This window comes from Engystomops pustulosus, chromosome 5, assembly GCF_040894005.1.
Source record: "Engystomops pustulosus chromosome 5, aEngPut4.maternal, whole genome shotgun sequence".
NCBI lineage: Eukaryota > Metazoa > Chordata > Amphibia > Anura > Leptodactylidae > Engystomops > Engystomops pustulosus.
In genome coordinates, this window is record NC_092415.1 from 76,266,367 (window position 1) to 76,338,455 (window position 72,089).

The 72,089-nt window shown below is 41.1% G+C and overlaps 1 protein-coding gene across 1 annotated transcript; it reads right to left on the bottom strand.

Annotated features, from left to right (window-relative positions):
- Positions 1-16,329: 16,329 nt before the first annotated feature.
- On the bottom strand, positions 16,330-53,378 carry SCGN (secretagogin, EF-hand calcium binding protein). The gene is made up of 11 exons (XM_072152415.1): positions 53,143-53,378; positions 52,459-52,526; positions 34,577-34,669; positions 31,164-31,253; positions 30,004-30,060; positions 25,002-25,079; positions 22,986-23,041; positions 22,137-22,182; positions 20,612-20,671; positions 17,867-17,935; positions 16,330-17,063 (listed from the first exon to the last, which is right to left on the bottom strand). Exons 1-11 carry the CDS (start codon positions 53,210-53,212, stop codon positions 16,935-16,937), a joined length of 816 nt encoding a protein of 271 aa, XP_072008516.1. The 5' UTR covers positions 53,213-53,378; the 3' UTR covers positions 16,330-16,934.
- Between the last annotated feature and the right edge of the window lie 18,711 nt (positions 53,379-72,089).

Below are 72,089 nucleotides of genomic sequence, written 5' to 3' on the forward strand. Positions count from 1 at the left end.
TTAGCTTGAACAAGTGATCTTCTGATCACTTGTTCAAGCTTTTTTACAGGTTACACAGTGCAATACAGATGTATTGCACTGTGTAATGTAAGACACTGAGCATGCTGCGCATGCCCAGTGTCTTACAGCCGGGTCCTGCCAGAGGGCAGGGACCCGGCACCGGGATGAAGATCTCGCAGCCCCGGGCACCGGCAGTCCCGGGGCTGCGATCGGAGCAGCGGACCCCCCCGGTAAGCGCCGCGGGGGGGTCCGATTCCCTCTTTATAAACTTTAAATGCCTCTAACACGCCGCGGTCAGCGCGACCGCGGCGTGTTAGGGGTTAACACCCGCGATCGGAGAAATCTCCGATCGCGGGTGTTAGGGGCAGGTGTCGGCTATGATATATAGCTGACACCCGCAGCTTCTGGCCCCGGCTCCGTTTAGGAGCCGGGGCCAGAAGCTTGACGTAATAATACTGCATTTTGCGGGAACGCACCTCCCGCCATGCAGTACTATTACGTCAAATGTCGGGAAGGGGTTAAGCCTCTCGAAGATCTATGCGTTTGAAGATCTATGCCTAGCTTCCACCCCCGTACCACATGCAATCTCTAAAATATATAACCTTATCCTTGACAAAAGGGCAGAAACACCCCCACAATTTATAAAAGCGTGGGAGGAAGAACTGAATCAAAACTTCACACCTGAAGAATGGGACAAAGCTTTTAACCAGACACACAAAACTTCTATTTCTACCAAAGCACAAGAAACAAACTATAAGATAATGTCAAGATGGTACTGGCTCCCAACAAAACTGTGCAAAATCTATCCCACATCCACAAACAAATGCTGGAGATGTAGAGGAGCCCCAGGCACAATGCTACATATTTGGTGGGAATGCCTCATAATCCAGCCTTTCTGGGAATCAGTTTGCAAAATAACATCTGACATGACTGGACACAACATAACTAATGACCCACCCAGACTACTACTCTCTATAACCAACTCCTCAAGAAAAGATAACACATTAATTTTAACAAACTTCCTTTTAACAGCCGCACGCATGCTGATCCCCAGGCTGTGGAAAACAAATAAAATCCTGACTATCACTGATTGGTTCAAGGAGATACTGTTCCTACAAAAAATGGAAGAACTCAGAATAGAAAACAAAGAAACTCAAGATAAATACTCAAATATCTGGTCCCCATGGATCATATTCAAGGGAACCTCGAGATTCCTTAACATATCTGACTAAGCACTTAAAAAATTTCACATAAAAGCGAAACAATAGGTTGACTTATTAAATCAGACCTTCTAATCCCTTCCCTACTCCCCTTCCTGTACCTTCTCTCCCCAACCCCCACTTTGTTGTTAGTCATGACAAAATATCGCTTTCTGTAAAACTTATCATATGAGATGTTAACAGAAGTTGTCTATTGACTCTCTTTTGCTGTTATAATTACTTTAATAAAGCAAGATTGATGAACAAAAAAGGATCAAATAGCGATCCTGGAAACTACAGACCCGTGAGTCTAACTGCTGTGGTGGGGAAAATATTTGAGGGGTTTGTTAGAGATGCTATCCTGGAGTATCTCACTGTGCACAACCTTATAACCCAGCGTCAGCATGGGTTTATGAGAGATCGGTCCTGTCAGGCTAATCTGATTGGTTTCTACGAGGAGGTAAGTTCAAGACTGGATCTGGGGGACGCTGTGGACGTTGTATATCTGGCCCTATCAAAGGCATTTGACACCGTGCCACATAAAAGGTTGGTATATAAAATGAGACTGCTGGGAATAGGAGAAAATCTTTGTATTTGGGTACGTAATTGGCTTAGTGATAGAAAACAGAGGGTGGTCATTAATGCCACATTCTCAGATTGGGTTGACGTTACCAGTGGAGTGCCACAGGGGTCAGTATTGGGGCCACTTCTTTTTAATATTTTTATTAATGACCTTGTAGTGGGTTTACACAGTCAAGTTTAAATATTTGCAGATGATACTAAGCTGTGTAAAGTAATAAATATTGATGTCGATAGTTTAGCATTACAGAGGGATTTGTGGAAGCTTGAGGAGTGGGCAGAGAAATGGTTGATGAGGTTTAATGTAGATAAATGCAAAGTTATGCACTTGGGCCATGGAAACAAAAAGTATAATTATGTTCTAAACGGTCAATTACTTAATAAAACTAGAGCTGAAAAGGACTTGGGGGTATTGGTGGATGGTAAACTTAATTTTAGTGACCAGAGCCAGGCGGCTGCTGCTAAAGCAAATAAAATTATGGGATGTATCAAGAGAGGAATAGATTCTCATGATAAAGACATAGTTTTGCCCTTATACAAATCCCTGGTCAGACCACACATGGAATATTCTGTACAGTTTTGGGCACCAGTGTATAAAAAGGACATAGTAGAGCTGGAACGGGTGCAGAGGAGAGCAGCCAGGATTATTAGGGGAATGGGGGGATTAGAATACACTGACAGATTACAAAATTTGGGATTATTCAGTTTAGAAAAAAGACGACTGAGGGGAGACCTCATTACAATGTACAAATACCTGAACAGACAGTACAAGGATCTCTCCAAAGATCTTTTTATACCTAGGCCTGTGACCAGGACAAGGGGGCATCCTCTACGCCTAGAGGAGAGGCGATTCTACCATCAAAGGTAAAGGTTCTTTACTGTAAGAGCAGTGAGACTATGGAACTCTCTGCCGCAGGAGGTTGTTATGGGGGACTCTATGTACATGTTCAAGAGAGGCCTGGATACCTTTCTGGAGAGAAAAAATATCACGGGTTATGGGGATAAAACATTTATTTAATTCTTAAAGGTTGGACTTGATGGACTTGCGTCTTTTTCCAGCCTTATAAACTATGATACTATGAATAGAATAGTGTAAATGACTAGTGGAAGAATATTTTAGAATAATGGTAGAATAATTATAAGATTGAATAGTAAGTAAAGTAGTAGTGTATGTATTGAAATACTATGGTGGTATAGCTGGTAAGTAGAAAGTATGTATCAGAGTAATAGTAGTAGATTAAATAGTAAGGTATCTAAATCATTGGTGGCTACACTAGTAGAGGTTCCTTCTTTTGGCATAACATTCCCATGACTAGGGGTGAGTGTAGGGGGTGGTTAGTTCCCTCCTATGTACTACATTCGGCTGTGATCCTAGCATTTATAGATGCCAACATCTACATCTGCTGAAACCCTTAACACGGCGCATTCGCCACTTACATGGTACGTGCACCAATATACTGGATCACCTAACACGGCGCTTGCACCACAATCCCCGCTTCAGATGCCCAGCACGGTAACGCACCTTTTTTCTGCATTTAACTTCCTTCCCCTACCACAACCAGAACATACCATTGATCCTGATGTACACGATACCGATCAATGTAAGTATCCCCCGATTTCCCTCATATACCGTAATTGTCCACTTTTTTCACCAATCATATGCTCACTAGCTACCTAGAAGTATTTATACATATATTAAATTGCTGCCTACTATTTAATCTACTACTATTACCATGATACATACTTTCTACTTACCAGCTATACCAGCATAGTATTTCAATACATATAACTGAACCACAAATTCATTACCCCTTAACACTGCTACTTAATGTATAATTATTCTACCATTATTCTAAAATATTCTACCACTATTCATTTACACTATTCTATTATCTGATATTCAATATTTTAGTTAATAACTAATAGAGATGAGCGAACATACTCGTCCGAGCTTGATGCTCGTTCGAGCATTAGCGTACTCGAAACTGCTCGTTGCTCGGACGAATACTTCGCCCGCTCGAGAAAATGGCAGCTCCCGCCGTTTTGCTTTTTGGCGGCCAGAAACAGAGCCAATCACAAGCCAGGAGACTCTGCACTCCACCCAGCATGACGTGGTACCCTTACACGTCGATAGCAGTGGTTGGCTGGCCAGATCAGGTGACCCTGGGATAGACTAGCCGCTGCCCACGCTGCTCGGATCATTCTGTGTCTGGATGCCGCTAGGGAGAGAGCTGCTGCTGGTCAGGGAAAGCGTTAGGGTGTTCTATTAGAATAGTGTTAGGCAGGAGTGATTCAACAAGAACCCAACAGCCCTTCTTAGGGCTACAATAATGTTATACTTTTTTTTTTTTGTTTGCTTGTGGCTGGGCTTGCTGGCACTAGTAGTGCAGCTAGTACCATATTGTGAGGAATTTGCAGGGGGACTTGCTACCGTTGTGTTTAGCTCTTAGTGACACACATATCCACCTCAAACACCAAAGTGGGAAAATTTATTAGGGGTTTGATTTCAATTAGGCACAGTCTGCCATTTACTTTTTATTTTACGTTTATTTTTTCATAACTCAGCGTCATCTCATCTGGCATAGCAGTGTGCTTTCATACTTGGCTAGAAAATAGCCAAAGGAGAATCCAAACGGCTTACTTACGCCTACAATAGCGTTATATATATTTTATTTCTGGTTGATCTGCTGGTGGCTGTCCTTGCTGCAGTGCATCTACTAGCAAATTGTGAGGAATTTGGAGTGAGACTTGCGACCACTGTGTTTAGCGCTTAGTGACGCACATATCCATCGCAAAGACCGAAGTGGGAAAATTTATTAGGGGTTGGATTTCAATTAGGCACAGTCTGCCATTTCCTTTTTATTTTACGTTTATTTTTTCATAACTCAGCGTCATCTCATCTGGCATAGCAGTGTGCTTTCATACTTGGCTAGAAAATAGCCATAGCAATAGGATAGAATTGTTTGGTTTTAAAAACTAAAAAACACAAAAAAAACCTAAAAAACACAAAAAAACACAAAAAAAAGTTAAAAAAAAATTAAAGTTATAACTTTCATTTTCAAAATGTTTAACCCGAGGGCTAGGGGTAGAGGACGAGGACGAGGGCGGGGACGTGGGCGTCCAACTACTGCAGGGGTCAGAGGCCGTGGTCCTGGGTGGGGTGAGACACCACCTGCTGATGAGGGAGCAGGGGAACGCCGCAGAGCTACACTCCCTAGGTTCATGTCTGAAGTTACTGGGACTCGTGGTAGAGCACTGTTGAGGCCAGAACAGTGCGAACAGGTGATGTCGTGGATTGCCGACAATGCTTCGAGCAATTTGTCCACCAGTCAGTCTTCCACGCAGTCCACCCATGTCACCGAAATCGGCACTCCTCCAGCTCCTGCACCTCAGCCTCCTCCCCCCAGTCTGCCCCCTCCCATGAAAATTTGGCATTTGAACCGGCATACTCTGAGGAACTTTTTTCTGGACCCTTCCCAAAGTCACAAACCACTTGTCCGGTTGCTGCTGAGCAATTTTCCGATGCCCAGGTTTTCCACCAGTCGCAGTCTGTGGGTGATGATGACCTTCTTGACGTAGTGGAAGAAGTGTGTAAAGAGGTGTCCGACGATGAGGAGACACGGTTGTCAGACAGTGGTGAAGTTGTTGTCAGGGCAGGAAGTCCGAGGGGGGAGCAGACTGAGGGATCGGAGGATGATGAGGTGACAGACCCAAGCTGGGTTGAGAGGCCGGGTGAACACAGTGCTTCTGAGACGGAGGAGAGTCCTCGACCAGAACAGGTTGGAAGAGGCAGTGGTGGGGCCAGACGGAGAGGCAGGGCCAGAGCAGGTGCATCAGCGCCAAATGTGTCACGTAGTGAAGCTCCCGTGGCGAGGGCTCCTGCGGCGAGGGCTAGATTTTCAGAAGTCTGGAGGTTCTTTAAGGAAACACCGGATGACCGACGGACTGTGGTGTGCAACCTTTGCCAAACCAGGATCAGCAGGGGTTCCACCACTATTAGCTTAACTACCACCAGTATGCGCAGGCATATGAATGCTAAACACCCCACTCAGTGGCACCAAGCCCGTTCACCTCCGGCCGTGCACACCACTGCTCCTTCCCCTGTGTCAGCTGATAGTCAGCCCCCTGCCCAGGACCCTGGCACAAAAACCCCATCGTCGCCTCCACGATCCTCCACAGCATCCACCAGCGTTCAGCTCTCCATACCCCAGACGCTGGAGCGGAAACGCAAATATAGTGCAACCCACCCGCACGCCCAAGCCCTTAATGTCCACATCTCCAGATTGCTTAGTCTGGAGATGCTGCCCTATAGGCTAGTAGAGACTGAGGCCTTTCGCAACCTCATGGCAGCGGCCGCCCCTCGGTATTCGGTCCCCAGCCGCCACTACTTTTCCCGATGTGCCGTCCAAGCCATGCACCAGCACGTGTCAGACAACATCATCGGTGCCCTGACCAACGCCGTTTCTGACAAGGTCCACCTGACCACGGACACGTGGACGAGTGCTGCCGGGCAGGGCCACTATATATCGCTGACGGCACATTGGGTTAACTTGGTGGAGGCTGGGACCGAGTCTGACCCTGCGGCTGGTCATATACTGCCGACGCCGAGGATTGCGGGGCCTACCTCGGTCCAGGTCTTTCAGGCCTACTATGCCTCCTCCACCTCCTCCTCCGAACTACCATCCGTGGGCATGGCGCCATCAGTCGGTAGCTCTAGGCACAGCAGCAGTGCCGTCGCTAAGCGACAGCAGGCGGTGCTCAAACTGCTGAGCCTAGGCGATAAAAGGCACACAGCCCAAGAGCTATTACAGGGCATGACGGCGCAGACTGATCTGTGGCTGGCACCGCTGAACCTGAAGCCAGGCATGGTTGTGTGTGACAACGGCCGTAACCTGGTGGCGGCTCTGCAACTCGGCAGACTGACACATGTGCCATGCCTGGCCCATGTGTTAAATCTGATAGTTCAGCGTTTCCTCAAGACATACCCCAATCTGTCTGATTTGCTCACGAAGGTGCGCCGCATCTGTGCGCATTTCAGGAAGTCCAGCACAGATGCTGCCACTCTCAGGGCAGCGCAGCGCCGCCTCCAACTGCCCGCTCACCGACTGTTGTGCGACGTGCCCACGAGGTGGAATTCAACATTAACCATGTTATCCAGAGTTTACCAGCAGCGCAGAGCGATTGTAGACTGCCAGATGTCAACTTCCACCAGAACTGGTAGTCAGGTCAGTCAGCTTCCTCAAGTCTACAATGAGGAGTGGACGTGGATGTCTGATATCTGTCAGGTGCTGAGTAACTTTGAGGAGTCAACACAGATGGTCAGTGGCGATGCCGCCATCATCAGCCTCACCATCCCGCTGCTTGGCCTGTTGAAAAACTCTCTGATCAGCATGAAGTCGGAAGCTTTGCGCTCGTCACAAGAGACGGGGGAAGAAGATTCCCTTGTTGATAGCCAAAGCACCCTTAGGTCTGTTTCTCAGCGCATATCGGAGGAGGTGGAGGTGGAGGAGGATGAGGAGGAAGAGGAGGAGAATGTTGGCGAGACACAAGAGGGGACCATTGTTGAGTCCTTCACTGTTCAGCGTGTATGGGCAGAAGAAGAGGAGTTGGAGGAGTTGGAGGAGGAGGAAATGGACAGTCAGGCCAGTGAGGGGAGTGAATTCTTACGCGTTGGTACTCTGGCGCATATGGCAGATTTCATGCTAGGCTGCCTATCCCTGGCCTTGCACTGGCAAGGGTACGCTTTACAAGGCTTTTGCCAGCTTTATGTCACCCCAGCAAGACACTGTCACCTGTCCCCAGTCTCGGCAGAGTAGGGCTGATCTTTACAGAAAGATGGTGAGGGAGTACTTAGCTGACCATACCATCGTCCTAAATGATCACACAGCTCCCTACAACTACTGGGTTTCAAAGCTGGACATGTGGCACGAACTGGCGCTGTACGCCTTGGAGGTTCTTGCCTGCCCTGCCGCTAGCGTGTTGTCCAAGCGGGTTTTCAGTGCAGCTGGTGGCATCATCACGATAAGCGTACACGCCTGTCGACTGACAGCGCTGACAGGCTGACGCTTATTAAGATGAATAAAGCCTGGATTTCTCATAATTTCCAATCTCCACCAGGTGAAGGAAGCTCAACCTGAATAATTTATCCACTCCTCCTCCTCCTCATTTTCCTCCTTCTCCTCCTCTTTGTACACTAAAGCAGAGGAAACTGGCTATTTTTTGACAGGGCCCACTGGCTCTAGCTATAGTACTTTATGCATTTAATTTTTCTGGAGGGCCACCTACCCGGTCCTCTGTTTTAAACAATTTTTGGGAGTGCCACATACAGGCACTCAATCTATTCAATTTTTCTGGAGGGCCACCTACCTGCTCCTCTGGTTTGAAAACTTTTTTGGACTGCCACATACAGGCACTCAATCTATTTCATTTTTCTGGAGGGCCACCTATCTGCTCCTCTGGTTTGAAAACTTTTTTGGACTGCCACATACAGGCACTCAATCTATTTCATTTTTCTGGAGGGCCACCTACCTGCTCCTCTGGTTTGAAAACTTTTTTGGACTGCCACATACAGGCACTATCCAAATTAAATTGTCTCCATAGCAGCCTCCACACGTTGTCTCCATTGCTACCTCCAAAAGTCGTCCATATAGCTGCCTCCATACATCGTCCCCTTATCAAACGAGGTGTGTCAGGCAGAAATTTGGGTTGTTTTCATGGATTCCACATCAAAGTTGTTAACTTTGTCGCCACCCTGCTATGTTATCCACAAAATATACTGGCAAACTTTTACCATTTACGGATATTATTTCAGCGCTTCTTGCGCATCTGTTTACATTCCCCTCACCCGCCATATCCCAAACTTATAAGAACGCTACTACACTTAACTTGGTGCAGGCTGGGACCGAGTCTGACCCTGGGGCTGGTCATATACTGCCGACGCAGAGGATTGCGGGGCCTACCTCGGTCCAGCGGAGCGCCAGCTCCATGCCAAGATCCAACTAACATAGTTTTAACTGCAGCACCTTTAATCTACTACTAGTTCACTGCCTCCATACATGGTCCCCTTATCAAACGAGCTGTGTCAGGCAGAATTTTGGGTTGTTTTCATGGCTTCCATGTTAACTTTGTCGCCACCCTGCTGTGTAATCCACAAAATATACTGGCAAACTTTTATCATGTACCGATATTATTTGAGCGCTTCTTGCTCACCTCCTTTGGTTTGAAGCCTGAGTCCATTTAGGGTATGTCGCCATGCCACTCTCTAGCCTGCCGCTGCTGCCGCTGCCTCTGCATGCCGTCCCCTATAGTGTCAGGGTCAATTATTGGATGTTTTAGATGCTATCTAGCTTCATTCTGTCACTCTGTCATGGCCATGCTGTTGCCCATAATTTTGGCATAATGGTGCGATTAAGCAGCCTCAGAGGCATCCATGCATGCTGCCCCTGCTGTTTCCTGTCCATTTCCGTGGTGTTTCCATCCTTTTCTGAGGTTCCCAGGTGTTTGGCCAACCTTCCCTGTGCAGAGCCTTGGTCCCCTTGAAAAATGCTCGAGTCTCCCATTGACTTCAATGGGGCTCGTTATTCGAGACGAGCACTCGAGCATCGGGAAAAGTTCGTCTCAAATAACGAGTACCCGAGCATTTTAGTGCTCGCTCATCTCTAATAACTAAGTATTTACCATATACACTCGAGTATAAGCCTAGTTTTTCAGCACAAAAAAATGTGCTGAAACCCCAAACTCGGCTTATACTCGAGTCAAAAAATATATCAAACCTCACCTTTCTGGCTTCCCCCGCTGCTGGCTATATTCTGGGGCAGGGGGCTGGCTATATACTGGGGCAGTGGACTGGCTATATACTGGGGAATATGGGCTGGCAGGCTATATACTGGGGGCAGCTGCTGGCTATACACTATGGGGCAGGGTCCGGCAGGCTATATAATGGGGAGGCTGTGACCAATTCATTTCCCACCCCCGGCTTATACTCGAGTCAATCGGTTTTCCCAGGTTTTTGTGGTAAAATAAGGGGCCTCGGCTTATACTTGGGTTGGCTTATACTCAAGTATATACAGTACTAATTAAATAAATATATATATTATCTACTACATTGCATTATATTGCACCTCATTACTCCCTTATATTTTATATTTATATATTTTACCATTTCCTGATAACTATTCACCATCCCTACTAATTTATCTATATTTAATTCCTCTGAAATTTCTATACACATATGAATTATATCACCAAAGTTTCTTGAATTAATTGTCTATTTATGTACTTGTCTATTTATTTATTTATTTGTTTATTTATTGTACATTTCCCTCCTATTTTTTCTTTTAGGGTATTTCTGTTTTTTTAATACGTACATTATTGGAAAAAGGGTCCTGTGTGACCCAAAATGCGTTATAGGACATTCTTATTTTATTCATTTATTAAAACTTTTCTCAAATTTTAATTTATTATGGCGCATTATTTCATACTCCATCCTACAGATTCGGGATAGAGCCCAAATTTTTTCTTCCTCCATTTTAAAAAAACAAAGCAGGCAAACTGTTTGCAGATAGAGTGAAGTGCGTATCTGCCAAATCTAGGATGTCATACCTGATCAATACAGCAAACAACTCTTCAAAAATCCTTGATTCTTAAGGCATAGCTAACCAGTTTAAAGAATACTATAGCTCCTTATATAACTTTAATTCCAACCTCAAGCTCCCCAACCCTCACCAGAAGAGACAACTTCTTAGCCTTCATCAATCTTCCTACCCTAACAGATGCCCAACTGACCCACTTGAACTCCCCTCCCACAAAGGAAGAAATTAAGAAAATAGCTTCATTATCAGCCAGAAAATCACCAGGCCCAGATGACTTTGCTAACTGCTATTATAAGACCTTCCAATCTGCCATGCTTCTTTATATGTTAGTGGTTTCTCAGAAAGCTGCTTTTAACCCCTTAACGACTTGGCCTTTTTTAGTTTTTTCACTTCCATTTTTCACTCCCCACCTTCAAAAATCTATAACTTTTTTATTTTTCCACATAAAGAGCTCTGTTATTGCTTATTTTCTGCGTAACAAATTGCACTTCGTAGTGACGGTATTTAATATTCCATGGTGCGTACTGGGAAGCGGGAAAAAAATTCCAAATGCAGTGAAAATGGTGAAAAAACACATTTGCGACGTTTTCTTGTGGGCTTGGATTTTACAGCTTTCACTGTGTGCCCCAAATGACATGTCTACTTTATTATTTGGGTTGCTACGATTATGTGTATAACAAATTTGTATAGGTTTTATAATGTTTTCATACATTAAAAAAATTAAAACCTCCTGTACAAATTTTTTTTTCTTTGTCATCTTCTGGCGGCAATAACTTTTTCATACTTTGGTGTACGGAGCTGTGGGTGCAGGGGCGCACCTGCCATGAGGCGAGTTGAGAATCTCGCCTCAGGCGGCGCGCCACCTGCTGGACGACGGGGCGGCATGGTGCACCCGCCCGTCCATGCTGCCACCCGCCAGTCTGCCTATGCTGCCTCTGGACCCCCCACCTGTGCTGCCATGCTGCCGCCCACCGGACTGTCCTGCCGCCGGCCCGTCCTGCCGTCCGCCTGACCGCCCGCCCAGGCTGACACACCCCCCTGCATGCCGGCTGGCACATCCTCTTTCCCGCCAGCCGGCACATCCTTTTACCCGTTGGCCGCCACATCTTCCTGAGCACCTGTCTGCTCCGCTCCCTCTGTCCCATTCATCTCCGCTCAGCTCCCTTTGTCCCGTTCATCTCCGCTCCGCTCCCTCTGTCCCGTTCATCTCCGCTCCTCCGCTCCCCCCCTCTCCTCTCCTCCACTCCGTTCCGCTCTCCTCCGCTCCACTCCCTCTGTTCCGTTCATCTCCGCTCCGCTCCCCCCCTCCTCCGCTCCCTCTGTTCCGTTCATCTCCGCTCAGTTCCCCCCTCCTCCGCTCCCTCTGTTCAGTTCATCTCCGCTCAGCTCCCCCCTCCTCCGCTCCGCTCCCTTTGTCCCGTTCATCTCCTCTCTGCTCCCCACTTCCTCCGCTATGCTCCGCTCCCTCCTCCGCTCCACCCCCCCTCTCCTCCCCCTCCGCTCCTGGAGAACCTTTCTGGAGAATAAAAGAAAAAAAGTAAGTTTATCTGTGTATATGTGTGTGATGTGTGTATGTAATGTATGTGTATGTGTACATGTATGTGATGTGTGTACATGTATGTGATGTGTGTACATGTATGTGATGTGTGTATGTAATGTATGTGTACATGTATGTGATGTGTGTACATGTATGTGATGTGCGTATGTGTATATGTATGTGTATATATGTATTCCGTATGCATTTTAAACTACATGGTAGCACGCTGTATGCGTTTTATTCTACATAGCAGTACCCTACATGCATTTTATACTACATGGCATTATGCTGTACGTATTTTCTACTACATGGCGATATGCTGTACGTATTTTCTACTACATGGCGATATGCTGTATGCATTTTATACTACATGGCCATATTCTGTATGTTTTTTATACTACATGGCCATATTCTGTATGCAATTTATATTACATGGGGGACGCTGTATGCATTTTATACTACATGGCGATACGCTGTATGCATTTTATACTACATGGCGATACGCTGTATACATTTTATACCACATGGCGATACGCTGTATGCATTTTATACTACATGGCAATATTCTGTATGCAGTTTATACCACATGGCGATACACTGTATACATTTTATACTACATGGTGGTACGCTGTATGCATTTTATACTACATGGTGGGACGCTGTATGCTTTTTATACTGCATGGGGGGACGCTGTATGCATTTAATACTACATGGCGGTATACTGTATACATTTTATACTACATAGCGGCATGCTATATGCATTTTGCATTGCTTTATTTTCACACCAAACCAATATGGTGGATTTGGTCCTGACACTACCTGGAAATATTACATATATGTGCGGGGGGGTGGGGGGGGGCGTCTCTCTATGGCTCGCCTCAGGCAGCAGACAGGCTTGGTACACCCCTGTGTGGGTGGTGTCATTTTTTGCAACTTTTGATGGCGTTTTGATTGCTATAATTTTTAGGACTGTTCGACCTTTTGATCACTTTTTATTAATTTTTTTATATTTTCCAAAATGGCAAAAAAATTTCATTTCTGACTTTGGACGCTATTTTCCGTTACGGGGTTAAACGCAGCGAAAAACCGTTATTATATTTTGATAGATCGGACATTTTCGGACGCGTCGATACCTAATGTGTTTATGATTTTTACTGTTTATTAATATTAATATCAGTTCTAGGGAAAGGGGGGTGATTTGAATTTTTAGGTTTTTTTATTATAATTTTTTGTAACTTTTTTTTACTTTTACTTTTACTATTCCGTGAGACCTGAAGCTGTCATGGCAACGGATCACCGCTCCCCGTGACGTCATCGGGGAGCGATGATCCGCGGCAAGATGGCGGCGACATCTTTCTGAAGCCTCCGGCAGCATTGCCGGCGGCAATCGCAGTGAAATATGCAGCAAAAACTTACCGGCTATGGAGAGGGCTCGGCCCGCGAGCCCTCTCCATGCACCTGGACCCGGCGCTCGCCGTACTAGTAGGGAAGGGGTTAAAGGATCTTTTGCCAAAGATACGCTACCTGCTACTATCGTTACCATTCCAAAACCATAGAAGTCCGTACCATAAGCCAATATTGTAGGCACATATCCCTTCTCAACACTGACCTAAAGACATATGCCAAGTTATTTGCCATATGACTAGCCTCAGTAATACCTACATTACTATCCGCAGATCAGTCAGTATTTTCTCAATCCAGACAAATATCTGACAATATCCGGAGACTGATAAACATCATAGACCACTTGAACTGATCAGGTGAGGAGGCGGTGGTAGTGACACTGGACACCGAGAAGGTGTGCGACTGCATTAACTGGTAGTCGCCTTGTCAGTATTGGAGAAAATGGGTTTCTCTGGAATGATTTTGCAGGCTATTAGAGCCTTATACTCATCCCTCTCCACAAAAGTGTTAGCAAATAAGACCCTGTCTGATAAATTCACCCTTTCTAACGGCACAAGGCAAGGTTGTCCCCTCTCCCCATTTGTTTTTATTCTGTCCACCAAGCCCTTAGCCCAACTCCTCCAAAGTGAGGACCAGATATCTGGTACAAACATAGGAAGCAGGAAACACCTAATTTCTCTATATGCAGAAGACATATTCCTAACCCTGCGGTGTCCCTAAACTCCATGCTGCCAGCAATTTCCCATTTTGGTCCTTCCCATCAACTTCCCTTCCTCCTCCCTCCCAGCTCTTAAAGCTAAGTTTCCTTTAGATGGGAGAACCAACAATGTTAAATACGTAGATGTTAATATAACCCCACACGTTTCCCAAGTATTTAAAGCATATTTCTCAGACTTTTTTAAAAAGATAGAGATGGAACTGCAAGCTTACACTAAGACTGAAATTTCCTGGGTGGGCCAGGTAGCTACTTCCCAAATGATAACTCTTCCAAAATTCCTCTTTTTATTTCATTCCTTACCACTCAACATACCTCTCTCCTTTTTCCAGGCGGCCTAATCAATGCATATGAAGTTTATTTGGGGAAAGCAAAAGCTCATAATCGCTCTCGTAGAGTGGTCAGTACTTCCTGGGTAATCACATCTTTGCTGGAGACGATGTGGCGGTAGGGGCACATTAGCCCATATCCTATGGTCATGTCCCAAAATAACACACATTTTAAAGCAAGCCTTCAATCTTTAGGTACCTTTGCGGGCATTACACACTGGCCCCTCCCTCTCCCAGGCCTTTCTGTTTTTCGATATGGAGGAAATACCTTCTAAAGTCAGCCTACTTCGTTTTTATATCCACTTAACTTATTGTGACCAGATACTGGAATTCAATAGATGTCCCCAAGTTTGATGAGGTAATGACTTCTCTTCATCAAATATGTCAATTTGAACAAATGTGGGCCTTCAAGAACCACAGGTATCCTACATATAAGAAAACCTGAGAGAGGTGGTTGGAAATGCACCCCATTAGATATCGTCCCCCATGATCAACACCTTGAAGCTTAGAAGAGCTTCTGGGTCACTAGAAATGTACAATGTGGTAACTTTGCGCAGAAATGTGGTAACTTTTGAAAACTCCCCTTTGGGTTATTGTACTAATTATTACTTAGAAGTACATAATAGCAGCTAGGTCACCGGGTTGTATGCCATTATTCCCCTACCCCTTCCCCACCCCAAAATAAAGATGTATTGTATATTATGCTGAGAGGCAGTGTCGAGAGATAACTTGTACTGTTGGTAGCTCATATATCTGTCTGACAATGCTCTATTTTGGAACGAGAACCCCTCATTCTCGCAATCTGCGGAGGTCTCAGCACTCCCGTGGATAGGGCCTAACTTGCCTTTGTGGGAAAACCCCTTTAAAGTGCCTGCGTCTTATAGACTGAGGTCAGGAGGTTCCAGCACTGCTGGACCCTCCTGACCACTGTAAGGGAGATCAGGTGATGCCCTGATATAGAGCTGCACCCGATCTCCCAGAGAGGACAGGCTGCATACAGCTTTCTCCTCTCCCGCAGGTCCTGTAATGTCAGTATCATGTGACTGATCACATGCTTCTTACATCACCACAAGAATGGGGACATGCTGCGCTGGGACAGGGTAAGAAGAAGGCGGAAGGGGGAAATGTGTGTCTGTGTGCATCTGTATGGATGATGCAGAGCTGTGTGTGCTTCTGTATGGATGAAGCACAGCTGAGTGTGCATCTGTATGGATGATGCAGAGCTGTGTGTGCATCGCTTTAGTGCGACCAACAGGGATATTTTAATTGGTGTAAAATATATTTTTCCTTTTTTTGGAAGCCTAAATCTGGGGTGCGTCCTATAGTACGAGGAGTCTTATAGTCTGTAAAATACGGTGTGTATATATATATATATATATATATATATATATATATATATATTTTTTTTTTTTTTTCTGTACTGCTATGTTTTACTTGTTGTTTTATATATCTGTATTGCTATGTTTTTACTTGTTGTTAAAAATGGAAACCATTCAATAGAAATCCAATCAGTGAATAAAAAGAAGTCTTCTCCCTCAATAAATCATATTGCAAAGTTTACTGTTGTAACTTGCACAGTTAGTTTCTGAAGTAGAACTGCTTTTTACTGATTGTTGGTCACCTTCAGAAATTTTTTAGATGTTCTGCTCTAACTGGAAATATTAGGAAGGTGGTGTGCACAAAAATGTGAGAGTGGAGAGTGTCGGAACATTGTAAGTTTGTTGCCTCCTTTGTAAAAGAATAATATATAATTTGGAAATTCTTGGTGAATCTTATTATAAACATTTTGCTTAAACAATTTTATATCATATAATAATATTTACTTATATAATAATATAATATCATGTACTGTATAACTATGACAAAATAGAAACATTTTTAATAAAAGTAAAACCAAAGTAATTGTTGTAGACTAACATTTCTAGAAAATGCGGATCATGAAAAGAAACATGTGAAACAGATTGTTGTGTTTTGAAAAAACATACAACTTTATTACTTAATACAGCACTAAATGACAACAAATACATGCATTTTCCAAATTGTAATCCAAATATCATACGTTCCACAAATGTTATGAAATTTCATCGACGTGACTAAATTACATATTGTATTCCATCAGATTGGTATTAGGCTGAGGCTACACTGCAACATTACACACTGAATTAAGCGATCCTTCCAACAGTGAAATGTGACGTCCAAAGAAATACCACATGCAACCATAAATCCAAGCTGTACAAAGGGTGTTTTTTTTACTTTTGCAACATGTTGTTGTTTCTTTAAATCTGACTTAAAAGTTTCTCAACTGTCCAGTGCCAGTATTTTTATGTCAGAAATGTATGTGCAACCTGAGCCTGAAAAACAAATTTCAGTGTATAATAAAAGTAAAAGAATTTCAGTGGAAACATACTTGTATTCATAAAAAGCCTTATGCTCTCATTTGTGTCTGCACTGCCCATGCATTTTAATTGCAGATACTCTGAAATTCCACAATGATCAGTATGACAAAGTTCTTAAGCAGAACATGTTAGAACCTGCATGTTCTGGAAAAAAAGAGGCACAAAGAGGCAGATTCGGTAAGATTCATGGGCATACTTTCAGACCAAGACATAGAGCCAGTTCAGACTTCTGGATTTTGCCATCCCTGTTGACATCACAATGGTTTAGTAGAATTTTGCGGAACTTATCCAGATCCACACCGCTGATACTTGGCTGTTAGTAAAAAAGATACAGTATGTTCATTAAATTCATGTAATACTGTTAAAATTGGAATGTTTCTTTACTTCTATTCATGTAAATAAATTCAAAGTTCCTAGGCTGCATTTAGATGAAAATATGCCCGCATGGCTACGTTAATAATCCCAGAACCTTACCCAACTTGTTATAAACATTATTTTAGCGATATGAAAATAATCTGCAGAAACTACTGGGGCAGTGAGTAGCTTGGCTGTCGTCAGGGGATAAGACTTGTCCATGTCTCACTAGCCTTAGCAATGCCGCCTCCTTAGCACGCTCCTCTACATCCTTCAGTCAGATGAGTGGCTGGCTTCTATGGAGTTACTGCGCATGTGCAGTAGCTCTAACTCCTCTGCTGGCATGCACATATAGATGTGGAGCAGGCACAAGGATAGAAGGTACTGGGGTGGAGTAGCCTTAGCGCCCGGTGCCCAGCAGGATTACTGTATGACCATGTAGTCTTGTCCGGTAATTTACATATCACTAAGGTAAAGTTTTTAACAAGTTAGGATAGGTTCCAGAATTATTTAATGGCAGACTAGGGCAGAAGCAGGCTGAAGGACTCTACCATCAGATGTACTACTAATGGTAGATTCCTCAAGGTAGATTTACTTTAACTTGACAAGAGATTTTGTTGTATTGCATGTTCTTATCCCCACTGCCCTAGCAGAATATGTCGTCAAAGTCTATACTGAGAGAAACCTAATTTGTCCTAACATAACCTATATTATTTAAATGTGGCATGCAACCTAAATTTACTTTTTTCTGATAACAAATACCTTTACTAATTCCATCATGTCTTTTACAAATCCATCTACTTCAGGACCTTCCAGGGCTCCTGTTTTGCTCTAAAGGAAAAACAACACAAATATGAATTTCAGATCATTTTAACTTGAGCATGTGGCTGATTTTTATGACTTTAGAGTTTATCAATGAAGTCAATCTCCCCCATGTAAGGCTCGTCACATGAACTTATGCTCACCCGGTGAAGGCGGGTGCAGGAGAGAGGAGGGGTGAGCACTTTTCACCCCTCCCATCTCCATCAAAAGTCAAGCGACCAGCAGCTTAATACAGCAAAATAGTACTGTACTAAAATGTGTCCTATATTTTTCAGTGCAGCTGCCTCGGTCATGGTGTGGTGAGGCAGTGTGTTTGCTTACTGCACTATGCCGGGTGTCATAGACACAGAGCAATGGCCCCCGTAGCAGTGAAATCATTCACCAGACTTCTGGGGAGACCTTTAGTTATGCAGGATCATCAATTACAGAGGGTGTATTAAATATTCAGACCCCTTTAAATATTTAATTCTTTGTTTTAATGTAGCCAATTGGTAAAAGTTGTAGTAATTGGTAAAGGTTTTATTTTTTTGCTCACTGTGCACCCCATTTTGACAGAAAAGAAAACAGAAGTGTAGATATTTTTGCTAATTTATTAAACAAGAAAAACTGAAATATCACATGCTTATAGTTATTCACACCTTTTGCTAAGTATTGAGTAGAAGCCACTTTTAAGCTAGTACACTCATGGGTCTTCTTGGGAATGATGTAACAAGTTTTTCACAAAGTTGTTCTGAAACCACTGCATTATTTTAGCTGTGTACTTAGGACCATTGTCTTGTTGTAAGGGGAACCTTCAGCCCAGTCTGAGGTGCAGAGCATCGAAGAGGTTTTCATCCCAGATATCTTTGTACTTGGCCGCATTCATCTTTCCTTCAATTGCAACCAGTCGCCTGTCCCTGCAGCTGAATAACACCCCCATAGCATGCTGCTGTCACATCAATGTGATGAGCAGTTCCTGGTTTTTTCCACACATACATCTTGGAATTAATACCAAAAAGTTCAATCTTCATCTCATTAGACCAGAGTATCTTATTTCTCATACTCTGGGAGTCCTTCATGTGGTTTATTGCAAACTATTTGCAGGCTTTCATATGTTTTGCACTAGGATAAGGCTTCCATCAGGACACTCTGCCATAAAGCCCCGACTGGTGGGGGGCTGCAGTGATAGTTGACTTTGTGGAACTTTCTCAAATCTTCCTACTGCTTCTCTGGAGCTCAGTCAAAGTGATCTTGTGGTTCTTCTTTACCTCTCTTGCCAGGGCTCTTCTCCCATGATTGCTTAGTTTTGCTGTGCGACCATGTCAAGGAAGAGTTCTTCCATTTAAGGATTATGAAGCCACTGTGCCCTTAGAAACAATGAGTGCTGCAGAAATATATTTTTTGTAATCTTGGCCAGATTTGTACCTTGCAACAATTTTGTCTCTGAGCTCCTTGGGCAGTTCCTTAGAGCTCATTGTTCTCATATGCTCTGACATGAACTGTGAGCTGTGAAGTCTTATATAGACAGGTGTGTGCCTTTCCTAGTCACAGAGGGACTCCAATGAAGGAGTAGAAGCTTTTCAAGGAGGATCAGAAGGAAATGGATAGCATGTGTGTTAAACATGATTGTCACAGCAAAGGGTCTGAATACTTACGACTATGTGATATTTCAGTTTTTTAATAAATTAACAAAAATATGTACACATGTGTTTTTTTCTGTCATGATGGGGTGCCGAGTGTATATTAGTGAGCAAAAAAAAAACTTTTTATGTCTTGCCAATTAGCTATATTGAAGCAAAGAGTGAAAAATGTAAAGGGGTCTGAATACTTTCTGTACCCGCTGTACATTGAAGGTGGGGTATTTTCCACTTTTGTGACTTCATACAACCAGTTTACATCATCAGTTGATTTTCTGAATGGCCACCAAACTGGGCCATAAAGAAACATGATCTCGACTTGTCAACCAACTGCTAGTGGTGTATTATACAAGTATAAGCCAAAGCAATTATAAGCCGAGGCTCCTACTTTTATCACAAAAAAATGGGAAAACCTATTGATTCAAGTATAAACCTAGGATGGGAAATGCATTGGTCACAGCCTACACCCAATATATAGCTATTCAGCCCCTTGCCCCCAGTACATAGTCAGCCAGCATTTTCCCAGTATATAGCCAGCCCCTTTATATAGCCAGCCCTCTGCCGCAGTATATAGCCAGCCCTCTCCCCCTGTATATAGTAAGCCCCCTTCCCAAGTATATAGCCAGTCTCCTGCCCCATTATATAGCCATCTCCCTGCCCCATTATATAACCAGACAGTCTTTCACCAGCCCCAATTTGCCCAGTTCATAAAAAAAGAAAGTTTTTAATATTCTTTTTTTGACGCCCCCTGGCAGCCTGCACACAAAATATTATGGCATCACGGGCTCTGATGCTGGCAGCTGATGCCGTAATATTTTGTGTGCCAGCTGCCGGCACACACTGTGATATTAGCGGTGGCTGGAGTCAGAGCTTGTGCGCTGGAGTGTCACAAGAATCTGTCGCTGCCGGATGGATCGCGGAGACCTACAGAGGGCATCGGAAAGGTGAGTATTGACTTTCTTTTTTTTTTAATCCAGTATAAGGCGAGTTTGGGTTTTTCAGCACATTAAGTTATTACTATGCAGTCCATTTTAAATGGGGAGATAAAAAAATTAAAAAACATACTTACTACATCATAATGGGCAAATATTGTTTCAAAGTCTCTTTTCCTTTCATCTTGACTACTAGCCTAAGAATAAATATAGTTATTAAAGAGAATATTTAATAAGTTAATGACTTATTGGGGGGAATTTATTACTGCATTTGCCCGAATTCTGGCAGACTAGCACCAAAAAACTATCTAAAATGCCTTGCAGCACATTAATGAAGGCTTTCAGACCATTTTTTTGGCACTTACAGGCTAAGGGCGCATGGCCTTTGGGAAATTGGTGTGGCTAACGAAAAATAATCTGTGCGCCAGTTTAGACTAACTAAAACTAAGCCTAAATTAGGAAAAAACAGTCTTATGCTGCACCAGAATTTATCATCACAGTGATAAAGGTACTGCAGCAAAAGACTAGTGGTTTCCCTCCTGAGCTACAATGGGCCAGATTTATCAAACATTGTGCAAATTGCACTATGGGTAGTTTGCCTCACTAATGTGCAGAGTCCGCCAGATTATTGACATGTATTGCAGTGTACAATGTATGTAACTGAGCATGCTGTGAAATCTCAGTTGCTTACAGCCGGGTCCTGTCTGGAGGCGGGACCTGGCGTGAAGAGGAGCCGGCAGCCTCTGGGCACTCACCGGACCCTTGGGCTGCCACAGGATGGATCAGATCCCCCGGTAAGCACACTGGGGGGGTCCAATCCACAGGGGACACGCTTACACGCCATGGTCATGCTTGACAGCGGTGTGTAAGGGGTTGAACAACTGGGATTGGAGTTTTTACGAATCCAGTAGCTTTTATTTCTTCATTTCTTCATGAAGAAATAAAAGCTACTGGATTTTAATGCATTTTCCGTGACTGTGCTGGATTTCCTTTGGATGTTTGATGTCAATGATCGCCTTAAAAAGCCGATAAGGCAGTCATTAAAGGGTTAAAATGAACAGTGGAGTAGTTTTGAAAATGGTGCAAAAGAGTCCCAAATTTATGCACAAAGTGGCAGTTGGGACAATTGTGAACTACTAAAGTAGTAAAATCTAAAATTTATAAACTATATAAATTTGGTATTTCTGTAACCAAAATTACCTATTCCCTTACAATATATATTCATATAGTGTTATGATTTCTGAAATTGCTGTTTCTATGAAACACACTTGTTATGTATTGAAAAATGATTACAGATAACATATTGGCAATTTTTTAAAGCAAACAACATTTCCATTTAGTGTAAACTTGATGAAGGGTGTTGGATGGTAAAAGGTTTTAATACTTGCTTTACAACTACAATGATCAGCTCATTTAACACTCTAAGTAAACAATGACTACGACATTGAGCTTTTATGCGTGCAAGTCAACCTAAAAATCTCTGCAATAAAAGACAGAAACCTTTATTGTAATGCACTACAGCAGTCAGGTGATAAATCTGTCTGGTAAACACTGGACAGATTTATCAGGAGGCTCTGGTTTGACCTGGTGTAGAGTTGCTATGGACAGTGTGTAACAGACAGTTACCACCATTGAGTTGTTTTTAACTTTAATGATACTTACATCCATTTTAAACTGAAGGAGAAAATTTTCTTGTAGTGCCAGTATCCTAGAAATAAAAATATAATTATTGCAAATAAATTTTTCACCATTGCAGAAATTGATCATGTATATTTGTGTAGTACATAATACAAAGCTAGAAAATAATAAAAACCACTATAACATGGTACATTGGTTTCATAATCTGTATGAAGCACAGTGAGTATTCTCTGCCATGTACCAGGCAGGATACATCATGCAGGGGCAGGGGGCCACTAGGGTATTCACTTTTTTAGGTATGGTGACTGAGCCTAAACAGATAGAATGATTAACCAAATACATAATTATGTAAAAGTGAAGAAAGGAAACATGTGTCAGTAGAGGAAAAATGTGTCAGGTTTTTAGTACATGGGGCACATGTAACATAAGTCTGGCTTTGTCCGTCTGTTTTTCAGGACTTTTCTGCTGGTCAGGTGTATCTTAACGTTTTTTCCTTTTGATACATGTGGTGTTTGATCTTTAGTGAATTTGCAACTTTTTAAATCAAAAGTCGCAAATAGTCTCCAAAAATCACAATCAGTTCCAAGGCCATTTCTGCGTCTGGTCAGTGTCAGCGTTAGATTTGTTAAAAATATGGGACTTTTTTGCAACTATTTAAAAAATTTGCTATATGCATTTGTTACTATGTAAACACAGTACTGGATACATCTCCATTTTTTCCCTTTTTCTGGATGGGGTTTTGGTTTATGCTAAGATTTGTTATATAAATATTTATATATATGTACAATAGATTTTTATTTATTAAATATGTATATTTTGTTTCTAGTGCAGTATACTCCAGACACATTCAGAACGTAAGTATAAGACACTTACTTTGCCAAGTCATTGAGGTCAAGACGGCCATCTTTATTTTTGTCAAAAAGTTTCATCTAAAACCAGGTAAACATGGTTAGTCATTGCAACTTGAGTTAATAAGAACAGTTAAAACATAATGTACAATATCTATTTATGAAGAAAGTGAAATATTTCAAGGTAATTCAATATTGGCTTTTTCGTACCAATATCTATAAAATATATATCTCTACAAATGAGTGTGGAGGTGGATGACCTGCAGAAAAGAAATAGCTATTATGAGATGCTTTTAGCAGATGGTCTTGCATATTAGATTGTAATAAATATGAAAGGAATCAAAATGGGCTTAACACACTGCTATTTATTTAAAAAAAAGGAAAGCAATCTCTGTGCAATGTTGAGAGGATATTAGTTCACCTTATCTCCAAAGTACAAATTCATCTTCTTGCTAAGATGGAAGGCTACAAAAATAGCATTTGTCTGCAGTCCAGTATTTAGGGGACATCCTATGTTAGAAACCCCTTTTTGGTGAACAGCTGGAGCGAACCTTAAACGGCCCTGATTGAGGTCTATTGTGCAAAGTCATGGTGCCCGTATTCATGTTCCCATTGAGGTCTATTGTGCATGGCCAGACAGTGCGGTGGATCACGGTGTAAACACTGTGGCCATGCCGAGCAGCTGTGTCACAAATTCCACTCTATTACAGCAACCATCTTTGTAACAGATTCTCTTTTTGACATGGACGTTGTCTCTCACTGCCTCCTTATTTCTCACAGACCACGTAGAAACATCATTTCATGTCTTCGCTAACCCTTCCCATAGATAATAATAATTATTCTTTATTTATATAGCGCCTACAGATTACGCAGTGCTGCACAAAACTTGCCAAATTGGTCCTTGTCCCCATGGGGCTCACAATCTAAACCTACCAGTATTGCCCCAATGCCTCCCATTTGCATCACATTGTCATCTCTTTTACCAAATTATTATTTTACAAATAACTCTAATGCCCCCTTCTCTTACAGACATCTTTCGTTGGCCTCCTCAATTCCTATGTTCCTCTTTCGTTCAGACTTCTCACCATATCCCCCATCTTTTACAGACCATTTCCACAGTCACTTGTCTTTCACAGATTTTCCCCCATTCGCACAATTTTCCTATACTGTCATCTCTCACTGACTCTTTCTCAATGGCACAACCTTGCTCCACATAGTTTGCTCACCAATTATGTTGCCTCTCATTTTCTATACAGACTGCTTTACAATCCTTCCACATAGGGTGCTTCTTGGTACTTTGTCCATTTATAAAGGTAGATATTGAGCATGCATGAGTAGTTTTTCAATAGTGAGAATAGATTCTATGCTTTCTTTTTCCTTGGCAATGTATAGTACATGACATCCTTCTTTTAGCTATTTTTTTCCCCTTACATACCCATAAATCGACTTTATCATGTATTACCTGGCATTAGAAAGGGCTTGTCCTGCTTGCCCGTCCACTCCCATCAACTCCTCCCTATGTCCCATGTCTCTCTTCGAAATGTAGTGTGACCAGGGTAATGTCATCTATGGTCTTTTACTGAGTTACATTTGAAATGTCTACTATGTATGTATATGATCACACGAAACATGCATGCCTTCATGGACTTCTACTGCTCCTTATGCCTTCTTGCTGTGATTTCATGTGATCAGATACATACATGGGGTAGATGTTTGAAATGTAACAGGACCATAGGATATGAAGTGGCCAATGTTGTAACAGAACCTTCTCTTAATGTTCCACAAGCAGAATGTCCAAGCAGTGAGACCTTTTCAATCAGGACTAGGGAGGCAGGGCAGTGCAGTGATCACTTCATATATCAACCCCCTTAACTGTCATTTGACTCACATCAGGTGAGTTTCATATAAATATACACATTGATTTATTTTTAACATTGCAGCCATGGAAAGGAAATATTTAGGGATTCGGGCAATACTTTTTGGCATTAGCAACAATACATTTAAAGCAAAGTATATTGTCAGTCCTTGGAGCACCACTTACCATTGTATCAGTGTATTCATCCAGTTTATCACCAGTCATATGTTTTTTATGTTGAGAGAAGAGATCTTGCAGGAAATTCTGTTTTAACAAACATGAAAACAGGATTTAATTTTTATATCACCAGCGAAAACAAACTGTAAAAAAAGCAAGGAAAGGTTTGTGATCTTCAGGACATTTATCATCCTCAACAGAATTATAATGATACCAGCAAAATCAATTAATGAAGTGGAATGAAGCAATTGAAAAAAGGATTGATTAGGCTAGTAGATATGAAATATTCATGTACAGAATTTTTTACTTCAATGTTCAGTGGCTAGGTTCAGATTAACTCGTTCTTGTCATTGCATTATGAATTCTGGTCCCTCTATAGAATTAGAATGAGATAACACAACTGATATTATTATACATCCACAGGCTTTCATTCACTACACTAACTATCTGCCATAAGAAAAGATACAGCAGCTGGTAAAAGCAGGTCTGTATGCACGCTGGCCTTCTGCCTTGGGATTCTGTAATGCGTTTGCCCTATTTGTTGTGACGTGAGTCTAGTCACTATTCTTTTGTGCTATTTTTTCTTGTCTTTGGTTTCCGTGTTTTGCACTTTGGCACAGGAAGGAAATGTTGACCAGCTGCCCCTTATGGCCAGGGTTTATAAAGCTAGTGATACAGAAAAGTTGTCAAATAACAGATTCAGCACTGGTTAACATCATTAAGCAGAGTAAGAGAGAGTAGTAGAGTGACTGGCACCACCTGAACACAGGCACAAAACAAGAGTCCACGTCCGACAGTCACAGCCACACGTTGGGACCGGCAATTAAAGAGCTACTGCTCCAGGGTGCTCATCCAAGCTTCTCAGAAGACACTATTCCAACATTTGTAGAGCAAAGAAAAGGCGGCACTCACCGGTCACAAGCAGGAAAACTTTATTCAGGAAGGAATCAGGGCAGGGGTGATGCATCACCCCTGCCCTGATTCCTTGACCGGTGAGTGCCGCCTTTTCTTTGCTCTACGAATGTTGGATTAAGCAGAGTAACTTATTTACTGTATATACTCAAGTATAAGCCGGGGCACCTAATTTTACCACGAAAAACTGGGAAAACGTATTGGCTCGAGTATAAGTCTAGGGTGGGAAATGCAGTAGTCTCCCCTCATCAATAAAATGTCCAGTAGTCTTCCCTCATAAATGAAATGTCCACAACAGCCCCTCCAAATAATGTAAGCAGAGAGCCCGCATTAATGTAATTTCCAGCAGAGTGCCCCCATTAATAAAATGTCCAGCAGAGTGCCCCAGTTACCGAAACATCCAGCAAACATCCAGTAACATCCAGCAAACAGTAACATCCAGCAAACAGTAACATCCTCTTCTCCCCGCAGCAAGTCTTCAAGGGTTCCTGACCGGGACTGCAGATGCACGTCTTTGCGATCTGCTGTCACACAAACTATGACATCAGCAGGCGGTGACACTGTCACGTCTTAGTCTCTGTTGGAAGATCGCATAGACGTGCAGCAGCACCAGGAACCTGAAGAGGACAACTGGTTCAGCGCCAAAAAGTGAGTACTAACTTAATTTTTTTTATATACCTGATTGTAAGCCGAGTGATGCTTTTTTAAAAAAAATTGTGCTTAAACTCTTGGCTTATACTCCCATGCTGCCCGCCCTGACCTCCTGCCTTGGCTGCCACCCCGGACAAAGTTGCACCTGTGGAACGACCTGGTGGTACCACGCCGCATCAAGTGCAAATCGCTTTGCGGTGGGCTCTGGTGAAAACCGGGTGCCACTTACATTCTGGTCCCAGGTGTCAGCTTATGTCATCGTCCGCAGTGGTCCAGTGGGTCCATTACCCCTGATCCTGACTTAACAAAGAAAATGGGCAGTTCCCTCTATTCACTTACACTACAAATTGAGTTATCATGTTCAGTTAATGGGTTAAGTCATGCTATTCAGTGCTACATTTATATATATTTTATTAATATAATATATGTGCTGAAAATAATCTGCATTTCATTCTTGACATTGCTATTGTTGATAAACGATAATAGGTATTGGATTCAGAGAGTAATTCACTTGGTGTCAGGGTTGTATCATGATGCTGTATACTCTCTGGCAGTAAGATCATTTAATTTTAAGCATCTGACAATAAAAAATACATGTCAGGACCAAGCGGATATAGTTTAATGTATTATTCACAGTTTGGCAAATGTACTCACTAACTGAAATGATGTATGATAAGAGAGAAGGCTGAACAAATGGATACCAGTCACAGCTGGCATTATTCTAAAGCTTGTGTGTGGCACTGTAAAATATCATTTATTCTCATTTACTAATGGCTTTGTGCAAAACATACACTAAGTGGACGGTAATGTTTCCTCTGGGCAATGTGTTTACTGTCCAAACAGATGCGACTTTTTCCGTTGTAATCATTAAACACTCAATACACAACTAATCATTTATATGACCAACATTACAGCAAAAAAAATTTATGAATAAGATATTTATCTTGCTGGAATTATCAAGAGGATTGAGTTGTAGAGACCAAATATTGTTGTCTAGACTGAAGACACTCATTTATTTTATTGTATTGTATGATTTGTACTAAGCAGATGTTATTCCCTTGAGCTTCAATAAAATGAAAAAATAAAAAATGTAGGTCTGGTAAGTGACGGGAATTAAGGTATTCTTTAAGAAATAATAGCTGTATTTTTATTAATGTAATTGTGAGGTGTGGCTGTCACATTGAAGATGGCTATGTTCAATCCTGACAGCCTTTATTCTCAGGATCACGATAGCGGCAGTTGTCCCCTACTGCATGCACAGTCATGACAACCTGTCACTGTGATTTTACGACCTTTGCTCTTTACTAGTGTTATGGATGTTTCCATGGTCTTAATGTACAAAGCAAATGGGCACAGCCACCAATGTCTACTCATCAGCCCCATATATGTACCCATAACTATTCACTCAAGAGAGATTTCCTTTTCACTTGGCTTATGCATCTGAAAGGGGGCCGTCCTCCACACTTTTTGACTCCCTTGGTCCATGTCACTTGTTAAAGGGAGCTTGTCAGGGTAGTTCTATTGCTCAAACCCCAGGTATACCTTAGGAAAATACCTTTCAATGATGCTTTATCAGGTGTATAGAAGCAAGTTCAATCTGACCAGATAACGTGTTCCTTGAAGACGTTTCAAACCATGATTTTTGAGAAATGGACCTTTTAGCATACCGGTAGCTTTTAGGTGACCATTGTTTAGGCTGCATGCATCTTCTGACTACTTCACTTTAAGTAGAAATACATTTTAGAGGTGTTATGTAGAAACATCCTACCTAAAAATGGAATGGGTTCCACTTTCTAATTAAATTCAACAATGGGCACCCCAAAGCCTGCAAGCTGAATCTAACATTACATAAGATTCAATGCAGTTGAGTTACAAATATGTTAAATTGCTGAACTGCAGAATCCATTATAGTTCCACCAGACCTCACCTCTACCGTATATGTAAAACATCACCATCAAATCTGTTGGTTTGAACAATATAGTGGAACCCATGAAGATGTTGTGTGGCAGGCTGTAAATAGTGCTACAAGGTAGAGCCAGAATAGGTGGCTGCCTAGGGCACCATAAAGAGATGAGGAATAGAAATAAATGGTAGAGATATTTGATGGGTTACATCATCCACAAGTGTATTTTAAGTAAGAACTCTAGGAACCAGAGGAGAAAAGAGATAAAATTGATTGTCTAATTTGGCTGTTGAAAAAAATCTGAAATTTCCTAACTCTCGTATAGAAAATATTTTATAGCATATCATAAAAACGCATTAAAACTTAAAAAATGACAACCCAACCAATGGGAGGCATAAACACAAGGGTAGCGCTCACTTTCGTCGGACTGTGCGCCTATTTCAGGGATTACATGACTTGGACAGTGTCTGCGTGATCCTTTTTTTGTGCAGCTGGGCTAGCTTCCATGCGACACTATTTAGGGGGCTATCCGACTGAATGGGACTGAGAGTGGGATTTAACTTGTCGGACCTGAGCGGGGAAGCGACACATTCAGGATATTGGATGCACAATCTCAGTGAATCACGGCAGAGTGCATTATCGTCGAACAATGTACTTTCAGTGAACTCCAGTGGGAATATAAGGAAATGTGCCCCCTAGGGTGGTATGTATCATACACCGGCTACAGCGATCCTCTCCCCCACTCCCTGGCCAGCCGTGTAAATACAATGGGGCAGATTTACTTACCCGGTCCTGTTGCGATCCAGCGGCGCGTTCTGTGTGGAGGATTCGGGTCTTCTGGCGATTCACTAAGGCAGTTCCTCCGACGTCCACTAGGTGTCACTGCTGCGCTGCAGTTCATCAGAATGCAGTGAACTTCACCAAGCCAGGCCGGGAGCAGGTAAGTGCGTGTCCAGTGACAATTTTTTTTTTTAAATGCGGCGGTTTCTCTGAATCCGTCGGGTTTTCGTTCGGCCACGTCCCCGATTTCCGTTGCGGGCTCGCCGGCACCGATGCGCCACAATCCGATCTCGTGAATCAAAAACCCGGGGCAATTCAGGGAAAATTGGCCAAACCGGAAAAATTCGGGTAACCCGCCGTAAAAACACGATTCGCGCCCTTAGTAAATGACCCCCAATGTTTATATGTTTGTAAAATGCAAAAATTTAAATAAAAGTGACTTGATTTAAAAACAAAAAAGGTGTAAACAAAGAGACCACAGGTGATTTTTTGCCCATTTCACTGCATTTGGATATCATCACTAGGATATCACTAGCACAATTTGATAGATGGAAAACAAGCCCTAACGTGTCTCATGTACATAGAAAAATAAAGTTATGGATTTCTGAAGGTGAGAAGTGAAAAATGGAAAACACAGAAAGGAAAAAAGGGCAAAAATGGGAAGGGACTAAAAATGAGGTAATTTGTAAAACCCTAATCATAGTTGAAAGTATATAGTGCTACCAGAAAATAAAAGATAGAAAATAAAAGGCAAAAAATATTTACCCTGAGTTCCACAGCAGAAATAAATCCACTGCTATCTTCATCATATTTCCGCCAAATCTGAAAATAAAAACTGTTTTGTAACTCAGTAATTTGTAAAACATAGATACCAGGGGCATAATGATAGGGGTAGCAGCCATTGCAGCTGCTTTGGGCCCCGGAGTGTCAGGGGCCCCAGGATGCCGACCTGTCACACGGAGACAGGAATATAGCATGTACACTGTTATATACATATTATGCTGCACATTGTATTGTGACATCTTCCACAGTACACTGCTGATCTGATGTAAGTGTGTAAGTGTATTTATAGTGTATATGTTTGCTGTGTGTGTGTGTATATGCTGCATATATTCCGTATATGTGTATGTATGCTTTCTGTTCATGTATATACTGTATGCATATGTGTGTATGATTTCCACATACTGTATGTATGTGTGCATATGCTAAATGTATGTATATACATTCTATATGGTAAGTTCATACTGTATATATGTGTATATATGGTGTGTTTATACTGAATCTCTATGTATATGCTGTGTATATATACACTATATATGTTTATAAAATGTTTATATACAATACAGTATGTGTTTGTATTTGATGTGTATATACAGTATAAGTTAATAAATGTATGGATGCACACATACTGGTTGTGTGTGTATATACTGTATGTATGAGTGTATAAAAGTATGGTTGAGTACATTAATGGTTGCCTGTGAGTGTATACATCTATGTATGTATGTGCATGTGTGTGTGTATATAAGTATATAAATGTATGTATATCTAAATGTATTAATGTGTGTGATTGTATAAACATGGAGGTGTACAAATATGGATATATTTTTAAAGGGAAGAGGAGGGGTATACAGAAGTCTGCTATGGGGCCCAGTCTCTATACATTAGATTTCAATCCATTACAGTAGATTAGACTCTTGTCAATGCTCACATAAATATTGGAAATGTCTATATTTTTAAATGTATGTGCTGTTTGCAATATTTTCCAACCATTTTATTTTGTATAAGAAATGTGCTTTTCCTAGTAAAATGTACCTCTATTTTCCTTATAACTGACAAGCTATTAATTTAACCTGTGTTAGACCAAACCATGACCCTTCTCCATAAAGCTTTAATGGGGCAGTTATATCCCCTATATTCATACTTACTCGCATAAACTCCACACTATTATCCAAAGGGGTTTCTCTACGGAAAAGTAACAGAAAGTTTTCATCTTCTGGCAAAATCATATTGGCAAGCTGGAGAACAAAAAAATTATGTTAGCATGAAGGTACAAATTCACTGTAAGAATTGTTGTACATATTGAAACTACATCATGTACAATATTTACTGACACATTTACTGTACATTTACTATACATTTTAACTTTTCTAAGTAGAATTTGGGGACTGAGCAGTATGAAGTCGTTTTAAAGAGAATTTAGCCTTAAGTCCTTCAAGAAGAGGAATATGGTCTCTTGGGACATAAAGATGCTTCTCTGCACCAGAAGTTAATGTTTATTTTATGTCAAGAGTTGGGCAGGTTTATCCCTGTTAGTATTTCAGATACTAAGTAAATGCAGCTTAATACAGCTCCTGGAAATGGTCTGGTGGATAGGGGGCATGTGCACTGTCTATCTCTTGTCAGATTCACAGCTTAAGGTGTTCTGCATTAGTCACTTTTTGGCATCTCCACAAGTTTTTTCCTTTCTAGAATATGTCATTGCGTCAATGGAAGAGTTGAACATGTGTTACAGTATAACACATAGTAATTATGAAGAAAGCACATTAAATTATTTATAGCAGTAATGATTATTTGACCATGCATATATATATCCACATTATTCCATTTTTCAGTTGTTATAAATGTTATAAATATACTCAATTATTTGTTGAGTGAAATAATTATATTCAATTATTTTTTTTAATAAGCTGCTTGAATTTATTGATACAATATCATTAGAATTCTTAACAGATGTATATTTTGTATGCTATATAAAAATATTTTTATACATTAAATATAATTTTTAATCCGTTCCTTTGTTGAGTATTTGCATACGGCACATTTTATTCATACTATTTTATATATTTTTATACAGAAGTCTAAATTCTACCTCTAAATTACTTTGAATGATTACCGTAATTCCTGTCTGAAAAGAGACCACTGGGGGAAGGGGCACTTGTTGATGACAGATTTATACATTTTGAATTAAATATTAAATTACATCTTCCATCAGTTTGACTGAGGGTAGATATGCAGAACCATTTAGATATTTGTACATTGTAATGAGGTCTCTCTTTAGTCTTTTTTTTTCTAAGCTGAATAACCCTAAATTTAGGAATCTTAATAAATAATCTTTGTTGCTGCCCCAATTCCAGTTCTACTATGTCCTTTTTATACAATGCTTCCATAAACTGTACACAATGGGGCAGATTTATCAAGCAGTCTGAAAGTCAGAATATTTCCAGTTGCCCATGGCAACCAATCACAGCTCAGCTTTCATTTCACCAGTGCTCATGAATATTTTAAAGGGGAGCTGTGATTGGTTGCCATGGGCAATTGGAAATATTGTGACTTTCAGACTGCTTGATAAATCTGCCCCAATGTGTGGTCTGACCAGGGATTTGTATAAGGGCAAAACTATGTCCTTATTATGAGAATCTGTTCCTCTCTGGATCCCATAATTTTATTTGTCTTAGCAGCAGCTGCCTGGCTCTGGTCACCATTAGTGATCCCCTTCCTCCATTGGTGGAGTTTACCCTCCGCCAATATCCTCAACCCCTTGTATATTTTGTGACACAAAGAAATATTATAACACTATGCACCTTCCAAAAATAGCACTGTCCAAAAAAAATTAGTCATGATATAGAAAAGCTGTTATAGAATAATCCAGCATTTACTAAAATAAATTACTTATAATTAAGGTCAATAAAACCTCAGTCATTGTCATCTGTTTTCTGTTTCAATAGTTTTTATTGATTTAGTAATCTGTTTTCTATTAACGGAAATCCACGGTCTGATTCATACCTTACACAGCAGCGTCACTGACTGAATCCATTCTGCACCCTGATGCATGATCTGGCAGTAAAATAGTTTATTTATGGTCTCCTTTTCCTACAATGATGTTTTAAAAAATATGGCAATGGTCTGCAAGTGATCCATGAGCTGTCACAAGAGTCCCCTCTGACTGCACAGGCAGTGCGAAAACAAATGCAGCAGTGTTACAATGATAGCGTTATCTGAGACCTCCGGAGCTGGTTACTTTAGTGACAGGTCTCGGTGACAGGTCCTCTTTAAATAATGCTCTTATGTTGCAATCCCACTATGCCTACATTGTTTTTCACCATGCTTGTTAATGCTTCGTTTCTAAAGTCTACACCAGGTAACTAAATACCTAATGTGAGTCCGATCATCATTTTTGAAGTCCGGCTTATTCATTACTCAAGCACATAGTTCTTAATTGACATACAATTCTCAAACCCATGCAATCATTATCTCTGTATTGTCCTTCCCCCCAGTTTATGTTCTTTTCTGCTGCGCAGTCACTGACACCGGTGACCTTGGTTGAGCTTCAAGAACACAAAAATGGAGATGAGATGTTTGGGCTGGCAAGTACTGTAAGTGCTAAAGATTCCGTATGGAATGGGGAGATTGGCATGGGGAGTAAAATGGGAGTGGTAAAAGAGAAATCTTCTGTTTTGGAACAGTTGTGCACTGAAAGGTACTGGTTTTACATTTAGGCCCCTTTACACTTGCGTTGCAGATCACGTCAGAGTTTGATCTGGGAGCGATCAGGGTTTGGTCAGTGAAAAACGCACATTTTGCATCAGAGTGCAATCAGTTTTCAGTCAGAGTTTGTTCAGTGTCTCAGTTTTTCATGCGCATTTTCAATGCAATTTCAATGCAATTTCAATGAGTTTCCACACGCATTTTCTGTGCGTGAAAGGACTCAGGACTGAGCTCTATCTTTTCTATGACAATTGCTGCATGAAAAACGCATTGCACTTGCAGGTGTCTCAGAGTGTGATGCGTTTTTGATGCATCTCCATAGACTTGTATGGTGCGTTTTTCACGCGCGTGACTTGCAAAAGTAGAGCATGTTGATATTTAAACGCGCGTTAAAAAATACGCGCATGTGTGCATGAAAAAAAATGCAAGTCTGAAAAGACCCATTGATTACAATGGGTCAGAGTGCAATGCAAGTTCTGCGCATCAAAAGCACCCGCAGAAAACGCGTATGAAAAACGCAAGTGTGAAAGGGGCCTTAGTGGAAGAGCTGAGCTGGCCAGTTCTCTTTGAATGAATGAATCACAAGTTTGGCAGAGTTTTTTGCCCCCCAAAATTATTGTCTGGCTTCTCCTATTCTATAAGATTATGCTGGCAGATTGGACGACATTTTCGATGTGACAGGCTTAAACCTTGTTTTAAACACAAGTAAACTCTTGCTTACCAATATTACTAATATGAAACGCTTAAACTATTGTATTGTTCTTCACAGTACTCTGTCAATTAACTTTTTTCATATTTATAGTGCTTAATAGTGATATTTTTTATGTGTATTCCAGTGCTCCTGTAGGTTTACCTCTTGGATCTGTAGACGTCCATCTGATGTGACATCATAAGCGGACATAAATCGGTCCTTCACCCTCTGGACTTTCTCTGTAGTTATTGCATTCTAGAATTAAGTAAAATATAATTTCTTAATGAATTTTCAAGTTTCCACATCCTTTAATTAAGCTTTTCTCTTAAAAGTGTTTCAGCTTAATAATTTTAATTTGTCTTTTACTTCTCTTTTATACTCTTCTTTGTAAGTCTTGGTTTTCTATAAAAAATCTAGAAATGTCTAGCATCAGACATTCCTGACCATAAAATGGCTGCAGATGGAGGATCATGTAATAGTTATGTTCATAAGCAATTGTATTATGATAGTATTCATGAATATAAGATCAAGGTCCCGGCAGGGCCATTGTTCATGGACAGATAGGGTCTTATTTACTAAGGGTCGCGCGCTGTACTTTCGTTGGACTTTGCACCTTTTTCAGGATTTGCATGGCTTGGAGAGGTATTTAACAGGTGTCTGCGCTGGGATTGTGTCGCACGCGATTGTTTTCTGTCACAGATGTGCTGGCTTCCATGCAACACAAATCAGGGGGCGTGCCATCGTACAATCCGACTGATTCGGACTGAGTGAGGGATTTAACTTTCAAATTGTGTCCCAATGCACTAACATGAATCCACAAAATAGATGTGAACTCTGTCGGACGTGAGCGGGGAAGCGACACATGCACGATAATCAGGTGCACAATCTTAGTGAATCAGGGCACTGTGCATTGGAGTCGGATAATGCACTTTCGGTGAACTCGGGGGATGGAGTAAGTAAATCTGACCCATAGAGATCACATGAACCTTCGTCTACTGCCATTTTATGGTCAAAAATGCTTGAAAAGACAGGAGGCTTCACTTTACATATCAAGATCTATTAATAGATTGGTAAATTACCTAATATCCCTATACATTTATACATACATACTTATATGCATTTTTTTCCAGGATCTTAGCTTTACTTAATACACCAAACTGCACTCCTGTGTGAGATCTCTTCACTGAACACAGCACAGTCACTGTCCTCTGCTCAGTGAGAGCAGTAGCATGCTTCTGGTTAGATATTACAGCAGTGGGAGGGGCTGGGTAGCAGTATGCAGACATCAAAGAACACAGCAGTTTGAGCACAGACACTGGATGCTAACAAAAGTTGTCACAAATAATAATAGAAAGAGGAAAGTATGCAAAATGTCAGGATAATTTACACAGACAGCTGTATTTAAGTTAGGTGTATTATCATGATATGCTTTTGAATTCCTATATTTTAGGATATTACTACATTGAACTCAATATAAAAGGTAACAACTACAATGCAAGTTTTACAACAATTGTGAAGTGAAAAAAGATCATAAAATATTGCTGTCCTCATTGTTGTAGCAAAAACTCCATAACTGATGCAATGCATATCATATGTCTATGGACAGATCTGATAAAGAAGCTCCATATACTGTAAAAACACCGGTGGTGCAATCAATTTGTTGTGCCGCCTGTATCATGGAGCGTGTGCACACCTTGTTCTACTGTGCTGCATTCTTCATTAATCGTCGCTGCTTCTTAAAGACAGAAACAATTTAGCCTTTCTCTTAGCGCTGTTATTGGGCCCCAAGTGCATGTGCTCCAAGTTGCACTTCAATGTAGCCTAACAGATATAGAAAGAATGGTCTGATTTTTATTAGTTTTTTATTATAAAAAACCTGGACAAAGTATCTGTCTGTAGGTCTGTCTGTCTATCCATCCTGTTATTATGTTATGTTACACAGTACGGCTTTAAAAAATGTGAAGACCTATCATCAAAGCTCTTGTCCTCTTGTTATGCTGACAGAGATTTGACAAAAACTGTAAATGATTGTCAAAGTTTAGAGAACATGTCACTGACATTCAGCTAGAAAACTGGTGTTTTCTAGCTGTCATAACTAACATTCCCAGAATGTCTGCTTTATGTTGGAATGTTTTTTTATGTGTCATCTCATTTTTCTAGGATGTTACAAGGTTTAGAATTATGGCTGTGATTTTTCACATTTTTATGAAAATTGTAAGTTACCTGTAAGTTACCCCATTATAGAAACTACGCCCCTCAACATGTGCAAAACCATGTTTGAGAAGTTTGTTAACCCTTTAGATGTTTCACAGGGGCTAAAACAAAATGGAGGTGCGATTATATGTACGTTCATTTTGGGCAAATAGTTAAACATTCACAATGGATTTAATAACTGAAAGCTCTACAAAGTTTATCCTGAGTTTGCCGATATCCCATATGTGGTGGTAAACAGCTGTATGGTCACATGGCCAGGAATGATAGGAGCACTATTCAGAGCACATTTGTATTGTCGTATCATACAGGTTATACAGGCGGTCCCCTACTTAAGGACACCTGACTTACAGACGACCCCTAGTTACAGACGGACCCCTCTGCCCTCTCGTGAAGCTCTCTGGATGCTTTACTTTACTCCCAGGCTGCAATGATCAGCTGTAAAGTGTCTGTATTGAAGCTTTATTGATAATCCTTGGTCCAATTACTGTTGAAACTCCATATTTTGTATGTAACTCTGCCTGTAATTGGGTTATTTGGAATGCTTATTTGCATAATTTGCAAAGCCTTTTTTTTTGTTAAAACAAGGCCATAAAAAGCTAAAAGAATTGCTGATTCTGCCAGAGGAGGCACACACCAGCATGTAAGAGTGCTTGGTTTACAATCCTTGATCTTGGTGTAGACTTCATTTAACCCCTTCATTTAAACCCTTCCCTCGGCAAAGCTGCCAACGGCTTCAAAAAGATGGTGGCGAATGGACACCGCCATCTTGGTAACAATCGTCGCTCCCCGTGATGTCATCGGGGAGAGGCAATCGGTCGCCATGACAGCCTCAGGTCTTCTGAAGACTCAAGGCTGCCTCCTTTTAACTCATTCATTACAATGTGCGATTTTCACATTTTAATGAATGAGGTATAAAATCCCCATATACTACCATACTGTAGTATGCCAGTGTATAGTAGGATCGATCAGACAACCTAGGATTAATGTACTCTAGGGGGTCTGAAAAATAATGAAAATAAAAATTTTTAAAAGTTTTTAAAAAATTATAATAAAAAAACCTAAACATTCTAATCACCCCCCTTTGCCTAGAAGTTATATGAATATGAATAAACAGTAAAAATCATAAACACATTAGGTATCGCCACATCCGAAAATGCCCAATCTATCAAAATATAATAACGGTTTTTCACTCACAGCTCCGTACACCAAAGTATGAAAAAGTTGTTAGCGCCACAAAATGGCGAAATAAAAAAAAAACATTTGGACAGGAGGTTTTAATTTTGGTAAATGTATGAAAACATTATAAAACCTATACAAGTTTGGTATCCCTATGATTGTACAGACCCAAAGAATAAAGTACACGTCATTTGGGACGCAGAGAAAGCTGTAAAATCCAAGTCCACAGGAAAACTGCACAAATGCGTTTTTACACCATTTTCACTACATTTGGAATTTTTTACCCACTTCTCCGTACATGACATGGAATATTTGTTACGCAGAAAACAAGCCATCACAGAGCTCTTTACAGGTAAAAATATGGGGAGTGAAAAATGGAAATGAACAAACAAAAAAGGACAGGTCGTTAAGGGGTTAAATGGCTATTTTGCAAGAAGAATTGTTCTTTTTACTGGTCTTATTTTCGGGCATGTTTCATTTTTTTATCACATTTTTAAACATTTTTTGTATTGATGATTGATAATTTTTCGCAGAAAGTCTTTTTTTATGGTGTTCACCGTGCAGGTCCAATAATGATTCTGTTTCATTGTACAGAAGTTTTTTTATGGGCTTATGTTTATTTATTCTAAAAAAAACTTCAACTTTTTTTTTTCATTTTTTACAAACCTGGGCTTGAACCAGCAATGCTCTGATCCTTGGTTCAAATCCAAGATACTGAACTGCAATACTAATTCCCAGGAGGTATCTGAATGTGACATTGTAATGAATCCTATGTAAAAACGCCATATACTGAAATACAGTAGTATTGCACTCACAGGGCAAACACAGATGCATTTGGCTTAGTTTCACTGTATTGAAAGATAATGATGGCCATGGCTATAATTACATCTTTTTACAGGAAAACTGAGAAAACTTCACTTCTGCTCTGTGTTCTGTGTTTCATGCAATCAATTTTCATGCAACCCTCTTCCAATGTAAGTCTTGACTATGAAATAGTGAAAGGAGGCATAGGAAAAGTGAAAAAATGGGGAAGAAAGAAGAAAGCATAAGAGAAAAAGAAAAAAAGGGAAAGGAGCGATGATGAGGGGTCAGATGGTTTAAATAGCAGTTAATACAATAGATGTTTTAAATCTGTGTAGGGTAAAGTTTTCACATTATTTAATGTTTAAAAATATTTTTGTTTAAAATATTGACCTTAAAAAAATCTCTATAAAAACACTTCTGTGTCAGTCCCTTTGAATGGATTTATACTATGGTCTATGGGAATGCTCCCACTTATATCTTTCATCTTTATTTCATTATTACATATCTATTTAATTATGATCCACACACTGCTATTCCACGCACTGTGCCTGGTTGCCAAGAGAGATGTCTGCTGCCCATTTTTTCTATACATTTTGGTCTCAGGACTAGGGTTGTGGAGTCGGTAAGTTAAACCTCAGACTCTTCAATTTCCCAAAGTTCGACTCCAAATCTGACTCCAGCTCCACCAAAATGCTCACCAACTCTCACTGTTTTCCTGGTAACTCTAGCAGTGCTGAGATAAATGTGGGCATTCCTTCCCAGCAGGGCCAGATTATATAGGGTGGTCTCCCATGGCATGAGCCCGGACCCCCACCACTTTGCCCTTAATGAGGCACCCACCAAATGGCGGCTGCCTTAAAGGACACCTGTCATCAGGTCTGTGTCACTAGTCCTGTCACCTTTACCTGTTGGAGCAGCTCACAAGGATCCCATCTCAGCCTTTATCTAGTCATTTCATACATTAATCATTGTAAAATCATCTATTTTTATCATGTAAATGAGGCTGGTCACATGGTCAGAGGCAGTGATGTCACTCCTGTTACCCCTCCCCTCTCCTCCCCCTGCTCATGTCTGTGTGTAATGTATAGTAAAGCATGACTAGTGTGTGTGCTGCATCTGCTGACATGCTGTGTCTTCCTAATATACAGGTGAGAGACAGACATCAGCTACACATGAATCTGACATGTTCTGCTGTAACATGGCTGCCTGGCGCGGCTGTATCTCTCCTAAACACACACACATGCACACACAGGCTGCAGGGGGCGTGGCCACCAGCACCAGGAAGCACATCATTATACAGCCTCACATCATTATACAGACTGTCAGTCATGCACTGGGGGTGTGGCTGTGCCTCCCACTCATGAATAGAGTGGACAGCTTGAATATGCTAATGCTTCATTGGACATTTCACAGGTCATTTGCATACAGCTTTAGGACTTCATTGCTTAGGTTTACAGGCATGTAGAGGGACAATGAGGGGATAGAGGCAATGCTCTCTAATGGCAGTTTATGAAAATATATTTAGTTTAGGGGGGTTATTTTGCATGACGGGTTCTCTTTAACATCCGGCTCAGAGAACTGGAAGTTTCCAACACACTTGAGGTTATAGTTATCACAGTGGGCTGTATATATATTATTATAGGGGGCTGTATATAGTTATTATAGGGAGCTGTATATATTATAAGGGGGCTATATATAGTTATTATAGGGTGGATATTTATATTATAAGGGGTGATTTATAGTATAAGGGGGCTGTATATAGTTATTATAGGGGGCTGTTTATATTTATTATAGGTTGCGTATATAGTTAATATAGGGGGGTCTGTATATATTTATTATTATAAGGGGGTGTATTTAGTTATTTTAGTGGGCTGTATATAGTTATTATAGGGGGCTGTATATAGTTATTACAGTAGGCTGTATATATTTATTATAGGGTGGCTGGATATATGTTTAGTACTGTGGGAGATACATATATATTTATTACTGTGGTGGCTGTATATATTAATTACTAGCTACATTTATTTTAATGAAAAAATTGTGGGGAGGGCCCCCACCAGTGTGCACCCAGGGGCCTTCACCTCCATTAATCTGGCCCTGCTTCCTTGTGCCTTTTTCTATAGCAGAGTGAGTATGTACATTAAGTACATCGTACATTCATCTCAACTAAAAGGGAGATCAGGGGTGCACAAGCTGCGACCAGAAAAGCCTTGAGTAGCAGTCCGCACCCTGATGACAGTATTTTTTATGTGTTAGATACTAGTGGATGTTCACAAGCTATAGGAAAGTGTAGATAAACCTGTACCCTGATGATCTAAGCACAGTGGGACACATTTACTTACCCGGTCCAGTCGCGATCCCACTAAGGGATTCACTAAGGTCGTGCGCCCGATATCCAGTGGGTGTTGCTTTTGCGCCGAGGTCCACCGGAGTTCACCTTCTTCTTCCTGGTGCATGTAAGTGATCTTGCGACACAAATCGTTTTTTAAATTCCGTGGTTTTTCCTAATCCATCGGGTTGTCCAACAGCCACGCCCCCCGATTTCTGTAGCGTGAAAGCAGGCGCAGATGTGCCACAATCCAACCGCGTGTGCCAAAATCCCGGGGCAATTCTGCGCAAAAACGGAAATATTCGGGAAACCCGAAGAAAGTGCGGCGTTCGGACCCTTAGTAAATGAGCCCCAATGTCTGCACACAGCATCTCAAAGAGGAATCATGAAGTGTCTGCTTTGAGAGTTCCCACCCACACCCTTCTTCTTACACTGACCACTGAGTTCTAGGTGCTAAAACATCAATAAAACTGAGTAAAATTGTAAAGTAAGGGGTTATAATTGATCTTTATTATGTAAACACTGCTAGGGGATTAAAATCTGAGAGCATTCTTTCATGGACAAATCCCTTTAACATGAAACAATCCTTAAATAATAGCTTTGTTCTGTATTCTAGGCAAAATGTATTAATTGTCTACCGCTGGCTGCATCTCCACTTCGCCTTGGCCACATTATGACTGAACCATATTTTCTCACCCTAATAACAAGCCTTTAAAATCAAAGTCCTTTATGTCACAGTTCAAACTTCAAGCTCATTGAGAGTTGTAATCATACAGAATAACTGTAAAGCTAATATATCTTCAAGGTCCAAGTAGTTCACAGATATCAGAACAGTATCCTGGCTAAGTTTCGTAAACCTAAAGATAGCTCTGACCTTCAGTGACAATTACACAGTTGCTGTTCCTTTCTACACCAGACAAATAACAGCTAGAATCTGATATGTTGCTATGAGCAATATTTCCATTTGTGAGTATTTGAATCCATGCAAAGTGCTATTGTGATTCACCTTTGTAGCGTTGCAGTGGTATTTAATTACCAGTATTTGTTTTATTAAGAGAAGTTTATAGCAGTTATGTTTCACAGCTCTTATTCTTCAGGTTATAGCAGATAATTGCCTTGAGGTTCCATGCAGCTAGGGCTTTATAGTGACAAACAGTGTAAAACCAAATCTCAATGACTGTTTGGGTATAAAAGAGAAAACATGATAGATAAATGATATAAAATGTGTCCCTCTACTAATTTAACTGTGTGGTCATTTCTTCTAGTTCAGCTACAGTATACTAATAAGATGATTAGCAGTCAGGTAAGTAGTCTTCAGAGTGTCTTCACTAGCCCTGAGCCACTCATCTGACAATATCAACTAGTGGCACCTACTAACCCCTTACGGACGCAGGGTTTTTTCGCTCATTTCTCGCTCTCCACCTACAAAAATCCATAACTTTTTCATTTTTCCGTGTACAGAGCTGTGTGAGGGCTTATTTTATGTTACTTTCCCATGATGTTATTTATTATTCCATGCCGTGTAATGGGAAGCATGAACAAAATTCCAAATGTGGAAAAATTGAATAAAAAATGCATGTGCGTTACGTTCTTGTGGGCTCAGTTTTTACAACTTTCACTCTGCGCTCCAAATAACACGTCTACTTCATTCTTTGGTTTGGTACGATCACGGAGATACCAAATTTATACAGGTTTTATTGCGTTTTAATACATTTTCAAAAATGAAACTAATGTGTACGAAAAAGGGAAAAATTTTTTTTGCCATCTTCTGACACTAATAACTTTTTCATACTCTGGTGCACGGAGCTGTGTGAGGTGGCATTTTTTGCGAAATGAGGTGATGTTTTCATTGCTACCATTTTTCCCTATCAGTTCTAGGGAAACGGGGGTGATTTGAACTTTTAATATTTTATACATTTTTTACATTTTTTTAACTTTTTCTTTTTTTTTAAAAACTATTTCTTAGACCATCTAGGGTACATTAACCCTAGAAAGTCAAATTGTTCCTCCCATATACTGCAATACTACTGTATTGCAGTATATGGCATTTCTGCACACTATACGTTACAATGAGCCACTGGCTCATTGTAACGAAACTGCAGAAATCATTCAGCCCCGGGTCAGACGAAGACCCGAGGCTGTCATGGCAACTGATCATCCCCCCCCCCCGATGACATTCGGGGGAGTGAGATATGAGCTCTGTGCACTGGAGACACATTTTCCTGGAACTGCAGCTGCCTTAAACTGTGCACAGGTCTGCCACCTGCTTATCATTCATCCATATAATCAGGTGCGCCTTATAATCCGGTATATATGAATCTAATTTTAGCAGACATTTATTGATGGTGTGCCTTATAAACCGGTAGTCTGAAAAATTCGGTATATCTTGTGCCTCTTTCACACATTCAGTTTTTTAGGTGTAGTTTTTGAAGCCAAAAACAGTTGTGAATCATAATTGTTGAGAACATATCATTGAGAGAAGCTGCTCCTTGCCTTTTTTTTTTTAACTCCACTGCTGGTTTGGACATCAAAAACTGTGTCTGAAAAACTGTACGTGTTAACGCACTCTAAAGCTTAAACTAAATTATGGAAGAGTTGGCTCACTAGCTAACACACATTTACTTAAAGACTAAGGCTACATTCACACTGCCGTTGCCCGCCGTACCGTAGCACGTGGCAACCTCAGCGCGCACGGAGAGGAGGAGGAGGTGAGCGCAGCTCACCCCAGCCCCTCTCCGTAGGAACATATGGCACAGGGCGCCGTACTACGGAGAAAGATAGGACATGTCCAATCTTTTTCCGGGGTACGGAGCGGTGCCCAGAAATATATGTGACATAAAAAGCAAACATATATTCTACATAACTTTTATTGACATGTTTGTTTAACATTCATGTTAATGAAATACAGATGGGAAAAGCCACTGTGATTCCCAAACCACAAGGCTGTGAAAAAACATTAACAAGTCTTCAGTCAAATAAATGAATTGTTGAAAATCCTTCACAAGTTCTCCAGAATCTATTAATATGAAAAATCATTGACAAGTCATTATCACAGACAACATATCCCTCATAATATATAAATCAATCCTTTTTGGTACTTCCACCTTACAAAAGTCCACTACATATGAGACTCTCTGTTGGTTGTCCTTAATATTACTTAAAATTTTTGCCATATGTTGTAAGCAACCTTCGGGATGATTCTGGGTGTGTCCTTACAACAATGGAACAAACTTACCCCCCTGTATGCTATACGGTGGGATGTGTCACCTGATGCCTCCTTCTCCCCGAGTACTGAGGGAGGAGTGAACATTGGCATCAGCCAGTGATTGGCTGCTGCCAATATTTGGGCTGTTTCCCCACTGATGTTAGTGTCCTTTTATGGAGAGTGACATCACTGGGGTCTTCCCTGCTGCTGAGGGATGTATATGGTCAGTTGAGGCCAAGGGAAAGTAGTACAGCCCAATCTATCCCCCATAGACTTCCATGTACTCAGTTGAGCAAAAAAGTCGCTCAGCGGGGAGAAGAGGCTGCAAAGTAATATCTTGCTACATCTTTCCATCCTGCTTTTTGCACAGTATATGACATATAGTGGGCAGACAGAGGGAAAAACTATAAACTTATAAAGTATAAGTCTATGTATACACTGAGAGTATATATATCATTACCTTTCCATAATTAATAGTTCAGGGCATGATTATAAACTTTTTAGTACACTATATTAAATACTATATAATTTTAGGTAAAACAGCAGTGCCTTTTTACTACTGTTTTTTCTCCTGTATTGAGCAAAGTATCTGAAAGACTTTGAATACAGTAGATAGACATTCATAGGAGGCTCAAAATTAACTCCTTCCATTACTATTAACACTTGATCATTCAGCTGTCTGAACTGGCTGTAAAGAGTTAATTCATTCAGAACATGATCAGCTTCACAGTGAAGTAACATGGGTAGCCACCATAGCAGCTGCCACTACGGGCCTGCCCACCTGACAAGCCACACTAAAGAAGGAGGAGAGAGAGCAGATAGAGCCGAACTACACAGACTGCTTACATAAGGAAGAAAGCCAGGGAAAAAGTAGAACATAAGGACATATCACTTCAATAAATTATATATTACAAAGTTTACTTTTAGCATTTCCGCTATTGATTTATGGAATTTTGTTAAAAGTTTTGTTACACGTTAAGCTACAAAGCCTAGACCACAGACAGTCTAGTTTGTTAGCTAATTGAATCTTTTAAGGAGCTAAAAAGATGATTGATTGTTTCATCATCATTTTTCTGGTGTTTCATCTCTCTAAGTAAACAGGGATATACCGCAGATAAGTATACTTTCTCATTCCATTATGGTCAGGTTTTAAAGGATCACAGCCCTTTTTTTTGGCTCTAATCATTAATAATTTGTATGGTTCTTTGTATGGGGCCATAATAGGCTACCTGGAACAAATTTATATTAGTTGCTTACCAAATATTACAAGCCAGGTCAAGCAGTCTTAAACATCATATTTATTGTGTGTTTTTCCTTTTATATTTTCTTCGACAGCTGTGGATATGTACATTTCTCATGACACATTTGATTTGGATATGGACAACATCACGTATTAAATATTAATTTTCCTATTATCTAGGATGTTTTCATTAGTATGTGTATTGGTAGAACAAGCTGTGCTGTATTAGATCTTTAGACTGTTTATTGGACCTGGATCATGAATATTCTAAACAGGCTAAAGTAAAACTGTGGAATATGATTTAACAAACACAATGTTCTGTGCCAGAAAATATTGGAAAGCTTTAGAATGTTTGTACTTGGGAATACTGCCAGCTGGCATAAGGAAAAGGTCTCCATAAGGTAGAAAACTCATATTCTGAAATCACCTAATGGAACCTATCCAGCAGACCATGCTTAACATGGCGGCTACCTATATCAAGATTGTTTTCCTCTTTCTGAAGAAAAGCTAAAGATGTGTCCCCACTTTCGTTTTCTTTTCTCTGGGCATGTCTAGAAATGGATGTTGCGTGATATTTCCTAATATCACAATATTATCTTTATTGTTGTTATTGATTTTGACGAAGTGCTTGTATTGTGTTTGCATTTAGTTTGGTAAATATGTCCATACAGCACATGAGGTTTACAGTGGTACAAGACATACTAAACTCACATCTCTATCTGACAAAGAAATAAAGTCCTCTTTCTATTAGCCGTCACACAGCAGCAGGAAGACTCTTACCCCACCTTGTTTCCATAATGTGGTAACAGTTGCACAAATGTCTCCTTCAAGCATGAAGTAGAACTTAAATGGTACTATTCTTCTTCTAGCAATACAATAAGATGACTGTGCACATTACTGGAGGCCACACCTATGGGCTTAAGGATGGTCAACAAGCACATGTTAAGCCATTATCAAATGTGCAGTGTCCACTAAAGTTTGTAGAAGCTGTACATCACCAACATGTGCCATGGACCCTACAATTTGTTAGAAGAAAATACTGTACCTATAGAGGACACAAAAGGTTAGTACCATTAATGTACTGTACAACGGGGGCTGCTATTACCATCTAACACACTAATACTGTCTAAGGGATACGGAAATCTGGGCAGCAATTTGTGCAGAAATTAGATGTAACTGGACAAAGTAATTATGGTCTGGGCAAAATATAGAAGATGCAAAATGAAAGCCTCCAAATCAAATATAATGTCTAACGTGAATCCCAGGCTAGTGTATAACAAATGCTAGTTTGATAACTTTAGGGTCTAGCTTAGGTTTTAAATAACATTTGGGGATTCAAAAGTTTGCAATAGGACCAAGCCTATTTTCTTGTATATGTCTGTATTCTTCTTTTATAACAATTTCCTATGTTTATTCCCAACTACTGTTGTCTGGCAGGCTTTTAGAAGAGTTCAAGATAGATAATTATAGCATTTGAAGTACTGTAATATGCAGTGGCGTAACTACCGCCGTAGCAGCTGTAGCGATTGCTACAGGCCCGGGGATGCACGGACTTCGTGTGTCCCCGGAGTGTCGGTGCCTGTCGGATCGTGCCCCCGGGCCCCTACCTCTGTGTCCACTCCTAAACCCACCCCCTCCGTGAGCTGCCCGCCCCCTCCGAGAGCCGCCCACCCCCTGCACAGGAGAATGCTTGCGCCCCCCCGGCACAGGTGAACGCCCGCCCATCCCCCTGCATGCTGGCACCCGCCCGACTAAGCACCCGCCTAAACAACACTCCACGCTGCCGAACAAGCAGCTGCCCGACTCCCCCAAAACTCTGCGTCTCCCACCCCCTTCTGCGGCCGAACAAGCAAAGGCCCCCCGGTCGGCAGAACAGGCACCCGCCAGACTCCCCCAGAGTGTACCACAAACCAATCCCCCCCTCCCCCCGCGGCCGAATATGCAAAAGCCCCCCGGGCAGCAGAGAGGGCACCCGCCCGACTACCCCAGAGTGTGTGGCCCCCCCCCAAACAAGCACCCATTCGATCACCCACCTACCCGCCAGAACACCCACCTGCAGCCACGGTCGGGTGGTTATCCATACAGCCCCAAAACATCCGAAAAGGTAAGTATATACATGTATTTATCTGTGTATGTATTGTGTATTATTGTATATATGCATCTACTGTGTATATATGTATATCTGTGTATATATCTGTATATATTGTGTATTATTGTATATATGCATCTACTGTGTATATGTGTATATACTGTGTATATGTGTATATGCTGTGTATATGTGTATATGCTGTGTATATATTGTGTATTGTATATATGCATATACTGTGAATATATGTATATCTGTGTATATGTGTATAGCTGTGTATATGTGTATATATGTGTGTACTGTGTATATGTGTATATATGTATATACTGTGTATAATCCCAAAAATAGGCAGCACTCGAAGAAGTCCAGCATTAGGTGAAAAAATGTTCTTCTTTATTCCATGTTTATAGTACAACAAAGTACAGCGACGTTTCGGCTTGCTAGTAGCCTTTTTCAAACATGGAATAAAGAAGAACATTTTTTTCACCTAATGCTGGACTTCTTGGAGTGCTGTTTGTATACGTGATTATATAGTGTGTGTGCTGTTTGTATTTTCCTTGAGTATATACTGTGTATATATGTATATACTGTGTATATGTATATACTGTGTATATGTGTATATATGTATCTACTGTATTTATACACGCACATATTTATATAAGCATATATATGTGCACATTTAAATATATGCACATATATGATGTATGTGTGTTTTTTCATATGCTGTGTATATGGTATGTATGCATATGCTCTATATATATGTATATACTGAATGTGTGTGTGTATTTCCCACATGTGTGTATATGCTGTATATACTGAATGTGTGTGTGTATTTCCCGTATGTGTGTGTGTATATGCTGTATATACTGAATTTTCTGTATGTGTGTATATTCTGTATGTATATGCAGCATGTGTGTACATGGCATTTTTATACTGCATGTATGTGTATATATGGTCAGTGAATACTGTATGTGTGTTTAATAAATATATATATATATATATATATATATATAGTATATAATGTGTAAGCAGTATGTGTGATATTTATATACAGTATGTGTGTATATACTTTATGAGTTTGTATATACAGTGTAACAGAGTGCATAAATGTGTGTGTATACGTGTATACTTGTATGTATATAGGTGCGAGTATATGAGTGTAGAAATTTATGTGTGTGGATATAAGTATATAAATGTATGTTTATAGGAGTGTAAAAATTTGTTTAATTGTATAAACATGTCTGTATAAGGGTATATTCACAATAACGTGTGAGGGACGTATATCTGGCTGCAAATTTGCTGCCGGATATACTTCCCTCATATGCGTCTATAGCACCTGGGCTCGGTACGGTGAGCACAACGGGTACTCGCTGTTTCAAGCCGTAGCCGCAAAAGAGAGAGAGCGTATCTATGGCTGTAAGAATGGCTATGTGGCTCTATTCTCTATGGAGAGGGGAGGGGTGAGCCGCTATCACCTCTCCTCCTCTCCACCGCGCCAGATATGTGCCTGCTACGCTATAGCCGCGCACACGTTTATGTGAATGCAGCCTAAATATGTATATATTTGGGGGGGGGAGCATGTAGAAATCTGCTATGGGGCCCAGCCTCTCCAAGTTACGCCCCTGGTAATATGCTATTGAAACATGCTTGGGTTGTTTCATTGTCCATTTGTAAATCACAAGGGTGAGAAGAGGAAGGGATTTGTCACTAAAAATCTGTATGCGCCTCTGTCTTACACTAATTCTACTGTATGTCCAATTGTGTTCAGTATTCAGAACTGTGATCAATTTTAATTTGTTTGAACCCTACAGTTTTGAAAAAAATTACACTACAGTTTACTGTCTGAAATGCACTGACATATTATGCATATGCCATGTATACCATTTTTGGCTCAAATGTACAACCATGCTGGAAAATTATGCTTATTAAATCTGTGTCCCTGATAAGCTATTTTATTAACCAAATAAATGAATAGAGGCATACAAGTATGTGGCATTTTGTGGGCCGAATTTGTCAAATTTGTGTCTTGATGTATTGATCTGCCATAAGTTTCCTACACTTATTTTTTAACCAGTTCAAGACCAGAGAAATTTGCACCTTCTGGACTAGGCACAATTTGTCAAGTTTTTTTTTACACATATTCTTCTGGGGGATATGACATTATTATTGTATTATTTTTTCTGTATATTTAGCTTTAAACTAAATTTTAGGTTTAAATAAACAAAAAAAACTTATTTTTTCCATTTTAGCTGTAACAAATGTCTGTTTAAAGGTAGACTAGGTGAACTTAATGACTAGTGGGGGCAAATACATTTTGGTGTATATTTTATGTGTTTTCTTATTTTTAATAAATTCTTTATTTTAAATTTCAACATAAAAAGTCACACATATACCAGTAACATTTAACACACAATCCATATGTATAACATTAGACCTTTTCATCTTAAGACCTAGACATACACCCACTAGACTAACATATACCCCCCACTCTCTTGACCTCCCCTCCGCCCCCAGCACTCTATATCACAATACATGCTTTAGCTGCATTGAGCAAGTGTTTAATTATCAATCATTTCTAAACCTTTATTGAGATAATTGATATATGATATAAACACATTGCAGGTTCAAACTGCAAAATACAATCCGCCATCTTAATTATTATTCTCCATTTCTCTTTTGTATAATTTGTATTATTGGACAACTGCAAAATATGTGCATAATTGTCCCTATTGATTCCCTACATCTCCAACAACATTAAGAAACACTGGGATACTTTTTATATAGTAAATCTATGCAATCCTATAAATATCTTGTATCCTGTTTCCTGTATTGACTTGCTATTGAAGAACTATATATATAGACTATACATATCAGCTATATGTGTCTCCAAAAAGATCATCTGGAGATTCTGTTCCTATAGTCTGATAAATTTGGGTTTGTCTTTTTCTGGGGGATTTATAAACACATTTTATATTAATAAATATGAATGTACAGTCGATTCTCTATCTGAGCAGAGTGATTCAAACAATGTTCTACAATATAATCTTTACAATATATACGGAATCCTTGGGTAAGCCTTCAATAAAATGCTTGTTGCCTGAATCTCAGAAAAATATCCAATGCATAGGGGTCCTACCGTTCCCAAATTTTGTCAAGTGACATCCATTCCCCATTGCTTATACAGACTAAAGAAAATTCCGGGTTGCCCAGTATTTGGAAAAGTGGTTAAGGATTTGTAAAGATATATTTTCCTGTACCAGTTCCTTGCATATCTTCAGGGAGGGGGAAATTGTTGGATGCTTAAATTCTGCCATGGTGCCTGGTGCTCTCCAAGATGCTGCTTTTAAAGGTATTGCAGAAATGATCTCTTCCATCTTCAACCAATGTTTTTTCTCAAAGTTATAGTGCCAGTGTTGTGGGGCTGCATAATATCTTATGCAGTCTTATTGTGCCATGTACATTTCTGCAGTATTAAGGAAAGCTCTTAGGGATGCTCATAGGGAGTGATTGGAAAAAGTATAACATTCTTGGTAAAACATTCTTTTAACAGGACACTCTCCCCAACCAGGTATGTGTCATGTTATCATCCTATGTATCCAAATCTTTCAGCAGGGTTTACAAAATAACAGGATGGTCGGCCTCAAAAAGTTACATTTATTCATTTTTTTGACTTTTAATTTTTTTATTTCTTACATTTTGTCCCTCAAAGTTCAGTACCGGTATATACTTTTGGAAAATTTATTTTTTCAAATATAATTTTATTTTAACACCTTACTTTTCTCTGTACACAGGTCGCTGTGCAGCCCCATTACAGATGAAAGGTGCACTAATACAGTGATGACTTCTTGGGGAGCAGCAGCTTCTTTACACAGATTTCACAGTTATTACGTCTTTTGTTGTGTGAGCACAGGGATGGATAGAGGCAACAGACCTGTCTCTGTGCTCAAGCAGTACCGGTATATACTGCTTTTGTCTTCTCTTCAGGGTCCCTTGCAGCTGCCAGCAGCAGGACACCCAACACTCAGTAGCCACCTAAAGTCTGCACTGTAAATATTCAGTGATGTGGGCTTCAAGGACCTGACTGCCCTCGGTAAATTTACAGTGGCAGTTTATAACCAATGAAATACCCCCGTTGAGCCCAGTCTTTATGATTGCAGGTATAAAATTTAAATATATATGCTTTTTCTATTATTGATAAAGCGTTTACTGTTAATGTGTACTCTATGTACAGTTTATAACAAAACCTGAAGGCTCACTGATTATACATAAATAGATTTGTAATCTACAGCATGTTATGATGTCATTGATCTACTGAACATTTGCCTTTGTATACACAGCAATACAACAGACTTCACTGCTTAATATATCAAGAAATCTACTGAACGATGAGCCATTACAGCAACTGTGATGTAAGTGGATTCATTCAAGGTTACCATGCTCAATCGTATATACATTTAACAGAGAACAGTGAAGTATATTCATGCAGCAATGCTGTTGTGCTAGAAATATTATATTTCTATTAGAAAGATCTATAGATATGATGGTCCTATATATATATTAGCCTTATTTGTGCAATAAAGTAAAATACAACTAACCTAACAACACGTATAGTGAATAACAGAAAACTGTGTAACCTCTCCAAAAGCCCTCCTCTTTGTGAAGACTCTCCCTCATCCTAACCAGATTTCATGGGATAAATTCTTAAATTTGCCATATTATCCATACTATCTTCTCTAAAGACATCTTTTTTTTACCATTTTGATGGTGATCTCAAAGAGCTTTCACAGAAGGTTAGACCCTAGTGTGAAGCCATAACTTAAATAAGAAATTTAGGTTGTAAGCACACCTGGAGTTATACAGAAAATTGGGATTTATAGGCATGATGACAACCCCTGTACAGTGCTGTTTAAATATTTGCATAACCTACATATTGAAAAGCACAATAATACAGTTCAGCTTATTCACAATAACAATAATAATATTTACTTACTGTGCCCAGTTTCTTAAGAAGATGGCAAAAAAAGTCATCAAGTTCTTTACCTTCAATATAACCATTATCTAAACATAAAGAGAATATATTTCATTATGTTACTTATCACCTGGGGAGGACTTCAGTATATTATGTGTAAGGTGATAATGCCAACTTATCTAACACAGAAAGCAACAGTCAGGTGAATGATATAAGATTGATTTATATGACATTACTATTTACAGTAAAACCTTTCTAGGTTAATACAGGTCACAATGTCAGGGTCACACCAGGTCTAGAATCTAGCTAATATTTTTTAGTATCCTTAAATCTTTTTCTTCAGTAAAATGTATTTGAAATCAATTTCCCTGGAAATGGAACACAAATTACATTGGCAAAATAATCTGGTTACTGCTGTGATATCCCCAAGTGGCTGCTAACAGACATTCAGTGTCACTTTAGTGAAAAAAATCCAGAGAACACATTGTAAGTAATAAGTTTTATGATTACACTGCAGAGAATAGAAACTACAATACCTACGTAAAGTGTAATATATCTATTCATATCATATCTATCCCTCTATCTCATATTAAATTATTGTTATCTAGGTGTAATAAACATATATATGAAATATACTTTGCTGTATGTGTGACTTACACTAACACCCAACACTTCACCCTATTTGTAAAGGTTCTCTCTTCTTACCATCAGAGTCAAAGCGCTGCCAAATTTCTAGGAATTCTGCAGCATCCAGCTTCAGGAAACCGCTGTCCATGGTTCTGAATAGGATTCAGTACTGAAAGTATCAGACACTGTAGAGAGTACAGAGGGAGCTGAACCTTCTCTCTCCACTTTAGCTCAGTGCTCTATTTATAGTGTCTCTCTATCTCCTCCCTTGAAAGACTTGTTGCTTTGCTTGCAGGAGGCAGTCTTGTATCTGCAGCATATGCTAAAGGGTAAAGTCCAGAAAGCCTTATCAGGATTCCTATTATCTAGCAACTGCCCTGCATCACTGCCATATGGTTAATATCACAGACTAAGCTGCATATAGCAAGTGCATTCAGCAGCACTCTAGTAAAAACTACATCCACAGAAGAACAGTACATCAATGACTGCTCAATAAGTAAATATTAACATGTTACACTAATCTCATGTAACAATTTGTCACAAATGCGTTCTTTTAGGAGTATGTATTACATTAAAATCACTTTCATTCAAATATACTTACAAATCTTTAACTAATTTTATCAACAATTGTTTTATTTATATGAAAGGGCGATAAATCCACATTTGTTCATTCAATGTTAATGTTTTAGCAGATTTATTATAATTTTAAAGGGAGTCTGACACCTTTTATTCCTATAAAACAAACCACATATTGTTTTTAAGCAGCAATGGGAAAATAAAAATGCTTAATAAATGAAGAAAGCTTTATAGTAACCATTAATATTGTACAATTATTTAGCAGATTTTATATGTTTTTGTATTTTCAGTTTTCACTCCCCTCCTTCAAAAATCCATAACTTTTTTTTTCGTTTATCCGTGTAAAGAGCTGTATAAGGGCTTGTTTTCTGCATAACAACTAGTTCTACTTTATTTTTTGGGTCGGTACAATTACAGGATACCAAATTTATATAGGGATTATAATGTTTTCATACATTTACAAACATTAAAACCATGGGGCACATTTATTTAGAAAGTGCTCTTTTCGTGTATAATGCTGGGTGCTACCGATTCATTAAGAATGTGCACCAGAAATCATAACTCTATCGATCCCCCACATTGACCTGACAGAGTTCACCAACTTTTTTGTGGTGCAACTTTAACATGACATGACATGCGACACAATTTTCATGTTAAATATGGCACTCGGTCCAAGCCAGCCGAATCAACCACAAAAGCGTCACGTGCAATTCAATTGTGGCACAGACACTTCTTAAATACCTTTGCAAAGTCTTCATTTTCCCATCTTCTGGCGGTAATAACTTTTTCATACTTTAGTGAACAGATCTGTTTGCAAATTGCACATTGTAATATATGGTGTATAACGAGACAGCCTTGGGTCATTGTATAACCCAGGGCTGTCATAGCAACAGATCGCCACTCCCCAATGATGTCACAGGGAGCGACAATCTTAGCCAACATGGCAGCATTCTTGCTCACCGGCTATCGAGAGGGCTCAGCCCATTAGCACTCTCCAATCACCAGCAGCCGATGCTTGAAGTAGTAAAACGTCACGCGTCTTTAAGGGGTTGATAAAAATTAAAAAAAATTTAAGGGAACCTGTTACCGGCAACCCTTCCCCAAAGCACACATAGTACCTTTTAGATGTCTTTATGCATGTTTCACTGATACCTCTATCTATCCATGGGATTAGAGTCACCATTCTTCAAAAAATAATTTTGTTGATGCCGTCTGTTTACTAAAGATCCAGTCATGGAAGGGGGAACTTTAGCACACAGTCAAGCTACCCCACCTCCCAACCTTCACTGACACTGTTAATCCGGAATGAGGTAGGTGAGAGAGTTGGTTGTGTGTGACTCGCTGCAGAGAATTCCTGAGGGAAGGGTAAATGTAGTTGATTTATCTGCAGTGAGTCACACACAGTCAACATCTCTCGCAAATCCCTTGTTCCTGGGTTAGCAGTATACCAGAGCTCCCCCACCTTTATTACTGGATATTAAGTAACAGGGGGCATCAATAAAAGTCTTTTTTAGAAGAATGGTGGCTCTAACCCCATGGATAGTTAGAGGCTTCAGTGAAACATGCATAAAGACATCCAAAAGGTACTATGTCCTACTATTCCCATATATAAAGCCATCAGTGAAACATATATGAAGATATCTAAAAGGTATTTTGAGTAGTGTGTGGGGTGGGGGGGCTGGTGACAAGTTCCATTTAAATCTACTTAGGTAAGCAGAACAAATCCCCACGAGGCAGAACATATCATAAGCAGAACTTCTCATCAATCTCCTAAAAATACAGTTAGTATGATCACCATATTCCCCCATGGTCGGTGGTACAGCCTGAATCTCCATTCACTGAAAATACTTGTCTAACCAGCTGCAAGTTACAAAATTGCTCTAATTGAGGGCATTCCCACATCATGTGGAGTAATTTTGCTCTTTCCAAATGTAAGCAGTTAGATGCATCCCTGGCACCTATCAGTATCAGTAAATCGGGACAGACATCAATTTCCCATTTAGACTTCACCACAAACGGCATGGATGATGTTAACTATGGTTCTTTTTGTTGAGCATCTCAACAATGAAAAGTCCTACAAAACCCTACAAAATTGACTATTATAGGTTTATTCAGATCATAATTTTAAAGGTTTTAGGAAGAGTGGCTGAGTTGATGTTTTGGGGAGAAAGTCTCCATAATAAATGTTTCCAGCAATTAAGAATTGTGCCACAAGGGGTTGGTGCTATTATACCCTTCCAAGTTAATAACAAGCTGGACCCTAGGCCCTATGTTACATAGCAAACCTGTGGTGGAATAATTATCCCTATTACCTATCGTCGCTCTCTTCATCTCTTATCCCACCTGTCATTTTTGCAAACAGTTTGAGCATTATTACCCTGTGTACCATCATCCAACCCCTAACCAGGGCTGGCACCAGCACTGGGCATACCCGGGCAAGTGCCAGGGCCAAGGGCTGCTGGAGGGGGAGGCTGTACATAAGGTATCCATGAGTGTATCTAATCTGTATCTAATGAGTCCATAGGGGGTGAGTGGTGGGGCTTTAAAATAACCATGAGGAGGCTGTTTGGTGTGATAAACTAGGGAATACTGTAGGAAACAGAAGACTGTTTCAGTTTCTGAATTTTTAATGCCGCCACGTGAATTCACTGTAAAGGGGCCTGCTGAGTCTCTGTGGCCCAGGGGCCTACTGAAACCTGGAGCCGACCCTGCCCCTACCCCTTTAAATGTTGGATTTAAGAAGAGGGAGAGGCAGTTCCCACCAAGGATGCAGATTAACTGCTTAAAGGAAACCTTTCACCAGGGACCTAATTTTCACTAAAGACAGGTTTTAAAAGCCTATCACTCCTGAAGTGCAAAAATGCCTCTCTGCTTTTTATAAGCATTTGCATTACAATATAATTGTGTGTTATAACTTACCTTGTACCCTGACACAGGGGTTGGGCTTTGGTATCTCTATGATCGTACTGACCCAAAGAATTAAGGAGATTTTGAACTGCAAAGTGAAAGCCATAAAAACAAAACCTTCTAGAACATAGCATAATGTAATTAAATTTAGCCAGTACAATTTGTACGGCAGCAAACAAGCTCTTATACAAAAATGGAAAACTAAAATTTATTTGTCTTTTGTACTGTGCAGGTACAGTGTGGCTTAGGAAAGAAACACTGATTTCCCCTATTGATCTTGAGGCCGGACTCATCACCAAATGATTCCTAGAGTTTTCCAGAGGCAGATGCAAAGTAAATTATTATATCAGCACAGAGCTAGTACCTTAGATGTAAGCGGGGGCGTGTCTGGATGCCGAAAGCGGATGATGTGTGCTAGCTTCGCTCTGCTTAACACAGCCTTCTTAGCAGTGATCCCTGCAGCATACCTCACCTCAATAAGTAATCACCACAAGCAGAAGCCCTCCAGTACCTTACCGGATCATTCGGGTGCATCCCAAACCCCCCACGCTTGTGGATTTCTCCACGCTCTTGGATGTGGGCGTCCTCATCCAAGATGGCGCCGCTGCATGCCACAATACTGCTAGAGATGGACTTCTCTGAGCTGCTGGCTGCAGGCAGTCATGGAGCTCCACTTCAGCCCCCGCAACAGCCCAGACTACAAACACTTTCCGACACACTAAAGCCTACAGGTACGTTTTACTATCGGTTTTTGTCCGGATATGGGTACTTTTTCTGCCAAGGGCAGCTCTGTAAAATTAGACTAATACTCCCTGCCGTGACATATGGTCTGCTTTGTTTATTAAATTGTTGTAACTCTAGAAGTTTACCCTCCATCTAGGGACCACGGGACATAGACTCTCTCTATTATCCCTGTGTATCTAGGGGGGCTGTATGTATGTACATCAAGATACCTCCAAAAATCCTTCTGTATGTCTGATACATATCGAGCATATCGAGCATTAATTCTTTTCTCTACAAGTATAAGACTACCAGCACCACCAATATCCTGCAATGGCAGGCTTTCTATCACAGGCTATTAATTTAGAAAGTGTCACACAGCAAGCCACACAGGTCTTCTCTACTGAAGACCTACCACTGAACCAGAGCAATATCCATTTGGCCTTTAATGATTTATGTAAGACCTATAAACAATATATTCGAGCAAGCTGGGAGGTAGTGAGCTTTGAGACCTACCTCAGCCAGAAACTAGTCTATAGAGGTTTGAGGATAAAAATTGCTCCTAACTCACATCAAGAAGATCTTGAATTTCTAAGAGGCTGGCAGACCCTTTTGACGGACAACTCTCTGCGTATGATAGAATATTTATATACGTATGAAAAAAATCACCTATTAAAATTACAAACAAGACTACAAAAAGAGATCCAGGACATACAAGTGTTTAATCAACATACTGAATTTGCTACGTTAGAGACTAAATTACAGAAACATATTGATACTCTTGTCAAAAATATCAAAGAGAAAAAACATCAGAAATACTTAAGAGATAGGAGAGACTTTGAGACTGGGCAAATTTATCACCAAAAAAACAACCAGAAACATAATAGGGTCCACACTACTAGACCACTATACACTGATATTTCAGAGTCTGACTTTTCTAGTGTAGAAGACTCAGGTTCACATCAGTCCACACCACGTGGAGGGATAAAATGAAAAAATAACAGGAATTGCAAGTCTCCTCAACACAAAAGAACCACAAATAATCGAGATAACCCACCCAGTAACATAGGAGGGGGACCATGTATAGAAACGAAGAGTCTATCCACATCAAATACACATTCCTATGCCTCCTCTATCTCTCTGCCATCGTCCAACCAACAACACGTCCTCAACACGGCACCGCCATACCAACAAGACGACCCCAACACGGTCTCAACACAACAGCGAAACACAGATGGCAGGAGAACACTGGATCCACCTCGCACAGTCTTGCCAACAGCATCACTACCAACTTTCAATACACAGACCTCTATTATACCACATCTGTCCACCACATCATTACCTTCACCATTTTTAGGTGCACAGACCCATGGGGGTACAGCGCCGGGACCGAGAGAAATGGGGCTACAACGGAAAGTAGTAACTCCAGGAACATTCAATCCTCATGATAATTTAATCATTAACCTTTCTTCTAAAACCTTGTCACCCCAAATATGCTCACTATTGCAAAAGGGACTCACATTCATGCCAACACCCCTAAGTGACAAATTTTTATGGATCAAAGACACTAATTTGTTTGCACGAAAACTTGCACTACACAAAATGCATAAGGAGGAGGAAACACAGGCACTAGAAGCACTTCTTGCATTAGAAGAAGAAAATCAGCTTGGCCCTACAAGTATACAAGCTCCATTAACGGACATGCGACCGAGATCGAAACTTACTCCCCCTTTCTCTAGGTACCAAAATATTGAGACCTTTGTCCAATTTGTACAATATGTATTGTATGGTATATGGCGGCACGCTGTATGTATTATATGGTATATGGCGGCACGCTGTATGTATTGTATGGTATATGGCGGCACGCTGTATGTATTGTATGGTATATGGCAGCACGCTGTATGTATTGTATGGTATATGGCGGCACGCTGTATGTATTGTATGGTATATGGCGGCACGCTGTATGTCTTGTATGGCATATGGCGGCACGCTGTATGTATTGTATGGTACATGGGGGCATGCTGTATGTATTATATGGTATATGGCGGCACACTGTATGTACTATATGGTATATGGCGGCACGCTGTATGTATTATATGGTATATGGAGGCACGCTGTATGTATTATATGGTATATGGAGGCACGCTGTATGTATTGTATGGTATATGGCACCACCCTGTATGTATTATATGGTATATGGTAGCACACTGTATGTATTGTATGGTATATGGTGGCACACTGTATGAATTGTATGGTATATGGTAGTACGCTGTATATATTATATGGTATATGGCGGCATGCTGTATGTATTATATGGTATATGGCGGCACGCTGTATATATTATATGGTATATGGCGGCACACTGTATGTATTATATGGTATATGGCGGCACACTGTATATATTATATGGAAGTGATGGCTAACCTATGGCACTGGTGCCAGAGGTGGCACTCAGAGCCCTTTCTGTGGGCACTCAGGCCGTCACCATAGATGACTCCAGGTATCTTCCTGCAGTCCCAGACTATGTTGTAGTTTGGGCACTCGGCCTCTAAAAGGTTTGCCATCACTGTTATATGGTATATGTCGGCACGCTGTATGTATTGTATGGTATATGGTGGCACGCTGTATGTATTGTATGGTATATGGTAACCGAGTAATCTTAAAAGGATTGTTTGAGAAGAAAGGGGTGAGGTGCTGCATCAAACCTTATCTGGAGGGATTCCAGTGTGTAGTCAGAGGAGATGAGAGGTTACTGAAGATGACACACTCAAATACCACTTAGTGCATCATGTTTTATTGTCACATAAGCATCACAGCTTTCTACAAAGTTTTTTTTTCTGCGAAAGATATTTGTGGGCACGCTCTTATAAATTATGGACTCATTTTTTCATTATTATTTGCTTCAAGCAACATCCCACAAGAATAAATTATTCATATCCAGTATACTGCATTGACTGCACATCAACTTCAACAATGAACATCTGTTCATCAGTTCATTTGGACCTTGTGACCAAGCAAAAGATATTATATGCATCGCAGCATACACTCTACAGCACTAGGCAGTTTCTGAAGGTGGCATATTCTGCATAGTCACTATTTTTAAAAGTGGAAAATATTTCCATCAATGTTGCATGGGTTTGTTACTGATGTCTTGTAAATATTTACCTGATATTATATCTTATGTTTAGAGATGAACGAGCACTAAAATGCTCGGGTGCTCGTTATTCGAGACAAACTTTTCCGGATGCTCAAGTGCTCGTCTCGAATAACGAACCCCATTGAAGTCAATGGGAGACTCGAGCATTTTTCAAGGGGACCAAGGCTCTGCACAGGGAAGCTTGGCCAAACACCTGTGAACCTCAGAAAAGAATGTAAACACCACGGAAATGGACAGGAAACAGCAGGGGCAGCATGCATGGATGCCTCTGAGGCTGCTTAACCCCTACGGGACACAGCATCTTTTGGCCTTAAGGACGCGGCCCCATTTTTCAAATCTGGCCTGTGTCACTATAAGTGGTTATAGCGTGGGAACGCTGTGAGATATCCAGGGGATTTTGAGATTGTTTTCTCGTGACACATTGTACTTCAAATTAGTTTAAAAATTTGGATGAAATCTTTTGCGTTTAGTTATGAAAAAAAACAAAATTTGGCAAAAATTTTGAAAAATTCTTTATTTTCAACGTTCTAAATTCTCTACTTTTGATTCAGAAAGTCATAGCACCCAAATAAATTCATAACTTACATTTCCCAAATGTCTGCTTTATGTTGGCATGGTTTTTTAAGATTCCACATATTTTACTAGAATGTTATGAGGCTCAGAATTTGGGTGCCATTTTTCACATTTTTTGTAAAATCGCCAAAACCCGTACTTAGATGGACCTGATCAACTTCTAATTGACACTGAGAGGCCTAAATAATAGCAAGACTCGTAAATTACCCCATTGTGGAAACTACACCCCTCAACGTATGAAAAACTACTTTTAAGAAGTTTGTTAACCCTTTACGTGTTTTATAGGGGTTAAAACAAAATGGAGGTGCAGTCTGCAAATTGTAATATTTTTTCACAATACACTCATTTTGGGTGGAAAATTAAACATTTAAAATGGATTAAATTAAAAAAGGCTCCACAAAGTTTGATACCCAATTTCTCCCGAGTACACGGATACTCTATATGTGGTGGTAACTTCTGTATGGGCGCACGGCCGGGCATAGAAGGGAAGGAGGCGCCATCCAAATCAGATTTGCTATGTCACATTGTACAGGCTATAATTTTTTTCTTTTTTTTAATGAGGACCTATAGGGGCTTATTTCTTTTGCCACATGAGATGCACTTTTCTGGTATGTAATTTTGGGGCATCTACATTTAATTGGTGAGATTTAATTAACTCTTTGTTGGTGGAGGAAATGAAAATCATCAATTTTTAGGAAAATTTTTATGTGTTTTTTATTTGGCCGTTAACCATACCATAAAAATAGTATATTATTTTTATTCTATGGGTCGCCACGATTATGAAAATACTTCATTTATATATATTTTTAATTTTTTACCATTTTTACTGAATAAAAAGTAATTTGGCAAAATTGTTGTTAATTTTAGCATCACTGTCTTTCATATGTATAACTTTTTTATTTTTCACCTCACAAATCTGTTTAAGGGCTTATTTTTTGCAAGAATGATAGCTCTTTCTAGTGGTCTTATTTTAGATTGCGTAACTTTTTAAAATCACTTTTTTTAGAGCATTTTTAAAGGGCATTAATAAAAAATCATCTTTTTCAGAGAGAGTTTTTTTAGGTTGTTTTTTACGGGGTTCACTTTGCGGATCTAATAACAATTCTGTTTTATTATACAGATTGTTACGGACGCAGGGATACCAAATATGTGGGGGTTTTGTGTATTTTATTCAATTGTACTGAATAAAAACAAATTTGGAGAAAATCTTATTCATTTTAGCATCACCATCTTTTCATATGCATAACTTTTTTATTTTTTGGCTGACAAATCTGGTTAGGGGCTTATTTTTTGCGAGAACAGTTGTTCTTTTTAGTGGGCTTATTTTAGAGTGCATAAAATTTTTAAAATCACTTTTTAGAGCATTTTTTATAGGGTATTAATTAAAAATTATCTTTTTTCGGAACGTTTTTTGCGTTTTTTTCCTCCGGCGTTTACCGTGCGGGTCCAGTAACAATTCTGTTTTATTATGCAGATTGTTACGGACGCGGCAATACCAAATATGCAGGTTTTTTTTGTGTTTTTATGTTTTTTATACTTTATTAAGTTTTTTATGGGAAAGTGACATTTTAGGGGCTTATATTTTATGTATTTATTTTTTATTTATTATAATGTGTAGTGTTAACTGTTTTTGCATATTTTTACTTATACATACTTGAACTTAAACCAGTGATGCTCTGATCACTGGTTTAAGTTCAATACACTGCTCTACAATACTATTTTATTGTAGAGCAGTGTAAACTGTCTGAGCAAGCTTGCGCATGCTCAGACAGTTTACAGCCAGACCCGGAAGGGGTCTGGCTGCCATGGAGACCGGGCAGCTCCGGGGCACATGCCAGTCCTCGGAGCTGCCCGGAAGAGGATCGGATCCCCCGGTAAGCGGCACGGGGGATCCGATCCACAGCAGGAACACCCTTACACGCCGCGGTCATGCTTGACCGCGGCGTGTAAGGGGTTAACACCCGCGATCGGAGCCGGCTCCGATCGCGGGTGTTACAGCGCGGTGTCAGCTGTGATAGACAGCTGACAGCCGCTGCTTCTGGTACCGGCTCCGTTCGTGAGCCGGTCCCAGAAGCTAGACGTTATACTACGTCCCGGTGCGCTAAGCATCTAGCCCCGGGGACGTAGTATAACGTCGTGGTGCGCCTAGGGGTTAATCGCACCATTATGCCAAAATTATGGGCAAAAGCATGGCGATGACAGAGTGACCGAATGAGGCTAGATAGCATCTAAAACATCCAATAATTGACCCTGACACTATAGAAGACGGCATGCAGAGGCAGCGGCAGCAGTGGCAGGCTAGAGAGTGTCATGGCGACATACCCCAAATGGACTCAGGCTTCAAACCAATTAAAAAAATTCCTTTTGGTGAGGATAACGTGTAGCACTGTATGTGTACAGCGTACAGGCGTGTACGCTTATCGGTGATGATGCCACCAGCTGCACTGAAAACCCGCTCAGACAACACGCTAGCGGCAGGGCAGGCAAGGACCTCCAAGGCGTACAGCGCCAGTTCGTGCCACATGTCCAGCTTTGAAACCCAGTAGTTGTAGGGAGCTGTGTGATCATTTAGGACGATGGTATGGTCAGCTACGTACTCCCTCACTATCTTTCTGTAAACAGGTGACAATGTCTTGCTGGGGTGACATAAAACTGGCAAAGGCCATGTAAAGCGTACCCCTGCCAGTGCTGTACAAGCTGCCTGCTCGCCTACTCTCCCTTGCTACTTGTCCCGCAGAAGTACGCCCTCTGCCGCTAGCGCTGTCAGAAGGGAAATACTGTTTCAGCTTGTGCACCAGGGCCTGCTGGTATTCATGTATTCTCACACTCCTTTCCTCTCCAGGGATGAGAGTGGAAAGATTTTGCTTGTACCGTGGGTCCAGGAGAGTGAATACCCACCCTTCCTCTGGGAAGGGTCCAGAAAACAGTTCCTCAGAGTATACCGGTTCAAATGCCAAATTTTCCTGGGAGGGGGCAGACTGGGGGGAAGGAGGTGGAGGAGCTGGAGGAGTGCTGATTTCGGTGACATGGGTGGACTGCGTGGAAGACTGACTGGTGGACAAATGGCTAGAAGCATTGTCCGCAATCCACGACATCACCTGTTCGCACTGTTCTGGCCTCAACAGTGCTCTACCATGAGTCCCAGTAACTTGAGACATGAACCTAGGGAGTGTAGTTCTGCGGCGTTCCCCTGCTCCCTCATCAGCAGGTGGTGTCTCACCCCGCCCAGGACCACGGCCTCTGACCCCTGCAGTAGTTGGACGCCCATGCCCTCGTCCTCAACCCCTAGCCCTCGGGTTCAACATTTTCAAAATTAAAGTGTAAACTGTACATTTTTTGTTTTTTTGTGTTTTTGTTTTTTTAACGAAGCAATGCTATCCTATTGCTATGGCTAGTTTCTAACCTACACTGACAGCACACAACAGGATTTTGTGCTGTGCCTGATGACTTTTAGTTTTGAAAATAAAAAGGCAGACTGTGCCTAAATTGTCCCACTTAGGTGTTTGAGATAGATATGTGTGTCACTAAGAGCTAAATAGAACGTTCGCAAGACTCCCTGCAAATTCCTCACAATATGGTACTAGCTGCACTATTAGTGCCAGCAAGGCCAGCCACAAGCAAATCAACAAAAAATAAAATATATAATGCTATTGTAGCGCTAAGAAGGCCTGTTGGGTTCTCATATGGCTAGTTTGTAGCCTACACTGACAGCATACAACTGGATTTTGTGCTGTGCCTGATGACTTTTAGTTTTGAAAAAAAAAATAGGCAGTCTGGGCCTAATTCAATCAAACCCCTAATAAATTGTCCCACTTAGGTGTTTGAGATGGATATGTGTGTCACTTAGAGCTAAACAGAACGTTCGCAAGTCTCCCTGCAAATTCGTCACAATATGGTACAAGCTGCACTACTAGTGCCAGCAAGGCCAGCCACAAGCAAATCAACCAAAAAAAAAAAATATAACGCTATTGTAGCCCTAAGAAGGCCTGTTGGATTCTTGTATGGCTAGTAGTTTCTAACCTAGACTGACAGCACAGAACTGGATTTTGTGCTTTGCCTGTGATGACTTTTAGTTTTGAAAAAAAAAAATTAAAGTAAAAAAAAATCGTCAGACTGTGCCTAATTCAATCAAACCCCTAATAAATTGCCCCACTTAGGTGTTTGAGATGGATATGTGTGTCACTAAGAGCTAAATAGAACGTTCCCAAGTCTCCCTGCAAATTCCTCACAATATGGTACTAGCTGCACTACTAGTGCCAGCAAGCCCAGCCACAAGCAAATAATAAAAAAAAATATATAACGCTATTCTAGCCCTAAGAAGGGCTGTTGGGTTCTTGTAGACTCACTCCTGCCTAACACTAAGCTAATATAACACCCTAACGCTATCCCTGCAGCAGCAGCAGATCTCTCCCTGACGGCATCCAGACAGAGAATGATGCGAGCAGCGCGGGCAGGGGCTAGTCTATTCCAGGGTCACCTGATCAGGCCAGCCAACCACTGCTATTGACGTGTAAGGGTACCACGTCATGCTGTGTTGAGTGCAGAGGCTCCTGGCTTGTGATTGGCTCTGTTTCTGGCAGCCAAAAATCAAAACGGCGGGAGATGCCATTTTCTCGAGCTGGTGAATTATTCGTCCGAGCAACGAGCAGTTACGAGTACGCTAATGCTCGAACGAGCATCAAGCTCGGACGAGTGTGTTCGCTCATCTCTACTTATGATATTTTCCAGATTATTTCTACTTACAGTAAATATGATAATATTATTGAAAAGGTTCCTTGCAAAACAGTTGCAACATCCCCCACCGGGGCCTAGACTTTTCTTGGGGCCTGGAGGCAGCCAGGGCCCAGAATATCGGAGTGGCTGGCTAGTGCGGCATTGGGCAAGCAGATGTCACGGTGCCTACAGCCTGGCAGGTCTCCAGCAGGTGGTGTGTGCAAGAAATAAGGAGGGAGAGGCTGATGCAGTGGTTTCTCTCTGGGGCAACCCCCAGTGTCTGTAGGATAGGTCCCTGGGTAATGGATGGGGAAGCCCTTGGTGGTAGACAGCCTATCAAGGGATCCAGGGATGCAACGTTGTGCAAATCAACTTACGGTTCTTTATTAAACAACGGGTAGCAGGCAACGGGCCTAAATGGTCAAACAGCAGATTCTGGTACTGAAGTAGTCGTGGAGAGTGGTCCTCAGGAATAAAGCCTGCTACCAAGCCTGGTAGTAGATGCAGGCTGGGATAATTGAGATGGAGCTGTGTCCAAACTGTGGAAGCTGCAGCTCTGGATTCTGAGTCTCCTCACTCAGTTCCTGGGATTGGGTTCTGTGGTAGCATGGAAGGTGTGCTACAGACTGTCTTCACTCTCAGACTCCTGTAGCCTGAACTGGACCGTGTGCTCCCACTGCACAGGGGTTTTATACTCCCCCTGATCAGGTGGTAGCGCCTCTTCAATCACACTCCAGTTTACAATAGAGCCACATAATTGGACATTTTACACCCATTTAACTATTGCCTTTCCAGGCACAGGCTACAGCTTCAGCAGAGATTTCACAGGCTCATCAGATGGATCCTGACAGATAGAGGGCCCTATTCGCAACTACCCCCTTGCCTATATTTTGGCAGGGGTGTTGCATAGTCTTGTCTGTTCAGAACACCAGACGTTAGCTGTTATCTAAGACAATAATTTTCTATTTCACTGCAGTGCCAGCAAAAAAAAATGTAATTAAAAATCACTCATGTAGTTCAGTATAGTATCCTTAAGTAGTGAGAAGTAGTGAATAGCCATAGGGGTCTTGTTTGCAGACCGGTCATCATGCCAAGAGGGCCTACATGGTCCCCTTAAAACCTACATGATGCGGTAACAAAAGGCATCAAGTATTATAATTTTGGGGGCTAAAATAAACATATGTTACTTTTTAAACATGAGTATGCCAGAGCATGGATACTTGCCCTACTTCCACCTTGAACATATAGTATGCTATTTTATAATGCTACACATTGAGATATTATCACAACTATTCTCTATTACTAAGATATAGGTTTAGCCTTAACCCAGAGACTGTGTGTAATTTAATTCAATGACGGGAATTGTATGCCAAGTGATCAATTTAGTAGGCAATGTACTGTGTATATGTTGTCAGGGTTCGGGGTCAGTGAGCCCTCTGGGCCACCATGGGAGATGGTACTAGCCGACACCTGGGACCAGAATCTAAGTGACACCTGGTCTTCACCAGAGCCTGCCGCAAAGCTGTATGGACTTGCTGTGGCAGGATGCCACCAGGTCATTCCACAGGTGCAACAAGCCTGGGGTGGCAGCCAAGGTCGAGGTACAGAATCAGGAACCAGGCTCGAGGTCAGGGAAAGGCACATAGTCAGGGCTGGCGGCAGAGATGCAAGGTCACAAGTCAGGTCCAAGGTCACAACAGGAATTCAAGGCAACACAGGAACGGGAAAGAGGAAAAAACTCAGGGAACACGGAATCACAGAAGAAGCTTTCTCTTATCGCTAGATAGCTCAAAGATCCGGTGCAGATTGATGGGAGCCGCCGGTCTTTATGGGTGCAGGCACCAATCAACAGTGTGCTGGCCCTTCAAATCTTTGAGTGCCGGCGTGCACCTCTCGCTCCCTAGGGCCTTGCCAGGGCAGGAGCAGGAGCGTAGAGAGAGAAGTGCAGGCCAGGGGCGCAGCGCAACTGAGAGGTGTGTGCCTGCGATCCGTGACATGTACCCCTTCCCTTTCGGCCTCCCACTCTTCTTGGTCCCAAGAAACCTCTGGAGGAGACTTTTATCCAAGATATTCTCTTTTGGTTCCCAGGATCTCTCCACAGGCCCGAACCCCTTCCAGTCTACAAGGAAGAACCGCTTACCTCTCACGGTCTTCATGTCCAACACCTCCTTAACTTCATAGAGATCATTAGAGTCAGCCTCAGGAGCAGGAGAATGTTGAGAGAAGCGGTTCAAGATGACAGGCTTCAGGAGGGAGACATGGAATGAGTTCAGGATGCTCATAGCGGCATGCCCATGCAACCGGAAGATATTCTGGAAGAACAAACTGGCAAGCCATGGAGAAGACAGAAGACCTGGAAGGGGAACAAAATGGGACATCTTGGAAAACCTGTCCATCACCACCCAGATGACAGTATTGCCAGAGGAGAGAGGAAGATCAGTGACAAAGTCCATAGCCACGTGAGACCACGGGCGACTGGATATCGGCGACGGAAGTTACAGTCCATCCGGTTTGAGATGAGGGGTTTTGTAATGGGCAGGAGCAGGATCCCACGAAATCAAGGACGTCTTTGACCAGATCTGGCCACCAGTAGTAGCAGGAGATGAGGGCCACGAAATGTTGCATCCCTGGGTGCCCAGCCAATCGTGAAGAATGTCTCCAAGACAGAATTCTCTTCTGGAGAGCAGGTCTTACATACATCTTGCCGGGAGGTAGCTGCCGAAGATCCACCGGAGCTGCAACAACAAGTTGTTCAGGAGAGATGATATGCCGATGAACTGGCTCCTCTCCAACGACATACGAAGCACGGGACAGGGCATCAGCCTTGACATTCTTTTTCACAGAAATGCATTAACAAGTTGAAGCATGGGAAGAACAACAACCAACAGGCTTGAATGGGATTCAGGTCTTGGGTTGTCTGGAGGTACAGTAAGTTCTTCTGGCCTGTGTACACACAAACGGAATGGAGAGCTCCCTCCAGAAGTTACCGTCACTCCTCCAGAGCAAGTCTGATGGCTAACAGTTCTCTGCAGAAGTAAAAGTACTGGAAAAGAAACCGCATATGAGAGTTCAGCCCTTATGCCCTTTCTGGGTGAGCACTGCTCCAGCTCCCACCGAGGATGCATCGACCTTAATATGAATGGATGGCCTAGTGAGAACAGGAGCCGAGGCAAAGGTGGACTTCATCCTGGAGAAAGCTTCTTCAGCCGCAGAGGGCTAGGCACGGGGATTGGTACCTTTCTTGCTAAGTGCCATGATGGGAGACACCAGATTGGAAAAATGCGGAATAAACTTCCAATAATAGTTTGCAAAATGCAGGAACCTCTGTATGGTTCGTAAACCTTCTGGGTGTGGCCACTGTAGAACTGCAGACAATTTAGCAGGATTCATCTGGAGGGCTCTGTCGGAGATTATGTTGCCAAGGAATGGAAGGCTCCACTGGTGAAACTGACATGTGCAAGCTTGACATAGAGATGATTAGCCCATAGCCGGCCAAGAAATTGACGTACATGTGATTGATGGGTCTCGAGGTCTGGAGAATACATCAAGATGTCGTCCTGGTAGACCACGACACACGTATACAGAAGGTCCCTGAAAATGTCATTCACAAACTCCTGGAAGACAGCAGGAGCATTGCAGAGTCCGAATGGCATCATTAAGTATGCAATATGTCCATCACCGGTGTTAAACGCCATCTTCCATTCATCTCCCTTGCGGATCCAGATGAGGTGGTAGGCCCCACGAAAATCCAGCTTAGAGAACACTTTGGAGCCACACAGACGGTCGAAGAGCTCTGTAATCAACAGCAGGGGATAGCGGTTTTTAACCGTGCACTTGTTCAGCTCGCAATAGTCTATGCAGGGACGCATAGACTTTACAAAAAAGAAACCTGCACTGGCAGGAGAGGAGGACTTGCAAATGAAACCTCTTTGCAGGTCCTCTTTGATGTACTCCAACATGGCAGCCTTCTCAGGAACAGAGAGAGGGTAGACACGGGCTCTAGGAGGCAAGGTTCTAGGCAGCGGATCCACTAGGCAATCGTAGGGACAATTAGGAGGCAAAGTCTCTGCTTGTTTTTGGAAAAAAAAACATGAGCATAGTCCTGGTAACACATTTGTAGCCCCTCCAGGTACTTGGGGGTTACGGAGGAAGTCAAGACAGGTAGAGGGACCACCATACAGCGGGACTGACATTCTGGACCCCAATGTAGGATCTCCCCCGTATTCCAGTTGAGGACCGGAGCATGGAGTTGCAGCCACGGAAGACCCAGGAGAAGAGATGAGGTGGAGTGTGGCATAGAAACACAGTTTTTTCTTTAAGAGCTCTAATTTGAAGAGAGACCGGATCAGACAAGATTTGTCCACTGACTGAAGATATGGTAGAGGCTTCTCGGGAGGAACCACCTGAATGCGATCCCGGGAGACCAGAGCGGCATCCACAAAGTTCTCTGCAGAATGCAAGACAACAGAAACTTTCATTGGAGTGCGGGTACCAACACTGAGGAGCACAGGAACTGTCAGGCATTGAGTAGCTGTATTTCCACCTAAGGACGCTTCTCCCAAGAACCTTGTTCTAATCAGCTGGCTGTGCAAGGAACATTATATCACGCATGCGCAAGATCTGCAGAGAGGCGGGTGACGTCACCAGCTCTCCACACAGAGTGTGGGCGGGAAGCAAATCAGGAGCGGTGAATAAAAAGATGGATGAACTCAGAGGTGCTCCTCAGGCTCATTTGAATATTTTTAACCTTGGTTCTGGTGTACTTATGGTGTAAGAGAGAGTGTAAGGATCCTTTACCTCAGTCAGCTAAGAGAATACAGTGGCAGAAAAGGAACCTTTGTGGTGAGTTTCAAATTGCAAGATTAGAGAGGTATCGTCATCAGAATAGTCTGACAGGAAGTCTGAAATAACTATTGCCCCTTCAGGACTAGGATTTTCCGGGTTTTTGTATTTCCGATTTCTCCCTCTAGTCCTTCCACAAGCCATATCTTTTTTATTTTTCCATTTACAAAGCTATATGAGGGCATGTTATCTGCAAGACAAATTCTACTTTCTGGTGTCATATTCAAAAATAGACACAGTGCTATTAATTCCGACCTCTATATCAATAACCCCTTAAGGACGTAGCCATTTTATAGCTTAAGGCTCAGCTCGATTTTTTGTATTTTGACATGCATCGCTTTATGTGGTTATAACTTTTGAACACTGTTACTTATCAAAGCGATTCCAAGATTATTTTTTCCTCTTATGTTGTACTTCAGTTTAATGCTAAATTTTGACTGATAAGTTTTGCGTTTATTTACAAAAAAAAGAAGAAAATTTCTAAATTTTTGAAATTCGAAATCATTACGTTTTCAGGCACATAGATTTACCAACTAAATAAGTTGCTGAATAACATTTCCCATATGTCTTTTTAACTTTACATTAAATATTTAGCATTAAAACCCCTACATAATCAACCCATTTTCAAATCTGCACCCCTCAAACTACTGCTTTAAGTAAGATTGTTAACCCCTTGAGGTCTTCATAGTAATTGAATCAAAATGAAGGTGAAATTTAGAATGGTCCAATTTTGTCGTTTATACATTCATTTAGCCCTAAAATTTACACATTTCCAAAAGATAAAAAAAGATTGGACAAGTTTACTTTGGTTAAGGACATCTACCTCTATTGTAGGCAGTTATGTTTTAAATTACTTTACCATCAACCATCTATTATTGACGCACTTTCGGACGTGGATCGGAGGACCTTTACGGATCTTATGGACCTTCTCCGAGAAAATGAACAAGACCAAGGTGACGCAACAGGTAGGCCACAATTCACACTCCGTACTCCCTCCCAGGCTACCCCTAATCTACGTTTATTCCCAGCAGTACAGATATTCTTTGACTGCATGGTTCGGGATATTCGTGATCTGAAGGAAGAACCATGGATACATGAAAATCTGACCAGAACTGAACGTCAAGCTATCACTGACCTACTTAATAATAATAATTTTATTATTAAAGAGGCGGATAAGGGGGGGAACGTGGTGTTGTGGCCTACTGAACTATTCACTCTGGAAGCTAAGCGACAACTATGTAACCAAAGCTATTATTCCTCTTTACCCTCAGACCCTACCATTACCTTTAAAGCCAAATTCGATCGCCTTGTCGAAGCAACAATGAGGCAGGGCATTATCTCTCAACGGGAAAAAAACTTTCTTACTGTTAAAACTCCAGTAACACCCACCTTCTACATGTAACCAAAGGTGCATAAGACCCTACAGAACCCTCCAGGTAGACCCATCGTGGCGGGGATCGGCAGTTTATCTGAGAAGGCGTGTATTTATATTGACTTTTTCCTGCAGGAACGTGTCACAAAATTGACCTCATACGTG

Bases quoted from the DNA above. Each gene is read 5' to 3' on its own strand.
- SCGN (XM_072152415.1), bottom strand. From the start codon at position 53,212: ATGGACAGCGGTTTCCTGAAGCTGGATGCTGCAGAATTCCTAGAAATT. The intron at 34,670-52,458 runs GTAAGTAAATAT...ACTTAATTCTAG, and splicing joins TTCTTAAGAAACTGGGCACA to AATGCAATAACTACAGAGAA. The intron at 23,042-25,001 runs GTAAGTGGTGCT...ACCTGGTTTTAG, and splicing joins ATGAATACACTGATACAATG to ATGAAACTTTTTGACAAAAA.